The sequence below is a fragment of the Sceloporus occidentalis genome, unplaced genomic scaffold (genome assembly GCF_023333645.1).
Source record: "Sceloporus occidentalis isolate IW3139 unplaced genomic scaffold, rSceOcc1.0.p SCAF_174, whole genome shotgun sequence".
Taxonomy (NCBI): domain Eukaryota; kingdom Metazoa; phylum Chordata; class Lepidosauria; order Squamata; family Phrynosomatidae; genus Sceloporus; species Sceloporus occidentalis.
The window spans coordinates 111,503-183,591 of record NW_028317154.1 but is presented as its reverse complement, the minus strand read 5'-3'; the positions used below and the strand labels follow the sequence as shown (position 1 = coordinate 183,591).

The window sequence follows — 72,089 nt, the reverse complement described above, 5'->3', positions numbered from 1 at the left end:
AGCGCTTACTAGCGATTATGTTTGAGCAATCATATAGAAGTCAGTAGCCAGGAGATCTCGATGGTGGGGAGAACAGATGGTTTCCTTTCATAATGCACGTTGTGGGCATTCGGCGGATAGATTGTATGATTCTCTGAATGGGTGAGTTTTTTGTGAGCGTTTAAAGTTAACATACAATAGTGATGTAAAACAATATACCAAAGGTTGAGAACGGAATACATATAAGGTAGGAAAGTACTTTCCTTTAGACAGATGAATGAACCTCTTCTTCACACAGTGTTTGCAGCGCAAGCATCTGAAATACATATGGGAGAGAAAAATATACAGAAAAATAGTGCAAGTCATACTTATAGAAATATAAATAACAAAAAAAAAAAAAAAACATGGACCCTTGCCTAGTGTGGGAGCAACACTTTGCTCCTAAAGTTGTCTATGCGCAGGTGAGCATAAAGAGAAGAGGAGAGAGAAGGACAAAAGGTAAAAAACTCTGATAATAATAAATAAAACAACAGTATCCGCTTACATGTATAATAAATAGCTCAGTCTCAGGAGTTCAGTACTTGTCTTTATCCAGGGTTAGTATCTGCATTCAGCATTTGTATCGGTATACAGGTGACATTTCACAGGTCCATGCATGTGTTTCGCCTCAAACCGCTTTTCCAAGGTGCTATGCAAGTCCTTTCGACCTCTATTCACTAATATACCCAATTGCTTGTCCCAGGGTCTTCCTTTTTTAAACGGAAATGTTCTTATAAAACAAAGTAAAATAAAAACCTCTTATGTAAATATTTCTAATAATATTGATTATGTGAAAGTAAAATCCTTACAGTATAAAATGTACTCCATTAGGTATATTTTATGATTAAATCTCCCACACAATCCCACACAAACACTTACACATCTATGCTCACACATATGCTTATACATACACATCCATGCTCACGGACACATACACATACACATTTATACATAGACATTCATGCTCACACACACTTACACATAAACATCCATGCTTATATATACTTATACATAGACACCCATGCCCAGATAGCCTTGTACGTAGACATTCATGCTCACATACACTTATACACATACAAATTGTTTACAAAGGTTTAAAATAGTCTGGAAATGACCCTTTCTGAACAGTTTTGACACGGCACAAGTAGACATGAACAAGTGGTCGCAGGGGTCGCTCAGACCCCTGTAGTTACGCCACTGCAGATTCACACATGTTGCATCTCTCATAAAGATTATGGTATATATCCAAAAGATCTCTTTTGGATATATACCATGTGTGCACACTTTTTTAGGAGAAGCATATGGAAACAATTTCACTTTCCTTTAAAAGTTTAGAGACACGGGGTAGTGTGCAACTGTTTGTATGAGAGATATTATTCCATTTATTTTGGGTTATAATTTCCCTGTGAAAGTTTTCAGATTACAGTTTTTTGCCAGCAGCGTCAAGGAAGCAATTTACCTTTGTGACATCATTTGTCCTAATATATCCTCAGAAAATTCTTCAAAATAGAGGAAAAGGGAAACTATTTTTATTCTCAATATCTCAATTATTCGCATACTTGAACAACTTATTTTCAAGCCATAGGGACTTTGTGCATGTCAAATTATTTTGTTTCCTGGCAACATTACTAGGGTATGGGTGAGGTCCTTCCATCTGTCCAGTGACCCCCTTTCCAGCCAATTGACATCTTTATTCAAATACCCAAGAAAAAAACCAGAACACCGTTATTTGGATAGCAATGGCCACAGCTTTATTAATACCATGTAAAGTGCAGAGTTCTTATTGGCTTTCATATTAATGAATTTACATTAGACAGCTGGGCCTTTGCAGAGTAAACAACGCCCTTTACCTCCAGACCGTGTTACTGGTGACTGGTGCATCTCCACCATTAACATTTTCACTAGAACCAACTGGGATTCCTTACAGACTCCCATGACCCATCCCTAAAACTATAACATGAAGCATCTGCCAAACTGAAAATGGTAGGCGTTGGGAAAAGTCTCATCATGATTGGGAAAGGAATAAAACCCATCTCACTGATCTTTAACCAGCCCTTCTTCTGTGTTTTAAAAAGGTTTTGTAAGTGGCACATTCTTAACCCCTTAATGACAAAGCCCGTACATGTATGGGCTCAAAATGCATTGTTTTCAATGGGTTTAGGGACCGCCCATGTATGTAGGTGTGTATCGTGCATTGTAAACCCAATACCAGTTTAACCCACCAAATAACGACACGGAGACCGAAATTGGATAAAGCAGGCCACAGCACAATTTTATTATAAAACCATAAAACACTGTGTTGGCCCAAAACACCATAACCAATAAGAATAATATACAATAACCGATAAATAATAAATACAAATATACATAACACATTACCATAACATATTCAAAACATAACCAACACAGGAACCGAATTAACCCCGTCCTTGCCGGCCTCTCACACTGCACAATCCAGACCACAGGTACTCACCTCCCCCCTCGTCCAAACAAAATTGACAGCTACCTTTCGCTGTCCCACCACCAATGCTAACCACCAGCCGTCCAACAAGCTCGGTGGGCACGTCCAATAAAACACCAGAGGTTAGGGGAGGATTGAGCCTTCCATTACACCAGCATCCAAACTCCATCACTTACCAAAACCAGACCGGCAAGGACACACAAACCGCCAGCTGTGACAAAAGAAAGAAAGTTAGTACACAAGAAATAGGGAGGGAGGGTGGGAAGCAGGTAAGACTGTTGGCCGTGTCTGTCACCCAGAGGGCACCTTATATCACCTAGGGTCTCCCACCCCTCAATTAACATACCCCAATCAAAACACGGACATGCCCTGAGCATGCACTAACCCACACACATACATGCTCCCTGTCCATTTAGCTACGCTGATTCCCAGGGGCCTTTGTCCTTAAGGGGTTAAAATGGATGAGGTAAAAAGGAAAAAAAGAGCAAAGCATAACAAATGCTTAATCTGCTTGAAGATAAATACTTAATCTGCCTCACAAGAAATCTGACCCTGGCTGGCACACCTGGGAACTCTCTGGGTTTGACCCGGAGTCTCTGAGTGAAGTGCTGCTTCCTTGGGTCTCAGGGCTACTTTCCTCTCTCTCCAGGGAGAGGAGAAGTGGTTGGCCATGCCCACTACCCCCCCGTCCGATTCAAGGCTAGCTGGTGCTAGCCACATCTCCAAGTGGCTAGCCCTACCTCTGTTTATGACTAGCCCTTCCCATCATGCGATTAGCCCTGGCTCCACACGAAGCACATGAAGACGTATAGTCTAGCTTGGAAAGTTCTGGTTGGGATAATAGCTACTGTTTACATGTGCATGTCCCTTTTCACATAAATACCTCTTGGATTATTGTCTAACCTTCAGAAAGACATAGAATAATTTTACAAAACAAATTGTAAGCCAATAAAAGACAACTAGTGCTCATTAAGGAAAGGTTGGAGTTTTCTCTGTGTGGGCAGATAATGTCAATTACATATTACTAAGGCCTACTGGTTATTATATGTATATCCTCGGCTTGAATTTGGGTCTAGGTAATTCATTCTTCTTTGCTATATGGCTAAATTTCATGACATTGCTTTTACTCAGTGAATTGGGATTAAGTAGACATGTTGGGTTAGATGCAATAAGGGGTGATAATGTTAAAACAGCGTGATGACTGATATGCTCAATGTTACAAAGGCCAATCTATACCATATTCATGATATCAATATCTCATCCCATAATAACCCCCGATCGGCATGTATAGGGTCTTATTTTAATTAACACGCCTAGAGATTGTGGTAGAGTCTCGTTATTATTCCGTTGGGTATTTTACCTTTCTACAATGCGTAGAATTTATTTTGATGTGTCTAAAGATTTCTAGATGAAGTATTTGACGTTCTAGAGTGTACGTGTGAGAATGAATGCATTTTATACACGCTAATAATGCCCCTCTCCTTCTCGATGATGGAACCCCTCCTGTATAACACCACGTTTTACCCAGCATGGTTTGTAAAATGTGCTGATTATTCTCTGCCCCTTACTGTTTAATGTCGTTTAGCAAACCATTCCATTCCTCCGCTCGTTAGCATTCGATTACCTGTGTATGCATACATAATTGGCTCATTTGTACTTCAGATTGCTTGTTTGCATATGCTAATAGGAGGCTTGAATCACGCTTGGAGTTATGAAGGAGAATGTTGGAGCTATGGCGATATGGCCAGTGATGTATTTACCTTTGGGGCCACCCTAGGCCCGACTTAGGGCAGTGCCCCGAGCCTTCACCCCCTGCGGTCACCAATGGCGTCTATGGAGGATGTGCTGAACTTGCACAGGTTCCATAGCATACATTTACCGGTTGGGGAGAGCTCCCTTGTAACCGGTCCATTAAGGGTCTAGTCGGCCTTGACCAGGATGCCTCACTATAGATGGCTGTGCAGGTGTTAGGCTAGGTTTCCACTTGGGTTTTTGTCCTGCGTTTTTTTTCTTGATGAAAAACGCCAAGAAAACTGCCACTGCATTTTTCTGCGTTTTGGCGTTTTTGTCTGGAGTTTTTTCTGGCGTTTTAGCCTTTCTGTGGAAATTGCTTTTTTTGACCTTAGGCAGTTTTTCCAGCCTTTACAAGTTAGAAGTTTCACCCAGCTAAAAGGGATTCGGATAAATGGCAAGTATCTGCCCCCTGATGTCATTTCCTTGGTAGAGTTCTACTTAAATGCCCCGGCGGACCCTTTTGTCTCTTTTCTGTGGTTTGTAAGGCATGCTTTATTCCGAATGTCTGCTCCTCTAGGAAGATTGGCCCCAAATGATGGTGCAAATTGTTTGCTGTTGCTTTTGGCACGCAGGATCCAGTTGATGTGTCGCGTATGTTTGTTTGTAATGGCATGTTTGTTCCAAATGGTGTAAAATTCAATATGAACTTTGTTTTGTGTGAAACTGTTTGTTTCCAGCCTATTTCTCGTAGGACACACAGATACTGGGTCCATCCTCTGCATTGTAACTGTGGAAAAAACGCCATAAAAAACGCCAAGGCAATAAACCCACATGGCTTTTTCATGGCGTTTTTTCTCTCCCATAGACTTCTATTGGAGAAAAACGCCAAGATTTCCTTGCAAAAAACGCCAGAGTGTCAACATGCTGCGATTTTGAAAAACTGCCACAGAGCCCAAAAAAGCAGAAAAACGCCAAAGAGGACTGAAAAAACGCCAAACAAAAAAATGCCAAGTGGATATGGCATTCTGCGATTTCCTATTGAAGAACAGCTAACATCTGGCTGCTGCGTTTTTTCACAAAAAAAACGCCAGGTGGCGCTATTGGCGTTTTTATGGGCGTTTTTAGCTAAAAAAAACCAAGTGGAAACCTAGCCTTATAGAATCACGCAATGTCTAAAAGTGGAGGTCTTCTATTTCTCCCTCATAGAATAATGAATACATTGTTGTAGGGGAAGTGGGTAGGACGTAGGGCGCGCTGCAACAACGTTGCCATAACCAGGCGTTTTCCCCTTGGTGACCCTGAGAAGTAAGAGTTTCCAGGTATGGGGATGATGGAGGCTCTGGACCTTATTTCTTTATGCACGTTAAGGGAAATGGAGGACAGAATTGTCACCTTGCATCCTGAATCTGTGAGTCGCTTGCTTTTTTTTAGCTCGGCTCTTGTGCAGTTGAGTTTAGGGAATTGTGTGTGATTTTTTTTTTTTTTTATATTGTTATTTATTTATTTATTTTTTGTGTGGGACTTGCGTCCGACTTGTGCTAGTTTGCTGTAAACCAAACTACACGCAACCTCCATTTAGTGAATAGATCCCTGTGCACATTTTGCTTCTAAAATGCCAGTTAAGCCATGATCCTTTATTGTGGCAATTTCTTCTAACAACCATTCTGCACAAAACGTAAATATTGTTCATGGTCATTGTCATCTGTTTACCAAATCCGGAATCATTCCCTCTCTGGACGAGTTGAATTCTGCAAACATCAAAGTCATATGTTGACATAAATAATGTATAAAAAATAAAACCTCATAAAAAGTCAATGTATAATACTAAGGAGTGTTTTCATAACCTCATAAAAATGAAAACCAAAGAGAATCCATGTTGAGTCTAAACACAATATGTTCTGTGATGCAACAAATCAAACCTCATTTCAAACTATATCAAACCTGTATAATACATATAATTATGATTTTTATGTATATAGCCATTGTGTCTTTCATGGCATTTGATGTACAAACTCTTTTCACTAATCCTCCGTGTTTACAACCTCAATTAACCAACATCATTCAGTGACTTAAATACCCATAAATATTGTGTAGTAGATGTGGAACAATAGCTCCCTCTGGTGTCTATTTGATGAAACTGCATTGTGAATTTTAGCATGTTACATTACATTGTGGTGCATATTAACCCTGTGCATTTGCTTAAATCTGAGATTAATAAACAAACTTGTTAGGACCAAAATACGTAAATATAAAAACATAACATAGGATCTTTATGTCCGATGGATCATATATGAACATAAGATCATCTTCATTATGTTTTAAATAATATATATATATATAATAAATTGTTTTCTTGTATAGGAGAGAATTTGTTGGATGCGCCACCGTCAGATTAAGAGCCCATGTCTGGTAGTGAGCGGATCCGCACCTATTTAAAGGTTTTTTTAGTTTTGTTTTGTTTGTTGTTGACACTCTGTGGAAATGTTTTGTCTGGCGCTGTCATTGTGAAGGAAGATAGACAAAAAAAAGGAGAAGGATAAGACATGTCACAGAGATTGATGAAAGAAGCATGATCGGATTAGAGACCTCTGGAGTGGGTAGGAATATTGTTAAAATCAATCATATATTAAACTCTGTTTTATGGGTGTACACGTTGCAATCGTGGATCTGGTTCCAGTGTCAGCGTGCGTTGTCATGTTATAGCCGGGATCAGACTGTGTCACCCTGATCTGTTCTGTTATGAGGCAGTAGAGAACAGATTAACCCAGTCCATGCTGTTATATCACCTCTGGGATCAGATTATAGTGTCAGCCTGCCCCGTTCTGTTATAACGCAGTTGAGATTAAAGTGTTAACCTGATCTAACCGTATCTCCAGAAGGATATAGAAATTACAGGATAAAATTTACCAGGAAAGGTTAAAGTACCCTAACATAAATAGCCTGAATAAAAAGAGATGACAGACGGGGGATATGATAGAAACATTTGAATCAATGTTAAAAAAACAAATACTACCGCAACAAGAGGATATAGTCTGAAAATAGAGGGGCAAAGGTTTAAAAGTAACACCAGGAAACATTACTCTACTGAAAGGGTAGTGGATGCATGGAATAGCCTTCCAGCAGAAGTAGTAGAGATTAATATAGTGAAGGCATTTCAGCAAGCATGGGATAGGCATACAGCTAAGATTAGGCCAGGGACTAAGGAAAGTATTCGGAGGTTGGGCAGACTAGATGGGGCGAATGGCTCTTCTCTGCCATTACTTTTCTACATTTCTATTTTATCGCCAATAGGATCTGATTATTGTGTCAACCTTCTATGTTATGTTGTAGTTCTGCAGGGATCAGATTAGAGTGTCGATCTGCCATGTTATCTGCCATATCAGACCAATAGAGTCGCTTTTACGGACCTTTAAAATCCTGGCACCAAAGTCGGTGCTGAGGTTTTTTGCCGTGTTAACCCCTTATTAACACCTGCAAAAAAAAAAAACGGCAAAAAAATGAAGAAGAAAAAAAAAAGCCAACACGAAGAACCTACACGAATATTCGCCAGAAAAGAACACAGGAACGGGCGAATATTTATGAAATTCGAAGGTTTTTTTTACACGAATACTTGGCTGGCACCCAAGTCTTGTTATTAGTAAAATGGGATAAGATAAGACTAGTCAGTTCAGAAAATCCCGGCCCTTCAGTTATAGCGCCACTAGGATCTGATGAAACCATCATCCTGCTCTGTTCTAACGCTCTTTGAAACAGATGACAAGGTCAGACTTCTTCATTCTGTGGTAGCGCGACTGAGATCAGATTACAGCTTCAGTCAGCTGAGATCGATACTATTATAACACTGCCGGAGATCCATTGTCATTTTTATTACATTCGATTCAAATGTGTTGGAAGCCTGCTGAGATCCTGCAACAATGTGAGGGCATCAGTCATAACCACGCAGGATATCAGACTGCATTATCTGTATTCTTGTTTTCTGATTCTGGTTCCAAAATAAAATGCCAAAAAATGGGTTTGTTGCTTTACGAAGGAAACTATGTGCTGAATGTGGGTACGTAGGATATCATTCTTTGTTTCTCTAGAGCGGTGACCTACTCTGAGCAGGAGGAAATCTCTGGCGTAAAGTGAGTTAGCATATCCTTCCTTTTAGCATTCAACAGGTCAGAGAGAAAAAAAAGATGATTATTACTTCCCTTGTGTTGTTTTTCCGAGAATCGATTCATATCCACAATTCTCGAATTCCTTCCTGAGCGCTGTTGGTCGGTTCCTGTTTTTCTGCTTTTTTTCTGTGTTTGGGGAAAGTTCCAGCCTTGGCCATTATTAATAACCCCAATGAGTTAGCATCTTCTCCTTGTCTGTTACATGGAATTAAAAGTCCGGGCATCAGAAACGGCCATTTTACGAATGTTTCACAGTTGCTTTCTACAATTCTAGAATTTGTTATTCACACTAGAGACAATCAGGAAGGGATTCTTTACAGTGAGGGCAATAAAGGTACGGAATTCACTGCCAAGGGAGGTGGTGTTATCAAATATATATGCCTTCAAAAGGGGTCTGGATATGTTTTTAGAAAGGCATGACATACAGGGATATAAATAGAATAACATTAATATTTTAGAGCTTCTTGATCCAAGGAGAAATCCGATTGCCTCTTGGGGTCAAAGAGGATTTGTTTCCCCTGATGGCAGAATCCAAAGTAGCTTAATTAAGGGTTTTTGCCTTCTTTTGGATCAAGAATAGGAAGGTTAGGTAGAAGGGTTGAACTTGATGGACTTAGGTCTTTTTTCAACCTTATTTACTATGTAACTATGTAACTGCACCATCTGGCTTGGGATTGAAAAGCCCCAGCAAGATACACCCCCAGAAAATCATACGTAAGGGCTAACTGAATGTCCAAGCACAACCAAGTGTCCATGACCATGGAAGCAGAGATGCTGCTTCCTTCCTTGGGTGCTAAACACATGTGCATAGACACAGTGGTGGATTTTGGCTTGGCTTTTACCCAGGGCAGCGCCCCCAGCTGGCCCCATCAAACACCAGCAGAATAAAGAAACTTTCCCAGAGACCAAGGAAAGCCGGGCGTCACCAGGAGACTCCGGGTCAAACCCAGAGAGTTCCTAGGTATGCCAATCACTAGAGCTGTTACTGAATGGCCCCCGTTGTGTTTGAGACGTTTAGAATTAAAGCCTGGACTTAAATCACATTTTGATCAACTCTGCTTGACTGTTGTGAGCTTAATGCCGATTAATTGTTTATTATTTCATGAATCTTAGTCTTTCATGTGTCTCGGAAGGAAGGTTGAATTTATTCTTGGGGACGGTGTAATTGCTGGTCTATTTTCAGCTGCACATCCTTTTGATACATTTTTAGCCTCTGTCTGATAACGTTCCCCAGCTCAGTTTCTCAGCATTGTAATTATTGTGTATGCCGAACAACCTTGAGTCTGGTGTAATTATTTTCGGGAACTTTTGGGATTAGAGTCTTGTGTTTCTGTTCATTCTTTTTCATGCTCATGCATTTATGAGTGAATATTGCATCCTATCGAACTAAAACAATGATCGCACTGCCATAGGAACATCTTAAGCATGGGGTGATCACTGGAAACTGGGTTCATTATTGCTCCAAATTCATACATATAAAATATAACGAAAAATAAAACAATTGTAATAAATAATATAAACTATTCAGACTTTTTATAGGGAAAGAATAGTCCCCAAAATGCATTTGCATTTGGCATAAAAAAATACATTAAATTGCATGCAAGTTGGTGTTTACATATTGACATTAGAAAATAAGATCTATCTCATTTAGTGAAACCAGGAAACATACTTAAAATGCTTTCTGCGCATGTCCTGTAGTAGCAGCAGCCAATCGCATGCATGCTTGCTTCTTCCATTGAATTTAATTGGACCACGTTTTTCTTTATTTACAACTGGACAGCAACCTTCATTAAAAAAGCCCAAGACAGATAATCTTGTATAAAATTACACACATGGTTTAAAAAAATAACCCCCCCCCCTGATAAGAGCATCATGGAACATCTTCTTGTCTGGCTCCCTTCTTAACAGCAACATAAAAATGTCCAGACAAAAAAATGACTATAATATCGACACATGTTGAGAACTACTGGTACAGAAGGAGAAGAGGACCCTGCCCTTGGGACCATCCAATCTAATGGGAGGTTGAGGGTAAATTAGAAGAAAGAAGGTGCTGGGGAGAGGATGACTTGATTGTCGTGAGAGTGGTGTTGGGAAGTCAGTTTTATGAAGATGTTGAAGGTGGAGATAATGGATTAATTACTTCCCTCCTTGGCCTCCAGTAGATTGGATCCAAAAGAGGGACTCTTGGGAGGTAAGTATACACAATTCTGTGTACTTACCTCCCACTTAAAATGCTGAACCCGTTTGTTGGGAAATCCATTGGAATCCTATTTAGTAGACCAACGTGGAGATCTGTATAATGGGGATAAAAGACTGTATACCGTGGAAATGGATGTGGACTTTGACTGCTGATCTCACCAGGTTCTCAGAAGGTCTTCATCCAATGACTGACGTAGATTGGAGCCACAAAATAATGCGTTTCTCATGCAAATGTTGCTAGAAACATAAGACATTAAACCAAGGCAAATCATGATTACAAAGAAAAATAGGGTTTTTCTGCCAACATTCTACTCGTTCCCAGGTTGTTTCCCGACACAAATGTGTAATTCAGCGCTTGAATTAGGTGTTTCTACCAAGCTCATCACTGCTGTTTTGAGAATTTGCATTAATAAGATAGTGTAAGATTTTTTTTTATTACCTCCCATACAAGTCGTATCTTAGAAACAGAACGTTACCTGCATGGGCAAAAATACTGAGATTTCAGATTACTCTGGAGAAAGAACCGTTACTGGATCTCCTTTTCTAGAGGTTAAGGCAAGATGAAGCTGTTTTAGATGCAAGGAGTAGAGGATGGAGCAAAACAGAAGATAACTTTCTGGCAAGACATTTTAGTAACAAGATTAAAGAGAAAAAAGTTTGGGCTTGAGGTGACATTGAAAAGGAGACAGAGAACTCTTACAAAGCTGAACACGAACTAAGGGACAATAGGCACATATTGGAAAATCAATTTGGTAACAGAGTAATAGACCAGGTGTGGAGACGCATTAACGTGGAGTATCAGTTGAGCCGGAACCAGAATAGGTTAGTGGTTTGGAAGGAAATAGAAAGACATATGTGGTCACAAAAAACTAGATATAGCTTGTATTGAAATCGCCCCTAAATTGTCCAGTGAAACTTACGTCGAGCATTTTCATCGTAATTGTAATAGAAGTCTTACGTTTTCTAGCAATTTGAGCTATATAAAAACATAGAAAAATAATTTGATTGCAGATAAGTACCATTGAGACCTTTTAGTCCATATGCCCTGTTTAGCTATATTGTTTTAGGGTTCCTTTTGCACATTTAATAGGTGTAAGTACTATAAAATGGCATTTTTATTCTTTTGGTCTCTCATCTGTATTTGGTAAAAAAAACCCTCTAGGAATCCCAGAAATTAATTTCTGTGAATACATTCTGTTTGTCATTCATTAGTCATGGGAAAGTAATTATTCATTAGTTTTAATGACCCATTATTTCTAATTACCAAATTTCAGATTGCCTACAAAAAATCTTCTTTGTTCAGACAAAAGTGCAGATATGCAGAGTTACCACTAGATGGCAGCAGACCCTCACACACAGTCAGCTCTCTGTGGTTGCCTGTCTAGGTCTTCTAGTTGCTCAGCCATAAAGTTTTTAGGTGTCATCTACAAAGGTAGACCTTCCAAGTGTCCCTCTTTTGGGAAATCCCTTTTTCATATTACAACACATGGATTTCCATCATGGATTTAGGTTTTATTATTAGGCTTTAATTTGATAGTTTAACACAGAATACTTAAATATGTAATATGTTTTAAATTGGAAACAATTACCGTATTAAAATAAGGATTCCTGATGACGAATATATAGAATATTACTTAATTCATTTTAATTTAAAATGACGCCACCCAACCACTTAGCACTATGTTTGTTCAGGGAAATGAACCAAGAGATATTCTATATTTTGTTTGAACAGTTAAAAATTACACAAAATGTGTTGGTTTTTTTACAAGTTGAATTAACTTGAAGTATTTTCTGTTACATCCCAGTGTTACGTACTATATATCAATAGAGGCAAAATAAAATGGTTGTGATAACCTGTGGGGTAATCTGGCCTAGGCCGACTAAACCTAGGGCAGCAGGTCAGGTGAGGTGGCAGCCCATCTGCAGCATCATAGCCATTCAATTGCACAATCAGGCTCCCTGTAGAGTCACCGATCTCCCCAACCAGACCATTAACGCTATGGATTTATGGACTCATCAAAGTCCTCCATAGCTTCCTTCCTCTCATGTCGTCCTTAAAAAAAAGTGGAGTGCTGGGATATTCTGACACCCAGCAGTGATAATGGCGGCATGGCGGAGGCAGTTGATGGCTCTTCCTTGAGTTCGACTGATGGATTAGAATCCCCTCACTTTCCATACCCCAACCGCCGAGCGATGTGCATTGAAGGAGATGTGTTTTGTCCAACGTATCTCCTGGGCTGCTTCAAGCTAGAGTTCCAGGAGGTTTAATGAGAACTCCCATGCTCATGCGCAAAAAGCTCTCCCATTGATTTCAGTGCCTCAAGCAGCTGGAACTGGCTTGAAATGCAGACACCAGGGGGGGTATTTCACCGGAGCTCTCGGGCTGCAACATCTTCACCGTGTAAGGTTTTATTATGTTTATTATATTTTTTACAGGTAAAGAATGCCTACAATGCATTTTAATATGAATTCTTCGTTGGTAGAGCTATATGAGGCATCAGACTGCCCCTTTTTAGTCATAAAAAAAGGGCGAAAATAAATAAAACGGGGATATTATACGTGATTTAATTACCACCTAGGAAATTTTCAATTGCCCTGCGGCAAGTGTCCAATAATAGACAAAAGATGGGTGCCACAGCTGGTAACTCTTCCACATCTCCTGACAGCTGCTCTGGGTAATTTAATATTTCTTTATTAAAACTGGCTTTTTTTTATAGTTGTGTTTGCGGATCATATTGATAAATAGAAAAAAAAAATGGGAGAAATGGGATGTAAGAGACGGGGAGAGCAGAAAGGGAGAACATAAGGGACAGACAGAAATAAGCAGATATATTACATTAACAGGTGGATAATAAAAATTGAAAGTCAGGACCAAACTCATACATATTTCATAAGGCTCTATCTCGTTTTCTCTCCCTCTCTGTATATTTATGGCTATTGCCCCTTTTAACCGAGTTTTGTCTAAAGGCTGTCCTGTACAGCGGGCAATTACTCTCAAGGGATCCGTGTATAAAGTGGATATAGAGGCAAAAGGTGATAATTTGTATATATATGTATATATAAATGGACAGACAGACAATGGATAGAAAGGTTGACATACATCAATAGGTAGATAAATGGAAATCGGATGGACGGGTAGATGGATAAATAGATAGACAGACAATGAATGGATAGAATGAAATAGATATAGATAGATAAACAGTGGATGAATGGATTTATATAGATGGATGGATAGATAGATAGATAGATGGATGGATGGATAGATAGATAGATAGATAGATAGATAGATAGATAGATAGATAGATAGATAGATAGATATCCACATAGCCCTGTCTGGCTGGCTGAGCCCACACAGTCGTGTGGCTTCTCAGGCAGGATGGATGGATGCGGGGAGGGGGAGAGGAAGGCACAGAAAGGGAGGGGATGAATCGCTCTTCCTTCTGCTCTCATCCTCCTTTCACTCTGTGCCCAGGTCTGACACAGGCAGGAGCTGCAGTGCAGCCGTGCTCGCCCCCTCCAGGGCATCCTCCGTGCCTGCCTGAGCTTGGCACACACACACGCGCAGGCAGGGAGACCGGGGACAGGACAGTGGCTGGCGATGAAGATGCCAACCCTATGAGCATGGTGGCCCCGGTGGCACAATGACGGTCCCCTTACTGAAAATCGGGGCCGTGCTCAGCACTATGGCAATGGTCACCAACTGGATGTCCCAGACATTGCCATCACTTGTGGGTCTCAATGGCACCAGAGGTGGTACCTCCGAGAAAATTGTGAGTTAACACCGGCAGCTTTCATTTGGGTTTTAAAACTGCTATTTCAAAGTTGGAAAAACCTGTTCCATGTACTATACAGGATCAGGAGACTCTCCCACATGAGACACCTGTTACTGTCATACATGGGGGATTTTTTTACATATATATATATATATATATATATATATATATATATATTATATATATATATTATATATATATATATATATACATACGTATAGATTGTGCTCATAGATATATCTGTTTGTGATTGTGTGGTTGTGCGTTCATGTAATAAATATATTTGTTGTTTACCTTTATTACATTTTTGTATAAGCTTCTCAGTTTTAGTAAGTGGAAATGTTTTCATTGTCCTAAATTTTTTCCTATGTTTGTACAATTATAGGAAGATGTAAACATTATTCAATACTATGTATATATATATATGTATATATGTGAGTGTGTATAATTAGTAATTTAATTGTGGTAGGCATGTTATAGGATATGTATTGCATTGTAAATTACAGCTTTCTTTTCTTTTATGGCGGTGTTCATTTTATACATTAATACATATATAAATACAGTATATATATATATACCTGGGAACTCTCAGGGTTTGCTCCTGAGTCTCGGGGTTTTTGCCCCAGTCTCGGGGTCTCCGAGTCTAGATCTGACTCCTTCCAATTCTCCCCTGCTCTGATCATATCCCAGTTGGTGCTTTTGCTACCAGTATGTTATGGTTGATATCCCTGCTTGAATGCAGGTGACTGAATTAAGCGTATCTTTAAATAACGACAAGTCAAGGTTTCCATTTGGCGAGTCATTTGCCGCTCGTTTAAATATTAACCAGAGCGAGCGCTCTACACGTGTATAATAAGGATAACGCGTAGTCCGTATGGGGTTGATGTGGAAGCCCCGCTCCTTTCGGCTCGTTTACTGCGTATAACTCAGGGGATCTCGGGACCTTTCTAAGGATGAACGCGAAGCTCAGTAACATTATTATTGTGAGTTATGAGGATTACTGATGGATAATGTTTGGGAGCCATGACATTTACAGCACACGTCTGTATAGTAGATTACATTCAATTCTTTAATCTCCGCACCTCGTTTCTCTATATTAAACTGAGCCAAACGGTCTACTCGTCTTTTTGCCGTGCTCGTAATAAACAGGTAAAGCTCTGAGAATTGACAGCTCTATTTAACTACCTGTGCCCTACGTTATATTGAAGCGTAAGCTCTGCAGGTTAGGTTCTCTTTCGTCAGCACCAGCGAACCTCTGAATTGTATTCATAATACCCCAATGCATGGTAACTTGCTCATTGAAAAATTCAGATTACCGTTAACGCTAAAAAGCGTTAACCCTTTCTAATATCACAAAAAGGATTCTCTCTTCCAAATGACTCCTCTTCTCCTTGTATTCTAGCGACGTCTGTCCTTAGGATAGAGTTTTAACTCTTGGGTACAAGGATGGTCCTTTCTTCTCATTCCCCTCCCGTCCTTATGATACACACCTGGCCGGTTTCTATATAGCAGTTTACCCTTCATAAGACAGACCTTTGCCGACAGCCCCCCAGTGTCTCTGAAGTGCATCCAAGTCCAGACATGGAACCTTTACAGCCCAGACAGTGTTTTTCAGCGACTGTCTCTGCTAGCACTGAGATTTCTCATTCCCGTGATTATAAACACTGGAATATAGGATTATCCTTTTCCTTCTGCTTCTCCAGCCACGGTTGTGTTAGATTGTAAGCTCTGCAGGGTAGACACCCCTTCCCTGTACAGTTCCCATTCATCCTGTTTTTTATCTGTGTAAAGCCTACCTTAATATAATTATAGTTATATTTAATGTTATATAAAGTATCTCACAGCTCTCTGACAACACCTTCCTGAGAGCCCATGTTCTGCAAATGACTCTCACACTCCTATCACACCTTGTGTGTTGCCCTCCCGTTTTTCACACTCAGTTATATTCCGTCCTATTTAACTCACAGCCCTTTATTTCTCTTCTATCTCATTGACGTCATTATACCCCCTCCCATCTCACTCACCTCCTCTTATATACTCCATATTTCTCTCATATTCTCTTATATTCCATCTCTTAATATCATTGCCCATTTTTAGACCTCTTCTAGATATTTTAGGCATTCTATATTGTCTCACTTACTTCCCACTTTTTTTGTTCTGTCCCCCACGTCGGATACATCACAGCGGTGGGATTTTCACGAGGGCTGCACCAGGGACCACAAACAATAATTCTTGTTGCTTCTCAACACAGCATCGCTGACACTTGTCTGTACACCTCCACGATTCACGCATGCGCACCACTTATAACATGATGTTCCGCAGTAGCCAAATGCTGCCATTTTGGGACAGGATGGTGGGCCAGTAGTATTCACATGCAACAGTTACCAGTTCCTTCACTTTAATCCAGCATAGACTGCTGAAGGTGACACTTAGAACGCACACCGGCAAAGACTGCTGAGGGTGACACTTAGAACACCCACCGGCATAGACTGCTGAGGGTGACACTTAGAACACCCACCGGCATAGACTGCTGAGGGTGACACTTAGAACACCCACCGGCATAGACTGCTGAGGGTGACACTTAGAACACCCACCGGCATAGACTGCTGAGGATGACACTTAGAACGCTCACTGGCAAAGACTGTTGAGGGTAACACATAGAACACTCACCGGCATAGACTGCTGAGGGTGACTGCTGAGGATGACACTTAGAACACTCACCGGCATAGACTGCTGAGGGTGACACTTAGAACACCCACCGGCATAGACTGCTGAGGGTGACCATTAGAACACTCACCGGCATAGACTGCTGAGGGTGACCATTAGAACACCCACCGGCATAGACTGCTAAGGGTGGCACTTAGAACCCCCACCGGCATAGACTGCTGAGGGTGACACTTAGAACACTCACCAGCATAGACTGCTGAGGGTGACACTTAAAACGCTCTCCACATGGGGGGGAAGAGGCTGCATGAAGGTGTCAGTGAAGGAAAGTGGCTATAGTTTGAATGTCAATTATAGCTTTCCCTCACCCTCTCGTATCCCCTGGTATGCGTTTGATGTTGCAATCTCTGACCTTATCAATCGCTCCATAGCTTTAAGTCTTGGTTAACTTTGTCCGTGGCGCCTAGCAGGGGCCCGAAGCACTGTGGGGAAGCCTAGCAGTCACTAGCATCTATCTGAGCGAGAACTAAGCCAGCTCTATAAATAACCTTGGCTGCCATACCTGTCTCCACACTTACCCCGATCTGTGGGAGGGCGTCTCCTCTCATTAACCTTTTCATGGCCACCATTGCCTTCCGTATCGACTTGACAAGGATATCGTGACCACGTTAACCGAATGGACGAGCTTAACGTTAAACAACAAAAAAACCCACCAAAACACTTGCTTATTCGCTTACAATTCAGATGCCGAAGTTGTTCAACCATAAACACTCCAAGACAATAAGTGTATGGTGTGCTGTTGCCTGCCAATCAGCGAGATGAAAGTGAAGCGAAAGATAAGCGAAAGAGACCTGGATTAGATAATGTGCAGTAGGAAGACGACAGCATCAAACTATAATTTTAAACCATTTTGGCTGACAATTTCTACGATAATCATATCTCACCTTGCGATGGAAAATAAAAACTGGACTAAAATCATTTAGATTTTGCTGTCCTGGAGAATCATTTTTTTGTGACTTCCAATTTAAGGGGCTATATAGCTATCCGGCAAATAAGGACTGTGTGAACATCTTATCACCATATCAAATGGTTCAACAGTCAACATTTGATTCGCTGCGAAAATTGGACACTATAGGACTACTACAGGTTAAAGCAGCAATAGTAGCAGAGCCCTGGGCAAGACTCCCCTGGTGTATCACCCCAGCCAAGATGTACCTGCTGCTGCAATCGATTGACATTTATAGCTGGTGGTCCAATGTGATGGACATAAAGGTCACTGCAGCCACCAGCATAGACATCTCCATTTACAATTATTCCTTGGACCTCTCTGGGTTTGACCCAGAGTCTCTGGAGGAAGCCCTGCTTCCCTAGGTCTGCAGGTCAGTTTTCTTCTGTCTCCAGACTCTGGAGCAGCATTTAACCATGTCTACTCCCGATTCACACCTACTAATGGCTATCTGGGGCTAACCCTGCCCTTTTACATGACTAGTTCACCCCTACAAGTGATGTAGAGCTCCAGGTAGGCTATCTTAGGAGGTTTCCAGATATGCTAGAAATTCACCATGTTCTGTGCTACCTGATGATGGGCTCAGGGTATGCTGATGCTCTGACCACCAAGGAGTGCTCTTGGAGAGCCCATCCATGGCTTTCATGGTGGCCCAAGGAACAGCTGCAATAGACCCCTAAGGTAATGTGGATCCAGAGCAGCTGCTCCTTTTCCCATCATCAACAGGATAATGCTATCACCATCTCAAAAATACAGTAATAACAACACAGTACATTAAACTGCGCACCTATGACCAGCAGGTTAAATCATAAGTAGAATGATCAGTACTGGTTGATAATCGATTTAGCTTATTGACATTCCAATAAATAATACTAGAGTTAAAAGGCCTTGTAGCGAGGCAAATGGTGGGATAGAGACCCTCAAAAAACTGTTGATTCATTTGACGTTAATATCATCGAAGTGGTGGTATGGGACATTTTGTTTTCATCCCATTTCATTAATCCCTCTGTAACTGATTGTAAAGCACTGTGATTTTCAGTATTTTAGTAGCCAGAAACAGAAATCCATATATAATGGCAGAAAAAGTTAGGAGCCAGTTCTATAAATCTTGGACCCGTGGTTCGTAAGGGGGAAGCAAGGTCTAAATCAAGAAACAGTGCCTGGACGATACCTATTTCTGGGCACTATTATTATTATTTAATATTTAGTATTTTAACCTTTTTTTAATTTAGCCTGTAGCTTCATCCATTGTGTCAAAAATCAAAACTCTTCTGTTTTTTTTACATCAGCAAGTAGGCGATCAAGTGGTCTTTAAGACTCTTGACTTCTTGGATCAAGTACTAGAAGGATTGAGACATTATTGAGCCACTAATCACCCAGAAGTGAATAAGTATCTGCATGTTGATCTGTAACTAGGAACTTGTGTTTGAAGAACCTCAACAATAGGATGTTCCTTCTTAACGATCAATTGCAGGAAGAAAAACATCAAGCTTTTGGAAAGTGAGATCTAATAACCCCTTATCAGGCGCAGGCAAGGTAATTATTACTGGTCCGGTGTTTGTGTGAACCATTGTGACCTCAGTGTCATGATGTTAGCTTGACCATAGGCCCATTTTACTCAGAGGTGTAGAAACATAACCTACATGGTAGGTGTCTACAGGGGCAGTAGACATTGATCACTCTTCCATGTACTATTTGTTTTCGACAGGAACATGGAAAGAGAAGCAGGATGTTGGTCAATAGTGACCCGCAATCTACTGTGGTTTGGTACAGTTTAACAATATTGATTAAACAAGACGTCTTTCAAATATTTAATTACCAGCACCCTAATAGAATGCACGGCATAGAACAATTGTAAGAAGCATATACTGTATTTATTGTATATGAATATGTTTTCTATGATTGCGATTAAGGATGCTCTTTAACAGAGGCAGTTACATGTATCCAATATCAGTCCATATGAAAACCTGTCCATATGTCACCTGTATTCAAGCAGGGATTTCACCTTTGATATTCCAGTTAGAACAGCATGGGTTACATACCATTAAATCGGAAAAAGTTAGCTATAAAAGAGCAGAATTGTTCATTCTTACCCTCCCCTATTGTACAATCTGATAATAAAATGTAATTTTAAAAAAAACGCTTTATTCCGTGTGACCCTAAGAATATGCCTATTCAATGGGAGCACATTTCTCCTACAAATTGGCTGCTTCAAGCTCCAGAGCTGCAGCTTCTCCCAAAGGTACTTTACATATTCACAATGAGGTTTCACCCTTCATCCATTCCCATGTGGGAGCTAAGAAATGGCAGAACTAGGCCAGAATCGGGTTAGCTATATGGAATAAAAGTAAATCATCCTCACGCACTACATAAAAAAATCACTAATTGCTTCATATACTGAGGATTTTTTTTATTCCTTTCCAGTGTCTTCCACTATAGTGGTTTAGAATGAATGACAAAAAGCCGACCTTTCTTTATGACATACTATTGCATTGTTCGTTTACCGGAATGGCAGCATCTCCCTCTCTTTCAGATGCTATCACTTTTAATTAATTCAGAGAAAACATAATTCCATTAAGTGTGCTGCGTCTCTCCAATATTCTTCTGTTGGACGTTATTTAATGTGAGTCTAATCAAAGATTATCCACGTGTCTGGGGTCAGAATAAATATATCCATCGCTTGTTTGAGTTATTATTTTTTTTGTTATATTGATATTGTTGGGCATCTGCAACCTTGTGCAGTTTGCATTGTACTCTGAGGAGCTGGTCATTGCTCAAAGGAGATGTAAACATAAGGAGCGCATAGCCCCCAGCATTTCAAGTGTCCAGTTCGGGACACCTATGTTGGGGGGAGGGGGTGGCAAGAGGTAGGTGGGGCAGACCGAGAGCCTTACCTGAGTAGCCACCTGGCGACAATACCATTGTGAGGATGCCAAGTTGGAGCTCCGTTGGAGGTCTGTGCTCCAACAGCAAAGACCTCCATAGAATTATTTTCATCTCCCTGGTCAGGTCATGGGAGTCCAACCAGTCCATGCTCCCCACTGTCCGTAAAGGTGGGAGAGTGGGCCAACAGGGGAGGGTGACTGTGCCCAAAAATTGAATTTTAATTAGCTTTAAGAACCAACTTTGGCATCAGATTCAAATGACTTAGCGTATAGTAATGTATGGTGATGTCTCACAAGGGCCAGGAGAAAACGGACTTAAATTCAGTTCCACTGTTTTCTTCTGCTACTACAAAGTTTAAATTGCTCTTTTGTTGTGACTCAGTAAACATATTTAAAGGTGCAGAAAAAATACAGTTAACAGGCAGCAAGCAAACACAATTTATTTTCTATATTGATTTTCAGAATTCCTCTGGAGAACCTTTAGCTTGTTTCTTTGATTGTTACTTTGAAAATGTCCTTCAAAATTAGATAACGCACCTATACAACATAAAAACAAAAGTTTGCATCAGATGTCCATTGCAGTTGATTAAAACCATTATTTTAAACATGTTACCGAATATGATGCCATGATTGGTCTCAAATTCCGTAGAACCTACGTTATGAATCATATGGAGAGATCATGTGGTTCAAACCTTCATGTGATAGAGATCACTATAACATATGTATTTATCTCGATTTGTTCTCTATGGAGACCCCTGTTTTCTCAAATGATACCTTATAACATTTTGAATGGCTACAAAGGGCCAGTGTTATTTTAGGGGATTTTGTTGAATTTAGATAGGGCTGGGGCTTTACCAGACACTGTAAACATGATATACATACCCACCAAACATTCTCAGAATAACATAAGGAGAGGAAAGAGCGATTTGGGCTCCGAAGAAGGTCCCATCCCTCCTCAACAGGGACACTTAGGAAGTATGTTGTCGATACAGAGCAAGGTTTCTCTTTTTTGGTCCAAATGTACTGTATCATCAAACTTTTCTGGTTTTCGGCTTCTCACAGATATGAGTAGCACAGTTTCTTACATATTTGGTGTCTCCCCAGATGAGCACATGTGGATCAGAGTTTTCTTTCAGTCTCCCTTACTAAAGTTACCTGGTGCTCACTTGGGGAAACACTGAACGCCTACACCATTCAGGGTACTCTAGAACAAGTGGTTGTTTTCTAAAACATGTGTTCTATAAGAATCCAATTACGTCCATTACATTCCTTTATACTTTAATTTACTGGGCTCAATGTATCCCTTGGAAAATGGCCTAAATCAAAGAACATCTGTTCTCCTTTTCATATGAAGGAAAAAGTAAAGGTATGTAGAGTAAACTTAATGAAAGCAGGTAAATAAATGGAGTCAGCGATAGGAGAGATATCTGAAGCTACAGGAGAGAAACTTGTTAAGAAATGCTTGAGATGTTGGACAGTCAGCTGTAAGAAGAAGAAAAGGCAAAACGACAGCATAACGATGAGATGCCTGTTCCTGCCACTATCACCCACATGTAGAACAATGGAACAAGTCCTGATCTGCCAGCGGCAGGCTCCCAGCAGCTGTCTGACTTCACATCCTATTAGACTCAAACTCCCAGTGTATTCCACCCCTCTGCTCTTCTTCTTCGGTAAAGTGTCAAAGAAGAAGCAGCAAGTCAGAGGGATGGGACTCTACTTGGAAAGTGGGGCATTTCTTCTAAACACTTAGGATATACAGGGATGGTCATGTGAAGTAGTCGGAAAAAATCTAGGAAGAGATTATAGGGAAGAATATTTTTCAGACCACATATGAAGAGGTGGTGCTAATTAATCTTCAGAAATAGATTAGGGTCCCTGTTGATCTACAAGCAGGTTGCATGGAGAGGATGGATAACATAATTACTTCTGGCAGCATATTGTATGGTCCAGTGGGGCAGCAGACAGTCTGTAGCAAAGCAAGGGCTAGATTGAACCCCCCCCAGTGGACCCCTGCTCAATGGACCAGTTACAAGGACGATCTCAGATCTTCCCAACCTTTCCCGTATAGATGACGGGATAGAGAGAATGCTGGGATATGACATCATATACATCATATATAGGTCATCATTAGCAAGGATTGAGGCTACAGAGGGGTTGATGCCCTTGGTCAGGCTTATGGGAGTGCCAAGGGTGAATAAGTCTCTCTGTACTGTCAGCCTTAGTTAGTTTATGATTAAATATACCATATTACTTGCAATACAAGTGAACCCTATAGAGGCTGTGTGGAGCAATAGGAGGTATTATATGGAGGAGCTATATGGAATAATAGGGGTAGTTATAGCAAGGGGTTATATGGAGTTACACGGGTTAAGAGAGGTTGTGTATGGATCTATAGGAAGAATTCTAGATTGGGGCCATATTTAGTAATAGAGTGTATTTTTGTAGGTCTTATATTTAGCAGTACAAGGATATCCGGAAGAGTTATATATTTAGAAATAATTATCGGATCCATGTTATATAGCGCTTGCAGACTAATGGGACGTGTATAAAAGCAGTGCTTTAGAAGCAGGACATGATATAGGGCTGGTATATGAAACAAGTCCTCCTACTCTTGGTAATAACTGCTGAGCGCTGCCATGATGGATGAGTTGCCGGGTGAGGAGGAGAGATGCTGTGAAGCACCCATTGCGATTCCAAACTCGCTATCTCATTAGAAGTTAAATCTTCCTTGGGCTGTAGCGCTGAATTCATCAGCTGTTCTCATTAGGAGTGAAACATTTATCATTGGGAGGGAGAGCAGCAGACAGATAACTATGTGTGTGTCACGATGATAGATAGCTGTGTGTGTGTTACACTGAGAGAGGAGTAGACAGATAGTTGTGTGTACATGGTACAGTGATAAATAGCCATGCACGTTAGACATTTGAGAACAGATCGCTATATGTGCCATGGAGAGGCATAACCGTGTGTGTGTCAGATAGCTGTGACTGTCATGGAGCCAACTGTATTTGTGTCATAGAGACAGATAACTGTACTTGTTACATCGAGAATAACAGATTGGCGTGTGTGTCATGCCGACTACTATGTGTGTCGGGGAGATGAATACTTGTGTGGCCCATGTAGACAGATAGCTGTGCGCGTCACGGAGACAGATAGCTGTGCGCGTCACGGAGACAGATAGCTGTGCGCGTCACGGAGACAGATAACTGCACGATGGAGACAGCAGAGCTGAATTAATTGACTTAATGTTCTCTGTGTATGTTTGTGTCTTATGGTTGTGTAGAGATGTTTGTAATCGAGCAAACTGCTGCATTGTGTGTCAGGTTGTTAAGGATGGCCAAGTTCCATGAACTGTGATAGAGAGCTGTATATAATGTAAAGAGGCAGATATAATGGCAGATGGCTACATCACCTCGTACTCACCCAGTCTACCAGTCCAGCAGCATGCAGCCACTGGCTGGATATGTCCGGCTACGTAAGAAGAAAAAAGTACTATCGGCAGTCCTTTCCTGGCTATGTATGATGTAAAGACGGAGATATAGTGCCCGTTAGCTGTATATAACATAAAGAAGGAGTTATAATAATACGCCGCGCTTTGTGTCAGTGATAGTGGTGTACAACAAAAGGAGGGTAAAGTGCCAGATAGCTGTGTATGATATAACGCGGAGGAGCAGTGATAGTGTTGTAGGACAGGGGCGCCCCGAGGATTTGCAGGACCTGGACAAGAATAATTTGCAGGGGACCTAATATGGGACAAGAGGTTTCCACCCTCTCTCTCATCCCTGTGGTCCCCGCAGGTTTGGGAAAAGTGGAGTGCCGGGAAATGACATCTGACGTCAGACCTGGACTATGAGCGAGATAGATAGAGAGAGTTGTAAGCAGTACCAAGGCAGGGCCCGGAGCTCTACATTTTCCTTAAGCGGGCTTCTTTTTCTGTGGTATCAGCGGGTTTGACGGCTGGGTGGTTTATGATTTTGGTTTGGGATTTGTTTTTTAATGAAATACTACTTGTTTGTCTCTGTGCCGTCGCTTTGTTACATTCTCCACTTCCCCCTACCTGAGTATGTATTTGGTTTATGATATAATGAGCGAGGTGTAGTGCGCGATAGTTGTGTATTATATGATGATAGCTGTGTATGAGCGAGAGGCTCTAGTAATAGATATATCCTGAAGCAGCGTGATCTGCTATTGTTTAATAAACTGTGTCAAGATGAGTGTTTCTTTCAAGTCATGCAGAAACCTGTGATTTTTTTTAAAGTATATGTTGGCCCAGTTACACCTACCTTACCGCCTCCTCCATTTTCCTGCTTTCATCTCATTTTCCAGGGTTTCACTGATTTTATCAGTCTCTGGCTCTCACTATTCTGTATTTCTCGGTTCCCTTCTCTTTGGAGTCTATGACCTGGGCTCTTAGAACAGAGTCATATCCCTGGCACTATGTACAGAAAACACTTGCTGTACATTTCATCACCAAGGTCCATACCTGTGTCACGAACCGAGGACACAGGTTGATAAGGAGCCCAGGTGCAGGGGATACGAGGGGCTCTGTCTGTACCCCACGATGATTTATGGTCTGGGGTTGTTACAGACAGGCGCAGGAATAAACCACAGACAACAGATCTGGATCAAGAGTTGTATTGAATGAGGTGGTACAACAATATATATATAAAGAGTCACGCGACTTGGCAGGAAGCCCACTTGCGGGGCACACGGCAGATAAGCCCACTTGCGGGGCACACGGCAGATAAGCCCACTTGCGGGGCACACGGCAGATAAGCCCACTTGCGGGGCACACGGCAGGTTGCCCACTTGCAGGGCACACGGCAGGTTGCCCACTTGCAGGGCACACGGCAGGTTGCCCACTTGCAGGGCACACGGCAGGTTGCCCACTTGCAGGGCACTCAACCAGGGTTGTCCGCTAGTGGGCAGTCATCCTGGGAGTCGCGATGCAGGGCACTCCTATTGGGAGTCCACTTAGTGGGGCGCTGGCCGCAACTCAGGAACACGGCAGGTACTGGAACAAGGCAGGTACTGGAACAAGGCAGGTACAGGAGCAAATCAGGAACCAAACAGGTAGTCCTCCAACTTCAATGTCAAGGCCCAGACTGCAGGGCTGGGCAGGTTTATCAAGGCTGACTTGATCAGGTAAGCCACTGCAGCTGGACCTGATAATCAGTCTGAGATGTCCTGATTGGCTAGGGCGGCCACTAGTGGCAGGAAACGTGAAATGAAAATGGAAAGTTTGAACAAGTCCAGCTAGCGCATGGTGAAACGTGACATACCCCCACTGCAAGGAGCAGCCTCCGGATGCTTGCGGACCTGTGGTCTCTTTGTGTCTGGGTCTTCGTGTTCACCACCGATTCCCGTGCTGCAGGTATCCCCGCGAACTCCTTGTGTTGGCCTTGACATTCTGTCACGAACCGAGGACACAGGTTGATAAGGAGCCCAGGTGCAGGGGATACGAGGGGCTCTGTCTGTACCCCACGATGATTTATGGTCTGGGGTTGTTACAGACAGGCGCAGGAATAAACCACAGACAACAGATCTGGATCAAGAGTTGTATTGAATGAGGTGGTACAACAATATATATATAAAGAGTCACGCGACTTGGCAGGAAGCCCACTTGCGGGGCACACGGCAGATAAGCCCACTTGCGGGGCACACGACAGATAAGTCCTCTTACGGGGCACACGGCAGATAAGCCCACTTGCGGGGCACACGGCAGATAAGCCCACTTGCGGGGCACACGGCAGATAAGCCCACTTGCGGGGCACACGGCAGATAAGCCCACTTGCGGGGCACACGGCAGATAAGCCCACTTGCGGGGCACATGACTTGAAGCCCTCTTCCGGGGCACACGGCAGGTTGCCCACTTGCAGGGCACTCAACCAGGGTCGTCCGCTAGTGGGCAGTCATCCTGGGAGTCGCGATGCAGGGCACTCCTCTTGGGAGTCCACTTAGTGGGGCGCAGGCCACAACTCAGGAACACGGCAGGTAATGGAACAAGGCAGGTACTGGAACAAGGCACATGGCAGATAAGCCCACTTGCGGGGCACACGGCTTGTAGCCCTCTTCCAGGGCACTCGGCAGGTTGCCCACTTGCAGGGCACACGGCAGGTTGCCCACTTGCAGGGCACTCAACCAGGGTAGTCCGCTAGTGGGCAGTCATCCTGGGAGTCGCGATGCAGGGCACTCCTATTGGGAGTCCACTTAGTGGGGCGCTGGCCGCAACTCAGGAACACGGCAGGTTCTGGAACACGGCAGGTTCTGGAACACGGCAGGTTCTGGAACACGGCAGGTTCTGGAACACGGCAGGTTCTGGAACACGGCAGGTTCTGGAACACGGCAGGTTCTGGAACACGGCAGGTACTGGAACACGGCAGGTACTGGAACAAGGCAGGTACTGGAACAAGGCAGGTACTGGAACAAGGCAGGTACTGGAACAAGGCAGGTACTGGAACAAGGCAGGAACCAAACAGGTAGTCCTCCAACTTCAATGTCAAGGCCCAGACTGCAGGGCTGGGCAGGTTTATCAAGGCTGACTTGATCAGGTAAGCCACTGCAGCTGGACCTGATAATCAGTCTGAGATGTCCTGATTGGCTAGGGCGGCCACTAGTGGCAGGAAACGTGAAATGAAAATGGAAAGTTTGAACAAGTCCAGCTAGCGCATGGTGAAACGTGACAACCTGCTAAGTGTTTTAAGACAGACAATCCATCTTTGAGACAAAATTGTAACCAAGGGCTGGCACTCCTTCAAAGAAGAAAGAAACAGGTGATATCATTAAAACTTGAGGTTTGCTCATTTATTCGTGCGTAGTCCTGTAGTAACAAATTATTTATCAAACACAAAATAATAAACATACCAGCCAAGAGAACCCGTCAATATCACAGCGAGAAAAGCCTGCTTAAGGTTTGTCTTTTTTTTGAAGGAGTACCAGCGCTTGGTTCCAATTTTGTTTCATTGTTGGAGTGGGGTGCTCCACATTTTATGCTTGAGCCACCTGGGAATGATTATATCACATGATTCTAGAAGTTACAGTCGTTATGCTTAGGGCCCCATGGCTAGTTCTAATGATAAGATAATCACTCATAGCTACCCAGCAGTCATCTGGAGCTAGACTTGGTAGACTATGACTGGCGCGTCAAGGGGGACACGTGTTAGCTGCAGCTTTGGGTTTGGTGAGCAGAGCTGAAGTTTTGCCCTCACACAGTTTAGTGGTGCTATGGCTGGTTTGATTACTGTCTTTGGAGTCAAATATAAGGAATGTTCCACTGTTGAGTTGTATCAACAAAATGAGCCCCATTGAAACCAACTGTGACTTATATGCATGCATGCATGGCCTTACTGTAAAGAGAAGGATCCATTAAGTAGATGCTACTGAGAGAACTGTATCGCTTGTTAGTCTTGAGCCTTTTATCCAAATAACATTATTTAAAATACCGTATTTGCTCGATTATAAGATGACCCTGATTATAAGACGACCCCCCAAAATCAAAATATTAATTTAGGAAAAAAAACAAAAAGCCTGAATATAAGACGACCCTATATGAAAAAAGTTTTACTAGTAAATATTAATTCATGTAAACTATTTTTTCATATTTAATAAAAGCTATTGAGAAAAAAATATATTTTTTAATTTCCTTTTATTTGCCAATCTGCCCCCCCCAGTTATGCACATCTGCCCCCAGGCTTGCCACTTTGCCCCCAGAAATGCCTTATACCCCCCTATTTGCCACTCTGCCCCATGATGTGCCTTTTAACCCTCTATATGCCACTCTGCCTCCAGAAATGTCGTATACCCTCCTATATGCCACTCTGCCCCATGATGTGCCTTTTAACCCTCTATATGCCACTCTGCCTCCAGAAATGTCGTATACCCTCCTATATGCCACTGTGCCCCATGATATGCCTTTTAACCCCCTATATGCCCCTCTGCCCCATGATATGCCTTATACCCCTATATGCCACTCTGGCATATAGGGGGTTAAAAGGCATATCATGGGGCTGAGTGGCATATAGGGGGTTAAAATGCATTTCTGGAGATATATATATATATATATATATAAAACTGCTTACAGCAATCACACTCCTATCAAGCCAAGGCAGCCAGTACATGCTGGAACCTGGGGATGATAGTAGTGTGATTACAGCCTCCCTATGCCATGCTACCATCCCCACCCCCCTTACACATCCATGCTACCACACACACACTCATTCATAAACATTTAAATACTCATTCATTCCATTAATCACACATACCTGCTCAAAAACCCTCCCCCACCCCCTTACCTGAACTGCAGATCTCTCACTCTCAGACTTCTGCAGGGGCCCGGCTGTGCGAGCTTTGCTAGCTTCCTGTTCTCCTGCTGCTAGTAGCAGAGACGCTGCTCGGGACCAATGCCCGGTAAGCAGCCTGGCCCCAGCAGACATTTTTTTGAGGTCTGATTAGAAGACAACCTCGATTATAAGACGAGGGGTATTTTTCAGAGCATTTGCTCTGGAAAAAACCTCGTCTTATAATCGAGCAAATACGGTACAAGGAAATATGTTGAAGGGATGCTTGAGAAAATTAGAAACACAGAAATAGTTCGGTTGGGTATGGCCAGACCTCACTGTGTACCGTTCTGAAGACCCCATCTCCAGAAGAATAATAAGATTCTAGAGATTTTAAAGAAGGGCTGCTAAAATGATAAATGGTTTGCAGGATAAAAAGGATCAGGAAAGACTAAGGGATCTCAATATGTAAAGCTTGGAGGGAAAGAAGAGAGTGGAGATATGAAAGAAAGATTTAAATACTTAAAGGGATTTAACAAAGTACAGGAGGGGAGTTTATTTCAAAGAAGGAGAAATGTTAGAACGAGAGGTCATGATCTAAAACTAGAGTGTCAGAGGTTTAGTAATGTAAAGGAGGTTTTCCTTTACGGACAGGGTGTATAGGTTGTATGCGTTGGAGAAGCATATATCCTGAATATAAAATGAGTACTCATTGTGGGCAGACTAGACGGGCCAAAAGGTTCTTATCCGCCATCATATTCTGTGTTTCTAAACTACAAAACCATTGTTCTATTGTTCTACTGAGATAACCATCTCCATTTCTGACTATATATATATATTGACATGTGTACAATCTGACAGCTTAGTTTTGTAAGAAAAACATGGAAACTGAAGACCTCAATGAACTCTCCCGTATTGAATGCATTTCTCACATCTTCCCTTCTTATTCTGCCATACTGTGCTGATATCTTGCGTCAGTCTCACTGTCTGTCTCCCCCCGTGGTCCTTCTCTTCCTGTCTCCATGGTTACACTCTCACACTCTGTGGAGACGCTCTCTCAAATGCTGTTAAAGGTCAGCGAGTAGAGTAGACGTGGGGGGAACCCCCAGGGGAGACAGGTGTGTGAGAGAGAGAGAGCAGGAGGAGAGGCAGTGAATAGGAGAGGTGAGGAGAGACGGGGCATTGACGGATGGACAGATAAATGCAAAAAAGGTATAAGAGAGATTAAGCAACACAGATACGACCAACAGGATGCAGAAGACAAAGCATTCTACAAAAAAAGCAAGACTGCTATAAATAGAGATAATGAAAGAAAAACTTGGTTTTATTAAAAAAAGCTAGGATTTAGACAAGCTGAAGAGCAAAAAGCCCCCGTGCATCCACAGAGAATGAGGGACACACTAAAGATATTATGGAGAGCATGGAAGGGCTGACGACATTCAGCCTGGTTGGGGGCTAGTCAAGCCAAGTGACATGTCCAAATATCAAGTCACCAGAATGAGGAATCTGCACACACACCAAAGGAGCTCAGGTGCTTAACTGTGCCAGGAAGGGCCAGCTCCCCAGTAGATCAAAATAAATAAAAGGCTCCAGGCACTCCAGGGTTCCAGCTCAGGCAGATTTATTAAAGGAAGACAGAAACAACGTTTCGACCTCACAATGAGGTCTTTATCAAGTTAACCACACAATCAAAAGTAAGAGTTTAAATTGCACATATCAATATATGGCTAGCCAATCAAAAGACCAATCCAATCTAGCACCATATGTAGCATAATTGATGATTATGCATTAACAATAGTAAATATTCAAAAGTATACATCCTATAATAAACTTGCAGATGTTAAACGAGACCAGCAACAAATATAAAGAAATATATTAAGATACATATGCATTAAATGACCAAAGGGAATATATTAATAAAATACCCATAGAGTATGTGCAAACAGTGTATGTAATAGGCACTTAGAGATTTAACCAGTGCAGTTCCATATAAAAACAATCAGTGTTAATACTCCAAAAAAGAGTGTGAATTAAGTCAAACCAAACAACCAAATCGGCAAAAACAAATATGCTGATTAAAATGAGATAATTTGTCAGCACTAAAACGTGGTGACGTTCTGCGCATGCGCAAGTATATTCCGTGCATGCGCAAGAACATTATCTCTGATAAAGTAGTGCGAGTGTAATCAAAAGGTGCATTAGCATTAGCATTAGCAAGTGCATATATTATCAGATCACCATCCTTTATCTTAAAAACCAGAAAATTGTAAAAAGACAATATCTTTTGTGAGTGAATAAATAGTTATTGTCCAAATAATGTCCAAATATCAAAACGCAAAAACTAGATCTGGCAGACAACACTGCAAAAGTTCGACACAAAGGATCCAGTTATCATGTAAATGCTGTCTGACTACCCCTGCTGGTTCAATGTGGAACTGCATGTAAAAAAAGCTTTAGGTGGTAATAAATACATATTTTAAAATTAAGCAAAGAAGGAAGATTAATGAGGCCACTTCTGACTAGGAATCTGGGAAACACTTTAAACCTGTAGAGAAAGATAGGTGGATAGGTGACACGAACCTACACGCTCATGCTAACACACAATCCCTCTAACACACATGGAAACACCTAAACAGTTGCACATACACACTCATGCCAATACATAGACACACATACAAGATCATGCTAATACTTACACTCATGCTAACACACAAACACTCATGCTAACACACACACGCTCACTCTTACATATATTCACACATAAATACTCACTTATGCACTCCCTCTCTATCTCCCGTTCACTATTTCACTCTCTTACAGATCCCCTCACTCCATTAACCCCTCACTCTCTTACCTAAGCCTTCTTACCAGTGGCTTGCACAAACACGCCCGACTTTACAACGGGGTAATATAACATCACATTACGTGACCCCTGCCATGTTCCCACTTGCGAGAGTGAAGAATTTTTTGAAGAATATTGGACCAGCACGAGTGATATTTTCTCCCTGTCCCTCGGGCCAGCCCGCCCCTGTAGATGATATATATATATATATGACTATAGACAGATGGATAGATAGATAGAGTTCCACAGATCTATAGAGCAGGTTACATAGAGCAATACCTGGAGTTTGCTATTTGCTTTATACCTTTGCAGTGATTTTGTGCAGTCGGTTACAACTCTTCCTTATTACATTTGTAGGATCGATGATTTAAAACCTTTCAAGTAACCTATAAAAATTGTACTTTCCCAGAGTTGGCTGAAGCCGTAATTCTTGTTAACTTCGGATTTTACTGGGCTCCCTCTTGTTTTCCAATCCTGTTAATGGAAGAGGGAATATTGCAAACTCAGCTCTCCACATGGCGAGCGGATTGGGGCTGTTTGAAAAATGGATCGCTCAGATTCCTACAGCCGGCTGCTGGCGCATCCGAAAAAAAACAGGAGTAAATCACAATTAGCTTTTGGGTGAACCTTACGAACAGAAGCAAATAAGGATTAAAGCCGAGTATATTTTGTTCTTTGCGCCGGTAGAGGAAATTGAACGTTACCGGTCAATGGGATTTTAAGAACAGATATTTATCTACGACCCTCACGGTTCCTTTACAGAGAGCGTGGTGGATAAATGGAGCAGCCTCTCATTAGAAGTGGTAGATGCTAATACAGTGAGGGAATTAACACATGCATGATACAGGCATATTGATATTCTGAATATAAGATAAGACCAAGGACTGATTAAGGTTTGAGTCTTTAAGGAAAAGACTAGATGGGCTGAACGGATCTTATCTGCCACCAAATTACATGTTTCTGTATGTTTTAGGTTGGTTGTTGAAGTACGTAACCGCCTGGCTTCTCCTCCTGTTAGGGTGGCTTCGCTTTTCTTCTTCTCCCAAGTGCTGCTACCAGATATAACATCCAATATTCTGTCTTCAGCTGCCCTTTGCCATGACATTGTGCGGATTTATACTACAAACATTATTGATAATACTCTTGGACCATGCCTGTATATGAATGAACACTCAGCGTGCCTGTATGTAGACAAGGGTGGAATGTGCTGCAAAGGCTGGCTGAATGTAATGGGAGTTGCAGCCAGCATTAACAGGAGTGTCTGTTATCTATTTGTGAAAATCAGCTCACATTCTTGATGTCTCCGTTCCTCCGATTCCTTCAGCCCTTCCAGATTTTCCATTTCCAATAGCATCAATAAAGCCAGACTCGGAGGGAACCCTTTGATTAAGTTAGAAAGTCAATAAATGTCCGGGGCTCAGGTCTATATAGACCGAGTTTTTTATTATTTTGTTTGTCTGGAGGAAATGCTCGTACGGCGGAACGGGATTGTTTATCGGAAGCATAATACTTTCCCACCCTGTTCAATTTTCCAATATGTGCTTTTCAAAAGCAATGTGTTCTGTGTAGGATTTAAAAGCATACATTAATTTCTATAAGCAGCTCTGTATGTCTTCCGTGCGTGTGCAGAGCAGCTTAAAGGATTAGCCGAGCATAGGATCAACACGGAAAATGGATTAATAACTTTGATTCAATGGCGTCTGGAATTGCTGCTCAAATTCTGAACAATGGACGAAGATCTGAAGGTACTTGAGCACAAGTCAGAGCGGCGCGGTCACAACGCTGTCCTGGTATTGCTGGAAAAAGCCAAGAATGGAGCCACTTCCAAAATCGGCCCCATAATTCTATGATGCCTGGTTGTTGCTGCAATTAAAACTCTACAGAACCAAAGATAAAGTTCACTTACAGGTCTTCTTATCCATACATGAAGTTGAGTGAGCTGTTGACATGTGTGCACACTTTAGATCATACGGAGATTGACCAATGGACTTGACATTTTTTAGACATCAGAGAAAGTTTTGAGATTCTAACCGATGTTGTAGCAGACCTAAAATATATAGAATCATTCTCTATTTTGATCCATACCTATGCATGCAACACTTATTTTACTTTCACACTGACCGAATATACATGTGCTGTTTACCGTGGACATCAAAAAGTGTCTCCATGATCTAATATTCGATCTAACCACACCATAATCAAACCAGGATTGGGGATATTGGAATGTAACACTTAAAGGGTCCTAGCGAAAGCGAAGTGTAACGATTCTAAGAGTTAGTCTTGCTACGAGGAGGAGAGACTTCATGTCATTTATATGGCCTCTTCCACAGCGTCTTAATAATAATAATGGTTATTAAGAGATTAAAAAAAGATTGAACGCAGCTGGACTGATGAAACTGTTAACTGCATCTTAATTAAATGTATCAAGAGAATGTAATTAAGTATATGTTATTTCTCTACTGAGACATGATTTTGGGGGGAAGCTTTGAGCTAACCAGCCTACATCTCGGTGGTTAAGACCCCAGAGTACGGTCAAGGATTTATATGTTCATCAAAGTCAATTTCTGAGAATGTGTGGTCTGTTCTGTCCTCTATACATTGGTATTTTTGAGGAAAGAGGAGATGTGAATTTAAACATACAAGGGATTGGCATATAGCTCCTGGATCTAAGATGAGGCCAAAAAAGAAAATTTGACAGACTAGACCGGCCGAATGGTTTTTATCTGCCCCCCAATTTTGATAGCATGTTTCAGCTAAAATTCAAGAACTATGTGTAATTATTATTACTATTGCAATTACTTTATACGCACGTGTTATGTAAATATAAGAAATATTCATGATGTTATGACATCATAGGCAAACAGAGACACCTAAATGGAAATAAAGAGACTGGCAGCTTCATCATACTACTTGACTTCTTGACACTGTTTCAGCCTCATAAAGTTTTCTTGTTGCTATCAAACGTATTATATTGTAGTGTGCTGTTCCACAAAATGTTAACCAAGCTCTCTAGCTTTATTATCTCTGTCATACTTTTCTTTGCTTTGAAGCTTTTATAATATAAAACAACACTTTTCGTCGGAAGAAGAGACTCTGAGGTCCCAAAATCTTATGTGACTACATTTTCTTTTTAATGTTGGCCCAAGGCATCACCTTCAACCAAAGACTCCATTCTCCCTTTTCTTTTTTCAGTTTCTATGGTAACAGCCCATCAATGCCTACTTTAGTGTCATATGACAGTTAACCATTTCCTAGAAAATTACAAAATTATTTAGGGAACGTTTCAACATTTAGTAGTACTGGGAATGCTTTCAAATTGAATTTACTTTATAAAGTGTAATTAGAAATGTACCTTATATTTCAATTATATTTTTACTGCCCAAATCGGGTACATAGAAAAAAACATTATTTTTTCTCTAATTGTTTTTGCCTTTTTAACTTTACAGACACTTTTCCCCAGCCCTGAAGATGGGTGGCAAATCTACACCTCGGCACAAGCCCCAGACGGCAAATGTATCTGCACAGTGGTGGCTCCGGCTCAGACCTCCTGTTCCAGGGACCCTCGGAGTCGACAGCTAAGGCAGCTGATGGAAAAGGTAAAAATAGAAATGGTCCATTTTAATATGAGGTGGCCTGATTTGTTGTGGCTTCATGATTGGGCCATTAAAATGTCTGACTGGGTTCAAACTTATTTTTTTTCAGTCCTACTCCCAATTACCAAGCCTTTTTCAGCACTCCTGTTAGTGTGAAAAACCTGAACAGAAAAGTACATTAAGGGTCCTTTTTTGGGGGATCGATTGTATCCTACAAAGAAGAGGCCACCTTTAAGGCTGGAGGAAAATTGATTCAAAGTTTTCACAATCTTCCATTAAGTACAGCAAGGTACAACTCCATTAAGGCAATGGCCTAATGGGGGACCAAATGGCAAATCAGCCTAGTATCCAATTATAGGGGTTACTCAGTAGTCTCATCAAATACTGACAATATCTTCAGTAGGATCATATGCCACACTATCAATGTATGCACAAGCATAGAGGGGTACCTTTGATATGGTGGGTGTCAGTGATATGTATTATGTAGTAGCTCAAGTTGCCATAGCTCTTCAGGGCATTGCTTCGGTCTTACAGGGAGCATACAGCCACATAATTACTATATGCGGCTCTGTATAAAATGTAGTTGTTTTACCTCAATAGTGCTGAAATTAACGTACCTGACAACAGTGCCACATTTGTCAGGACAGTCCTAGCAACTGAGTTTATAGCACGGCTGTTGACTTTCCCTGAAAGTGTTCTGCTTATTGGGATGGCAATCGCAATGGGTGGTGGAGTTCTGTTGATGGACCTGCATGTGGTATAAAGGGCCATCCAGGTAATGTGGGCAGAGGGTGCTGTGACGCCACAGGGCCATCCACATGTGGTGGGCAGAGTTTTGTATTATATCAGTGTGAAATTTTAATGCATGCTTACCAAACTTCACAATTTGAAGGTACTAGACTTCATGACCTCCACAGGTTTCTATAAGCAATAGAATAACCACGAAACGTGTATTCCTTTTTTAAGAAAGAAATGTAAATTCGGAAATAATGTAATCAGCATCGTTTTATAATTTAAATTCCAATGGAGTCAAAACGTTGAGGTTATTAAATTAGAAGACTGTCTGCAGGAACGAATTAAGGAGACTCAGAGAATAATACAACATCTTTTTTTATTTTTCTGGCATGGCACCTATCAGTCTGGCTCCAAACATTCTCTTATTAAATTCAATTGAAGGTACTTTTCAGTAGACACTACTGAAGGAAACCCTGCAACAGGACAAAGCTTTTTTGGAGAGGAGAGGACCAGGAAATCAACAGCAGATGGTCATAGTAATAATGGAACTCTACATAATGCTGAAGACCTTAAAATTTTGGTCTATTAAGTCAAAATGATTTGAGTTAATAGACCTTTGTTTCATGGATTAAAGCTGGGAGTGCTACTGGAATTCTATTGCACTGACCTGTAAGATGCTTATTAGTCTATTAACAAAGGACTGTGTTGTGTTGATCTGAGAGTGGACTTACTAGACTGAGTGTAATTAACCTATGTATTAATTATTATGTTACATTCTATTTAAAGAGCATCAGCAATCTTTTAGGAGGTTGAAGGGGCACTAAAGTGATCCGAAAGTTGACTTGAGTCAGCTGTTCTCAAAGTTGGAAAAATCACATTGATTCTATCAGGAGGAGAACTCCATTAAACTCAAAAGGACCGCCTAACCCGGCAACCGACTCCACTGCTGGAGTAATTAATCATATTATCAGACTTGGGAATCAACTCAAACTCTTTTGGTCGAGTTGACTGTTAATGAACCTCTGCCTCATGCTCACTTAGTCTTTTTTCCAGACACAATCAAATTATTTTATTTTTTGGTAAAAAAAAGAGGCCTTAATGAAAGCTCATTCTACTTCTAGTTTCTAACTGCCTGTATAATGAATTCCAATATGGCAGCAACCAGCAGCTGCTAAGTTTCATCAAACTGCGTTTGAATTGAATTTCCCATTTAATAAAGATTAAGCTTGGCTGACTGTGCTGGTTCCTGTAATAAGGATGAACCTTAATGCACTCAGCTAACTGGTTGTCGACGCCAGCTCCCCAGACATATATTTTTGGAGGCCTTTCCATGTTGATCCACACTTTCCAAATAGTTGTTCTCTTTGGCCGGCTCAAAGCTCTATGTGAGCCTATATTCTAAATGGCACATCTAAGTTGGGCCTCTTAATGGATTTTCAGGCCTCTAAGTGGATGAATGCTTTGCAATCCTTTCTGAATTTACAGTTTTTTTCCCTATATCACCGGTATTTTATTTTGTCAACTCTGCCTTTTTTTAATCCCATTCCCCCATTTGAGTATCGGGACGTTCATTACATTGATGATGGCACTTGGAACAGGAAAGGGGAAGCCTGCCAGACCCATAATGGTCCGTCACACATTCTTCGTACGCTCCCAATGGATTTAGCATTCAGAACATCATCCTAATCACTTCTGAATGCATATACCCCGTCCTGAAATATTTTGTGGTCAGGTCACACTACTTGGTATTGCGCCAGACTAATTCTAGCCTTTATTTCTAAGCTACAATGACAAGGCATTGATAGGTTTAAATAGTTTATTGCCAACGCAGTGTTTAAAAAAGTTTTAAAGATTCTCAAATTTAACAGCTGAAAATTAAAAAAAAAAAAACACAAAAAAAATATGTGACTTGATTGATCATAAGAGAAAAACTACATGTAACAGGCCTGGACTGGCAATCTGGCAGACTGGACATTTGCCCAGTGGCCATTGGCACCAGTCACTTGCCTTTATTACGGCATGTTCGGCTGCTGGGCTTAAAATACCAGATCCCATTGTATTCCCCAGTCTGGCCCTGACCTATATTAATTTTTTTTTGTTTTTTATTGACACTTGGATCCCATTGTACAGCGCTACGGAATTTGATGGCGCTATATAAAACAATAAATAATAATACTATGTGTTGAATTCAGATAGATGGATTTTTCTCATAATTATAGTAATTGTTTTTTTTTTTAACATATAAACCAAAGCAACAATGGTTTTCAGACACTTTTATGTGACCTGTCATCAAAAACAAATTTAATAAAAAATGTAATACAACTTTGAAAATGGAATTTATGTTAAATTTTAAAAGTTTATGATTTTTCCCCCAAATATTATCGTTCAACCTATCCTGTTATGGAGTTCCTCATAATGATATGCCAATGCGTATGTGTGTTGGGTCACACGGTGCATGGCCTAAATTAAAATGTGGTTATATGTACATAAGGATATAGAGATATTCAGCGTAATTATATGATGCGGTATGTTTGGTACAGCAGGATGGAAATGTTTTCAGACAGTTATAATTGCCAGGTTGACATCTGTAATTCTGCTAATTAAGCCCTGCAAACAGATTTATTTAATGTGGGCTTAATGAACTCCCACCAGACATATCCCATGAAAATATAATGCAGGAGAACGGCACGGTTTGTTCCTTCGTTAAGCCGAGTGCTGGAAGCCGTTTACAGCCTCTTCAAAACAACGGTGTGGATGCATATGAATGATGGTATCCACATTTAACCCCTTAATGACAATGGGCGGTCCCTAAACCCATTGAAAAACAATGCATTTTGAGCCCGTACATGTACGGGCTTTGTCATTAAGGGGTTAAATTCTGGTCTCAAAAGCTGCAATATAAATAGATTTCTGAAAGAGGTGAGAAATAATGGCATTTTCCTGAAATTTGCACTATATTGATATTTTAATATATTTATTTGTATTATATATATATATTTATATATATATATATATTAAGCTCCTTGTGGCTGTTTTCATAAGGTCAGAAAATGGGATTTGTTAGATTCACATTCTGAAACTGAAAGGGTTTTAATAATAAGAGATGTATTAATCAATGAAACGTGTTAATCATAGTCCTTTGTTGTATCCAAGACAGTCAGGTCTCTTCATTAATGCTCGTCAACGGAGATCTCAACAGCTCTTAATGAACCAAAATCAAAACCCATCATCTGTTGATCTAGGTTTTGGGTCCGTAATTTTGCGCGTCCCATCAACTTGCAATTAACAGCGGCTGAGTTAACAGTCAAGATGGTAGTTGAGGGAATCAATCTGTCTAATTTAAAGATAGTATGGCACCAAAGCATGGAGCGTGAGGGGACGTGGAGTTGATTGCACCATTGACATTGAGGGAAACTCATGAGGGAACGTACGCATTGGAGGGGGGGGGGATGAGGAGTTTGGTTGTGGAGAGATTGAGTTTTAGGAATCGTGCAGACATCTAGTTAGAGACAGAGGCAAAGCAGTTACACGATCTAAGAGACAGGGAGAGAGATCAGGAGAGGATAGGTAGATCTGGGTGTCATCAGCATTCAGGTGGTATTAAAAGCCAAAGGATGAGATTAGTTTGCCAAGTGAGGCAAAGAAAGAACATAAGGGGTTCTAGAACTGAGCCTTGGGTTACCCCAACAGTTACTGGAGAGGGAGATGCTGAAGGTGCGACCAGAAGGTAGGATGTGGACCAGGAGAGAGCAGTGTCACAGAGACCAAGGTTGTGTGATATATGATACACATGTAATCGGGAGATCCTGGCTGTCACCTGACGTTTATACATGCAATATTTATATGGACGGGAGCAATTACACACTCGGTTATTTTGAATAAGCAATAACAACGCAACATTTTTCATTCCACTTCTATTCAAGGCTCTCAGGCAACACAAGGGAGCAATGTGAAGAAAATACAGTATGTAGGGATAAAAGCTGTCTCTCTCCATCACTTATGGGAATCTAAAAGGAATATAAAAGCGTGTGTCCTTGTTCTTTCAGAGTTATGGATGTTGATATTCAGAGAGACGTATACTGCAATGTGTATCATTAGCACTCAAGATGGTAAAAGTGTATTTCATACCTTAAAATGTGTCGGGTAGGAGTATTTCTGTTAAATCAAAGCAGAAAGCTGACAATATTTACAAGTGTTGTGTATAAATGACAAGAATGTGAAGAATTCAAGCAGTAGTCTGAGACTATTGAAAGCGGAGGTAATGAATCTAATCATGGACATAAGATAACCTTACAGCCAATATGTCTCTGGCCAACCCTGGCCACAATGTTAAAATATCTGGCAAAAATGGTCTAAGAATGGCTATAATAGGTACACTTGGGAGGTCTGTTTCCACCACGGGCAGACATCTGTTTTTAGGGTTTTGTCCGTCGTAACAAAGATAGATTTGGAGTAGAGAAGGCATTGTGTAAACCTAGAGTTTGATGTCAGATAAAAACCATTTGGCCGGTCTAGTCTGCCCATTTTTCCTGATGTAAAGACTCAAACCATAATCAGTCCATAGTTTTGTCTTAGATACTGGAGCCACATGCCTGTCCCATCCATGTTTAAATCCTCTCGCTGTATTAGCCTCTACCTCCCTCTCTGTAAGCATGGCCACCTTCCATAAGGATGGGACATTGAGTAGATACCCAACCATAAATGAGGATCAAAAGCTGCCCCGGACGCTTGGATTATCTATAGATTTGATGGTTTTGGAAACATGATGCACAGTTGTTTTATGGACTAAAACAGTGATTCTCCATTTATTTTTCTGATAGACAGATATGAGAAACAGAATTACAGTAACTCCATGCAGAGCAGGTTCTTCCATAAAGTACAAATGTCTCTGTTTGACAGAGATGGGTTTGTGCAGAGTCAATATATATATTTTTTATTACATCGCCAGTGCATAATAAAATGCCGTGGACCTTTCTTCATAACTCGATGTATTCTGATCTATGACTACTTTATGATAATTTAAGCTTTGCCTACATTGAAAAAGTATAACAGTAAAAAAAAAAGAACATTATTCATTCAGAAAATAGAAAAGACAAAGGAAAATGGAATTAACAATTGTATTGCAACAAACAGAAATATAAAAAGCAATACAGTTTCTTTGGGGAAAAAAGGACAGAATATGTTATAAAAAGGTCAGAGGACCATCATGACGCATTTGGAATGTCATAAAAATATTCTTAAATGAACGTAGTCTGTGGTCTACCATTGAGAACGCTTTTTCTCATTATAACCTAGTTATTATTTGTCACAGGTCCAGAATATTTCCCAATCCATGGAGGTCCTGGATTTACGGACGTTTAGAGATCTGCAGTATGTACGGAACACAGAGTCCTTAATGAAAGTTCTCGACACTAAACTGAGAGCCACCGACAGCCAGAGAAGTATTAACGCTAAAAGCTTTCAGGTAAATAGTGTTTTCCTTCCCAAAAGAGTATTGCACATTTGTTAGCAAACTGACACTGCTCCGTGCATTTGGAGGAACACCTGGCTTTGTAGTTTGCATCGGTGTCAATGGTAGTTAACAGAATTTAAAAGATCATATACGTTGTAAAGAAATATAATGAAGATGTGTTTCATGGAATATTTGCCTTGCCCTCCTAGTAGGGTTCTTTTATTTAATACCCAATAATTAAAGGGACACTCCAGCCATCATATGCATTTTAATGCATTTGATAGCTGAATATTCCCTTTGTTTTCTCCACCTCGCAAATGCATGAGCGATTGTGCAAAATGCCCCTTCTACACGTTTGTAAGCGTGATCCCAGTACCTGCTAGCAGGCAGGATCCACAAAGACATGTCACCTCAACAATGCTGATGGTGAGTAAAGGCGACATTGATGTAGACACTCCACAACCATCAGCTTTACACTATTTTCTAAGATAAAAGGTACTAGATTAGCCAGTTTTGGGTCACCACTTAGCTTGGCAAAGGGTCAGGGTTCTCGATTGCTGGAGTTTCCGAGAATGATGCCCTTTAAAGTCCTTCAACGGAATCCCTTACAAGACTGTCCCTAAAAGAAATGGATGGTCAACCTGGCATCGACCTTCTGAAAATCAGCTCCGCATTTTTGTTTATTTCCTTTTTCGGTCTCTGAGCAGGGTTCTTTTTTATTTTTGAAAAACAGATCTGCAGAACTTTGCACTGTCCTCGCAGTGTCCCTACGCCCACTCAGCTGAGATACTTAATCAATTTTCAGGATTATTAAATTTGTGCAGCTCCAGCAAGACTGTATCTGGCTCCATTTCATGATTTAGAGTAAGGAAGCAGCTGGCGGCTCAGGATCTGGAATGCTTAATGTGCAGCAGGGAGCCTACAAAGAAAGGATACAAATAGGACATATTAACTTGTGCATTTAAGTGGATGTATTTATAAATTCGCTGTATATTTACTGCATGGTCATTTACATGGATAGCCTCGAGATGCAGGCAATCTGCCTGCCTGGGTGCAAGTAAAAACATAGAGAGGGTTAAGCGAACATTCCAGCTGCTTACAAACCTCATCATGCTAAGTCAGTTATGGCGCACTTGAGTTGGCTAAGCATGTTGGAATTTGTTCACCGCAAGTGAAATACATTCTTGTTCTACTTAATGCACGAGAACGTTGGTTAGTTGAACCTTTTAAAATATTCAGGAGTGGAGCTAACCCCCTCGTTTAATTAGACTGGCGCCTTAGCCATTGGGTTCACGGAGTAACCAAGCTGTGTGAACCCTGGGTTGCTGATGTCAGCAGAAAGCCATTGGGTAAGCGCTATTTCTCATTGACAAACTGCTCAGAATCCACTAAAAGATTAGAGAAGTGAACAGTTTCTTTGAACATTAAAATGCTAATAAAATGTGTGCCTCTGGAACTGTCTAATGCTTTAAATATTCTCTTGCTTGTAAAAATTATTGTGAAGAACGCTTTGCGCACATAAACTTTTGGGATACGTACACCCCAGATTTAGTTTCATGGTAAATACATACTGTTCATTTTTACTTTACTTATAGGAACTGGAAAATGAGATGTTTGTTAGTTCCCCCTCCCCCTGGCTCCCTGTACTGAAAACAGGAAGCATACTTAAGTATGCTTCCTTCACACCTGCTGGATCTCTGGAATCATCGGGAGTAGCAGCAGACAGTCATATGGCATTTTAGCCAATCAGGAATTATTAGAATAATCGATCTTCTGCAAAATGTAGCAATCAAAGTTCCAAAATATTTACATACTTTATATATCTGAACCAAGTGGGACATTTCATGTAAGGGTTTAGCTTCTCTGTACTCACATCTGTCCATGGTGCTAATTGGAACATTAGAAGCTGAAATCATACAAACAAATTTATTCTCCAAAAAGTGACTTTATAGGTGAGTTTGCAAGAAAGTTGCCATTTCATGATGATGTGACTATACGGGTCCAACCAAACCTTTATTGCAGGAGAAGCTCATTTGTGTCGTCTAATGCATAATGAAGCCAAACTGCAAGCTCCTTAGTGTATAAAACCCTGCTAATCCTCTGAACTGTGAACTCATTTCCAATTAGCAACTTCACTATGCGTTATGAAGGCAGACGTTCTCTAGTAAGTAGGGCTGAGATGGCCCTCCATGGTGGACAATTAATTAAGTCATGTGAGATTCCAAAAAAAATCCCCTCCTTTAAATTTTTAAGATTAAAATAGTTCCAGACTGTTAAAGAGAAAGAATCACCGCTAAATTACTTTCCCAGCAAAATACAAAAATTATAAAAAATAGATGGAACTGTCAGAAGATAGGCAACATTTGCACCAAAAGACATAGCAAAAAGACTTAGTTATATATTAAGTAATATATAATATAATACCTAATGGGTAACTATAGTATATGTTTTTTCAATAAGTATAAATAGAATATTTATTTAAAAGTAGATTATTATTCTACTTATTTGAAACTGTTACTATGAGGTCTTCCTCTTAGAATTCACCATCTTAACTTCTTAGCGTTATGGCGCTCCATGCGTTCGCTGTCTGATCTTCTTCAGCTCAGAGTATCGGCGTAGACAGGGGTCCTACTGATTGCTGTCAATCTCCTGCTCTCTCAGGGTGATCCAAAAAAATTGGAAGTCTCCTCTTAAAAAAGCCTAAAAAGGAAAAAATATCTGTTATGTTAACGGTAAAAGCATCTGGACCGCACCAGCAAATTTACCGTCGGTTATATTTTCGTTCAGTACCATTCAAGGATTTGTTCTCGTACCTTGGGATATCGAACAGACGGAGGTGATTCTAGGTCTATTTGAAATGCGGTGCTCTTATTCTCAGGGCTCCTGTTGCTTATTGATTTTGGCATCGGTTTAATTGTTTTTCTTATTTCCGTCTTCCTGTTAAAAAAAAGTTACTTTTCCTGAGATTGCGAAGGATGCGACTGTAGGGGGAAGATCCGATCACAATGTGCTGTTGGGTAATTGTATAGAATATGACTCTAATTACCCTCAGCGGGTTAAGGGAGGATTAACACCAATGTATATGAACAAAACCCTGCACTGCTAAATTAAGATTGCCGTGGGCTGAAGTGTTTACTATAGAAAAAAAATTCCCTAACCTCTAATGAAATGTACGCAATTGTGAGATCTCTTTGGATAGCGTCATGCATTTTGAGCCTGTACATGTACGGGCTTTGTCATTAAGGGGTTAATTCTGATTATCTTCAGCCACCTCTCACTGGATCTGCCCGGCTCGCCGAACTCTCCCCAGGTCCATCAAAAACTTCTCTTGTTTATTCTCTTCACAAACCGTACAAACTCTGCCTTCCCATATCCTGCCTAAAACTGAATATCTCATCCCCAAAAGTTCATCAGATTGTCCAGTGTTAGGCACCAGGTCACCGGCACACCAATGTCTACAAGAGTGGTGATAAAACCAACCCAATATCTGATATCAGACTTGGTCTTAGGGCTGCTTATCTACTGTATTTAATGTCATTTTTGATTAGAATTAACGGTAAAGTCATCACAAAACCCTAATTTTAAGGAAACCACAATTCCAATAATAATTTTCTCGTTCTTCAATTTTCTTTTCAGTAAGACATGCTATGAAAAAGCTTGTCTCCTTTTGTTTTTTCCTGATTCTTATACCCTGAACCTCATATATATAGGCTTTCATGCTGTTGAAGGTATACACAGTGTTGTTTTATTTATTTTAGTCATTTTTATATTTAAAAAAAGATGGGTGCCACAGGGACAGCCAGGGAAACTCAACTAGACACTTAAAGGAGTAACTTGGGGAACACCTCAATTTGTCAGGCAAGCTTGAGAACCTCAAGTTTTCACTTAAGTTACCAAAAGCTTCAGATCATCAGATAATAACAGTATACAGCTTTTTTTATGTTTTATGTTTTTCTACTTCTATAATATACAGGTCACGTCTTCCGTCTAAAGTAAAATAACAGCCCATGTTTTTAGAATACTTGATGCCTGTGGACAGGCAAATTGATTGGCCGATCAATTATTTTGATTGGCACACAAGTGTCAGGGCTTACCAGGTGAAATCCATTAAGTAGGGTTTTAAATTTGAATCTTTTTCACCCATCTATTTTAAAAGTGGTGTGGAAGCGTCAGAAAGACCTAGAAAAATAAATAAAATAGTGTAAAATTATGCAGCTCCATTTAACCCCTTTGTGTTTACCAAGGACAGAGCGATAATGTCAGATCTTCTAACGGCAAGATCCACCACAGTAGAACCAGAACTCCACGCAGAAGGTCCACGCATTGATTTCTTCTAGCGTCGGATAGGTTTCTATGTAACTGTGGATGATGTCGCAGTCTGCAATCCCAAACAGACATACATAATTACAGCACCTTAAAAGGGTTATATTTGTACCATAATTGCAGAATTCATAATTGCAGAATTTATGAGGACACCGGATGGGGCGGATATTATCAAAACGGTATATTTTTGCAGATGGCAAAACTGATAAATTTAGGATTTTTTTAATAGTCCTTTTATTGGTGGGCCGGTTGAGAAAAAAAAAAAAACAAGGGAGAAGCTGATCTGGAACCGTGGAAGGATGCCTTCTGGAGAAAATGTCACACTTACTGTAGATACTTGCTTACCTCTGACTAAGTCGACAAGATACATAGATGAGGTTGGATCATCATCTGAGCAAAAGCCAGAACCCACAATGGTCTTCCCAGGGCTAGTTCTTGCCTATATCAAGTATAATCAGGCATTTTGGCCAATGATGCCAACCCTATACCTTGTGTCCCTGTCTAGAGGCCCCAAGATGGCTACTCAATGTACATGTTCTATCAAAAGTGCTTCTAACGCTGGCAATGCCTTACATACACTTTTGATGGAGAAAAATAAAAGCCAAAACTGCATGCATGCTGCTCCGTTTTGTAATTATCTTAATGATTAATTATTAGTAACCATATTCCGTATTGGAGTACGCATGGAAAATGAATGTCATGGGTTGCATTAAGATCATTGCTGCCTGCTTAATGCATTTTAATGCGTCCTATTTAATAGGGCCTTTTGGCTTCTCAGTTGAACATGCAGACTGGTGTATGTTGTTAAACCTATTTAAGACAAGTACTTTTTTAACGCTGCAAATCCCGTTACAAGCCTGGGGTCTCATTAATGTGCTATTATGAGCTGACGATGGAACGCATAGACCAAATTTTTCCAATGGTGGATTTTGTAGTTAATAGGCGGACATGGACGTTAAAATAACACTTTGACACTGTTCTATATAAAAGTAGCAATTGTATTATAATTAATATGCCATACCACTCAAAGGTCCCTTTCCACAAGGGCCAGAAAGTGTGCTGGGTATGGGTCACCTTGTTCTAGATCCCTAAAACCTCACATTATTTTTTTATGTAAAAAGGAGCAAGTGAAACTGGATAAATGGAACATATTTTCTTCTAAGTGCCCTACTTAGCTGCATAAATAACTATCAATATGTTGCAAAGTCACATAAAACCTAAATAAATCCTTGCAATAGCCGCACCACTTACAATCAACAATGGTCTTCCTTTGAGATTTTGGCCATGACCGCTTCTTGCCACACCAAATACTTACCAATAATGCTGGAAAATATTACGAGACCAATGGTCCTACGCAACAAATACATGTAGAAAAAGAAAAATATTACGTTATTAAAATATTTTTAGGAAACTACCATTTTCAGTGCATCATTTAGAACGCGCTCATGCTTTTGAAGGTAATGAATTGTTTTCATAGTTAGTAAACCCATTTCAGACTATGAACGTCACTGCACTTACATTAAGTTGACGTTGGTTTCTGGGAACCTTTTTAAGTTAAATCCATAAAAAAATTGGTTTATTACATAAAAAATAAACAGAATAATAACGATTTTATTATATTTATTGAAACATTAAAAAAGTAAAGGCTACACATGTAGTAACATTTTAGCAACGCGAGTGCTGCCTGATGTTCTCCAGCTCGCCGTCGGAGACAATCTCTCAGGGTGATAAAAAAGCTTTTTTAGGGAAGCCTCGTAACTGTAGCCCAAAAAGCATCTGTTCTGTATGAGACTCACTATTTTACCCAGTTGAAGGGAATCTTGTATAGGAACAAGCACGTGTTTGGAATACCTACGTTAGGTGATAAGGGTATCCTGAGAAAAGGCAGATCCACAATAATTATTTGAGATATTCATTAAATATATAATTTCTATATAAATGTCAAGCTTACATTCTAGGTCCATCAAGGCTCAAAGACCACAATGACTCTTAACCCTCTGAAAAAAAACCCTTTGTATTTCGTGGTGCCCCTGAAACATATCTCTCCTTTACCCAGTGAGGAGTATGGATAATCTGGCCCCTTACATTACACGGGCAGAGTAGATGAGCTGAATTGTTCTTATCTGACCTCAAATTATATTATTCTAGGTTTACTTGAAAGTCTAATGTGAAATTACATGGGAGGTGTAGTTAAAGGTACTGGTAGGGGACAGGGCTTTACGGGGACTTTATACGGCCTACATAAGTTGATTATTGTAATTGTGCAAGACGTTTAGAAGTAGAATAATGTATTCTAAATAATTAAAAATAAAGTATATAGAATACATTATATATATATATATATATATAGTATATAATGTATATATAATGTGTTCTATATACTTTATTTTAAATTTAATCTTTACTTGGTTCTCGCGTATACGGGGGTCACAGGGTGACATACGGCAAATGCTGAGCAGACATCTTAATGTATACAGTAAATGTAGCAATCTATTCCATGGCATCCTCATTTGATAAACCCAAACCAGCAATTTATATAATGGAGGAAAAGAAAGACAGAAAGAAGAAAGAGAGGATAGTAGTAAGTGGAGGGGCCCCTGGGGCCAGGTCGTTAGGAGTTCCTTCTTTTCTCTGGTCTGTAAATTATTTGTCCCGTTCATGTCAAGGGGGTCCTGTGGAGGTCAGATCTTAGATGGCCTGCCCAGGACATCCAACGTAACTCATGCTGATGGATGATATATACACAATATAAGTTCTAAACACATTTTATGCTCTTTATATACGTCATATATCTTTTTCAAGATGTAGAACAGCGTGATGCACTTATACGTAGCAAACATTCTTCAAAACGGGGATTTGGATGGACTGTCTCTCCTAAAGAGGGACACTGGGGAGGTACTCTTCATGGCTTTGGATCAAGTAGTATCAGCGGTTTGAAGCTGAAAATCATTACTTACTTTAGCGCTGTGAACGCAGTTGGCTTTTTGGGATATATTTATACCCTAGGTGCAACCTGACTACAAAATGTAGAAAATTCTTAAAAAAAGCAAAAGGTTGTATCCGGAATATAAGATGCAGTCAAATATTTTTTCCTCCTCAAAACGTCTTATACTACCGTACATTGAATGTTACCCAGACTATGGATTTCACGGAAGATGGTTAAAAACATGTATGGGGGGGGGATATGACATTTTCACATACAGAGTTCATATTGAATACACTGATAGAGTGGAAGCAATGGATCTGGTTTGTGGGGCTAAAGGTTTAACCCTTTAGGGCAGTAAGAGCAAGTAGCCAAGCGTGGGTCTAACAACCCCCTGGCAACCTGAAATGCATGAAGGTTGACGCATCGAACGGGGCTCCATTATGGATTTATACGATAAATCAAGCTTCACACCCGGGAGATCATTGTCATCAGCCGGACTCTTTTGGCATAATCTGCATTGATAACATTAGAGTCACAAGCCGTTGGTTTTGTAATACAGGGAAATGTGGATTTTCCTTTTATTACCCAGAACACTGCACATTACCAGCAGTTAGGCTAATAGTGTCATATACAATCCCTTTATTAGCTTGTCTCTTTAGGTTGTGCCTTTAGTGCCACCAAGCCGTGTAAATTTGTAGCTGGAACGAGCAGAATAGATTTCACTCTTTGCAGAATCTACTCGTTCTTACGTGGACTATTTGGGTATTTAAAGCGCGTGAATGCATTGGTGCGTGATGGCATTAGACTTAGAAACATGAACAGCACGTGAAAACCGTGAAAACACAAGAAACTAGTGAAAAAATCATATGAAGGAAAAATTATTCTCCAAAATAACATAATAAATTGCAAGCTTTCAAGACTATCTTGTTCTCTTCTTCAGAAGAAACCTAGATGGTCTTGAAAGCTTGTAATTAAGTTAGACAAAAAAGGTATCATTTTTACCAACAGTCATCTTTTTTTTTCAGTTAACCGGTAGAACTTTATAACCTTTATGAGATAGAGAAGGACGCTGGATCACTGTCTCATTGAGCTTGCAATCTGTGAATGGTTTGGCCCAAATATAATGCTGATCCATAATCGATGAATCATTAAAACACCATAGGGCAATATTTCTTGAGCTGTTGCGCATGTACCCATTCTGGTACTTGTGATCACACCGAGGGAACGTCAGTCAGTTTAATGTTATCGGGTAGAATACATTGTATCATATAGTCTATTGGCTTAGGAAACCATGGTTACTAAAGGCACTAGGTTCAAATATGTTCAGATGAGATGGACCATTATATATATTATTATATATATATATTATTATATATATAATTTTCATGCTGGCATCAAGCTAAGGTACAAGAGTTATTTTTATAATATGCAGGATATGTTTATTCACACCGTTATCTGTTATCTACCACCAAGCAGTGGCGGACCTCAGATACATAATGGCCACAGTTAATGTTTGTCCAGTCAAGCAAATCTTAAAAGATTCTGCCGCTGAAGTTTTCAGTCTAACAAATTAAAATGTCAGCAACTGACAATATAAGAAACAGACAAAGGGGACAAGTTGTCTTCCTAGGGGTATTTTTCATTACTTTGATGATAGATAATAAAACCCTTGTGCCGAGTCTTGCGTGATATACCCGTGTCTTTATTCTCATTATCTGCTCGCCTCTTCCAGTATACTCATGAGCCAACCTTGTCTTCTCCTTAGGAGTTAAAGGATAAAATGAAGCAGCTCATGCCTCTCATACCCGTTCTTGACCAATACAAATCAGACACCAAGATGATTGTCCAGCTGAAAGAGGAGGTGAGAAACCTCTCCAATGTCCTCCAACTGATTCAAGAGGAAATGGGAGCGTATGACTACGAGGAGCTTCAACAGCGTGTGATGATCCTGGAGGCCAGGTTACATGCATGTATGCAGAAATTAGGTATGTCTGTTATCCACGCCATTAACAAAGTATAATGTATTGACTGCTCTCCAGATCATTTACTGTCTGTCTCCCAACAATGGATGCGACAATCTATCTCCAAGGGTCTCTTTTTCTTTGACGCGTTCAGGGTAGAGTCACTTAGTCTTTAAGGCAAACACAATGGCCAATATCCTTCACCATTTGCTCCTTCATGAGCCCAATCAACGCTAGACAATGTTTTTATAGCTGAAAGTCATGGACATTATAGCCCAATAGTAGCACATTGCTGGGCTACGTCAATACTTTGTAGCCACCAAATGTGGTTGAAATATTATGTTTTGGTTAATATGACAAAGTAAAATATGTGTGGTTTAAAGTTATTACATTATAGTTATATTTCATTTTTCCGCGTCCTTACCAGGATCACCCATTTGACATTCGGATTTCATTATAAGAGTATACTAGAAGATCCTTCCCTTTAAAAAAGGTGGAAAAATAACCTTCAAATGATCCAGTATATACTGTGATTAATGTTAAACTTTATAGTAACTGCTAGCAAAGCTACAATTATTTAATTTATAAATAATTACTTTTATTAAATGTTATTTTTATTTTTTCAACACACTATGTCCACCAATAACACATTTGTTGCAACATTTAATATTATAATGGTTCCAGGGCGGAAGCCGTCAGCATTCAGCATTGGGTAGGGGAGACCAGCCATGTGGCCCAGTAATATAGCAGTCTAAAATACATTTGGAAGGACATGCTTATTATGCACCAGGGTGTCCTCTCCAAATCACATTTACGGAAAGGGGGTGCTTAGGAAAAAGGATCACAGAAAGGATCTAGTCATCGTATAAACGTTGTCTGTTATACTAGACACCCTGGTGGCTGTCCTGTGTTATTGCAAGGAAAACAACAAAGTCTTTAACCAGTCAGGGCACCCCAGAGGGACAGCTCCCCCTCTCCTCTTACAAGCTCTCCATTCCGTAGTATTTTATTATAATAAAAATGGAGTGGCTCAGATTTTTTTTTGATGATCAGAGATTATCTTGATTTTATTATAAATTAAGATCAATATATATATATATATATATATATATATATATATATACTTCCACGCTCACAGCTAAAATTCAAACAAAAAAACTTAATTTATGCTTCTTCAAGCCTTTTCTGCAGGCAATTTAAACTTGGAGAATCATCAAATATTAATATGTTAAAAGTAGATTATATTTGTATAGTCTACATAGCTGGAAATGCAGCAGCTACGACGAACCCCCAGCGAAATAGGAGGCAGAAAATCAAAGAATAGGATTCCGGGAATGATAACTTCTTTACTGTATTTCTGTTTTTTTTAATTCAGGAGACTTTTACTCCCAGCATCCGCCTTCAGCATTTCAATAGCAACGAGTGCAGGGTTTTTGTAAATTTGTTCTCCAGCATATCCTTGTACTATTTAATAGGAAAAACCAGCATAGCAAATGCATTTTTCATGCTCTCTCCCATCTAGTGGTTTAAACAGCAGGGATCTGACTAACTATGGCCATTAAGCTTCGGTTTGAAGAGAAATGTGTCAGAATGCGCTGAAAGACTAAGGAACGAAATACTGAAAACGTTTTCTTTTGTGTAAAAACATAGGCTTCTTCTTACATCGTACAATGCGTTAAGAAACAGTTATGAGCTGTATGAGTGCAATATGCATAGCTTAGAGGAAAGAGGAGAGAGGGGAGTCTTGGTCGAAATATTTAAATGTTTAAAGGGATTTGGCAGCGCACAGGAGGGAAGTTTATTTCAAAGGAGGAGAAAGAACAAGAGGCCAGAATCTAAAACTAGAGGGTCAGAGGTGAAGATGTAACCAAGACATTGCACTGCCTCGGTCCCCACAACCATGCCTGCATCCATTATGCTATATCATGATTAATAACTTAAATCTCTTGCTTTTTCACACTCTCATTCACGCTCTCATTCATGCTCTGTCGCACACTCCCTCACTTTCTCATTCACCCTCTCATTCATGCTCTCTCACACTCTCTCAGTGATGTTGTCCTACATTCTCTACACCGACTCTTGTGTCTCCTTTCCCGCAGATCTGCTTCTTCTCTTACCTGTTCTTGTGTCTTCTTTTTTGTGTTTTTTTTTCTTTGTTCGCTTCTTTGTGAACCTGGCCTTCCAGATCCTATATTTGGCACCCCCCTCATCTCCACCGGTAACTCACATACACACTGGCACATATTTTTATTCACACTTACACACTCAGGCCAACACACATACTCCCTCTCATACATACTTATACATACACATTAATACTTACACATATACTTTCATGCTCACGCACACACATACACATCTATGCTCAGACATAGGCATCTGCTCTCGCACACAAATCACGATATGAGTTAATGTTTATGTAAGTATGAGGTATACATATTAATGCATATTTATACAATAACGAGTAATTCACATATCTCTTGGATCTCTTGCATTCTAGGTTGTGGAAAACTCACAGGCGTCAGTAACCCAATCACAATACGTGCCTCGGGGTCCAGGTTTGGATCATGGATGACTGATACCATGGCCCCAAGTGCCGATAACAGGGTGAGTAACTAATGGGTGGTTTATTGATTTAGCTTTGTTCTTCTAATCATCGAGCTGTCAAAGCCAGCTGATGTTAAGGAAGTTAACCTGAAATTGCTGTTAAAAAGATAAAAGGAATATTGCGGCACATGAGAAGCTAAGGATAAGAAAAAAAGAACTCTGCAGATCAAATGGAAACTTTTATATTATATTTGGAGGCAAAATAATATTTTAGGGGGTTGCTTATTTAATTTTTAGTGTCACAGTTATACATAGCAATCTGCTATTGCCCATACTATAGGACATGAATCCACTAACTTCTAGGAGCAATACAAAGGTAAATATGGAGATTGATATGAGATCGACTCCTTCAGCTGGAAAACTCTTATAAATTGGCTTCAAACTAAAGAACGATCTTTCAGAGTAAAGCTAAGGCTTTGCAGCCAGCCTAACAATTGGGACTGGAGACCACCATAGAATGTAACAATATATACCAAATCAGAGTGACCGTGCCGCTACTCCAAACTGCTAAGTATGACGTAAAATCACCCCTGTCGATGCATTCAGTGTATTAACTAAAAACCAGCGCGGGTCACAGAGTGTTCAGTAACTGGAGCAGAATAACATCTTAATTGAAGGACGAAATTCATTAGCCCGTGTGCTACAAGCAAGTCTACGCGGCAAATGGCAATGCTCGGTGCCATTCGTTTACATAGACCCTCATTCATAAAAGTTAGAAAGAATAGTACTATATACTGTGTGTATATATGTATATATATATATATATATATAATTATAATTAAATGAAAATATATAAATATTGTTTTATCTAATCATTAAATATTATTATTGAATAATATTATGAAATCATTATTTAGAATAACTGAATATGTTTTCCTATAAGTTCTATAAAGTCACAATATGGGGACATACTATTGGCGCATTCTGGGATTTAATGGTAAAGTAAATAACAAATAAACACTTTGTTCAAATAGTCAATTTCATTTTGTGACTTGGACCATTAAATAAGATGGATGTGAGAAGTGTAGGCAATGAAGTTTGCTGTCGTGCTAGGAACTTAATATGATAAATGAAAAAAACTGCTGTACTTTTTTTTTGTAAATGGTTGTATTCGCATATTATCCCATTCCGTGTGTTATTATTTTTCTCTGCCTTACTCTGTTGAATGTCGTTTTATGTCTTGCAAGGTGTCATAAATGTCCAAACACTGATGTTTAGAAAGACATTTTTAATAAAACAAAAAATATCTGTGAATAATTGGTTTGAGTACAGACGGAAAAAAAAAAAAAAAACATTTAATGAAACTGTAGAATTTAATTCTACATAAATCGGATTTGTTTATCTTAGAAACTAAGTACTTCTGATAAAGCCATGTAAATGAGGACAGGATGCAGAGATTTCCGTCCTCGGAATCAGGCTACTGCTTGAGCTAACACTGTTCTCGTACAACTTAAAAAACATAAAACGCATACAGCTTTATGGGATGTTTACTAAAACATGTGATGAGTGATGTTCAGATTAGAAGAAGAAAAAAAATAATAGTTCCACAAAGAAGCATTTGTTGGTAATTGGCTCACATAAAATACTACCAACCAGTTTTATGTCTTTTGATCTTATTCCATCAATCATTAAATTGCCATGTACCCAGGATTGTGTATCGAACCCAAGGGAGCGCTGGCTAGGGGAGCAATTGCTCCAATTTGAACATCCTGGGCCACTACCTCCATGTTTGGTTTTAGTTCTGGAGTAAGGTTTTATACAGTGTTTATACCATGCCTGGAACCTTTCTATGCTTCTATTAATGTACCCCTATTCTGCGCCGGCCCCCCCTCCATTTGTGTGTATTCATGTTGGACGGCACTGAACACCGTCAGTTGTGTCTTAAATATATTCTGATCCGCCATGTTGATGGACCACATGGCTTGGTCTTCTCCCAGGCCAAGTTGTGCCAGCCATCCTGAAGCAGACCCGGACTGGGACAAAAAATAGGCCCGGGCATTTAAGTCCGAGCAGCCCATTTTTATTTATTTATTGTTAAAGCCCACCCTTCATGTACCATCTTTGCATTTACTCATTCACACAAATCATTAACACATTCATTAATGCAGTCTCACAACAAATCATTCAAGCAATTCATCCACACATGAATTCATTAATTGTCATACGCATTCACACAATTCATCCACACATTTATTCATTCATTCATTCTCATACGCATTCACACTACCCCCTCTCCCCATCTTATCTGCCCCTTCTCACTATGTACCCCCTCTCGCTATCTATCCCCTCTCCCCATTTCTCACTATCTAACCCCCCTCTGCCCCTTCTCACTGCACCCCCCTCCCTCACCCTACTTACCTTGTTGCTGGAGCAAGCGGCAACTGCAGCCGGGCCCGCGGCAGGACCGGACTGACTGGGCCTATGCGGCCTCTACGGCCGCATTAACGCAGGGCATAAGGGGCACCTGCCTCTTAAGCCCACCGCAACTGCGACCGGGTCTGCCACTCTAAGGGGCCGGGAAGCCCCTCTTAGGGGTCTGCGGCCGCACAGGACTTACATTAAAACATCGGTGGGTTTTTTTTTTAACTTTATTTAACATCCTCCATGTTAAATAAAGTTAACAAAAACTTTATTTAACATGGAGGATATTAAATAAAGTAAAAAAAAACCCTGATGTTTTAATTTAAACCCTGTGGGGGCTTCCCGGTCCCTTAGAGTGGCGGACCCGGTCGCAGTTGCAGCGGGCTTAAGGGGCAGGTGCCCCTTATGCCCTGCGTTAATGCGGCCGTAGAGGCCACATAGGCCCAGTCAGTTCGGTCCTGACTGGGCCTATTTTAAGGTAGGGGCCTGGAGCTGCAGCTCCATCAGCCCCTAAGTCAGTCCGGGCCTGGACTGAAGCATTTTGGGGCAATCATCGCCACCTCCACCAAATACTAGGTTGAGTACCACTCATCATCAGTGTAATGGATATACAGTAATATATTTTCTACCGGATGAGACCCGGCACAGGTTTTATCTCACAAAAGCACAACCTTTATAGAGAGCAAGATGGAAAAGTTGAGTGGGCACCGAATGATTTAACCAATAAGAAACAGGAAAGAGATTTAAAGTGGCCAATCGGGGACCAGGGGGTTGTTTAAGAGTGTTTAGCTGGGTGCTGTGAACCGGTAAAACTCCATTAAAATACAATGCCTGATGGCAAAAGTATAACCGCCGCTCATCACACAAGTGTTTTCCGGCACAATCATATTTTAAACTCTGCTTCATTTAGATGTGAAAATGCAGCACACTCAGAACTTTCTGGCTGCTTTTACTTAATCTGTTTTTATCCCCCGTGGAACAAGTCGGGCAGAGCTAATGAAATTAAAGGATTTAGATCAAGTCAAAACAGCATGACAGATGAAATATCTCCGAGAATATATTAGTTTTACTACAGCAGTGCGCATGACAAAGAGACCTGAGAGGCCTGGGAAAGCTCTCTGTATATTGAAGAGGAGGTGTAAGGCTTAAAAAAAGGCTTCATTCGTGATTATGGGATTTGGTAAAGCCATGTGCATGAAAGGAAAGGTTGGGAAAGTCATCACCGAGGTTTACCAGCCATGAGATAAAAAATTATTAGTCACAACTGGAACAGCTACTGGTCAGGGAGATAACGTTAAACTACTGTAGTAATTGGATTGGAATAAGAAGACGTTATGGGACAGGCTCCATAAAATTTACGCTCCTTGACTATCCTAGGTATCGAATTTAAAAAAAAAAAAGCACTTTACTAACCTTTTTTATTTTCCATTTGAAAACCATAAAAATACTCTAATGTGTTCTTCAACCAGCTTATGGCTGCAAATGCATTTCCATTTTACCATCAACGCATGTAATTGATGTTATAACTTACTTACAATTTTGCCTGTAATAACTTAGGGTACAGGAATAGGGAAGCCATCGACTCACTATTAGTGGGTCTCAGGTAGATGTGATTTTTTTTTTTTTTACTTTCTGTTCTTGCCATTATTTATCTTAAAATTATCGATTTTATATTTTTTCTTATTTCTTGCATATATTGGAGACGTGGTTTTTAAAGATGAATTGGGTGGTGGGGGGGGATAAAAAACAGAGCGCTTTCAAAATTTGTAGGTAACTTAATACCCTTTGAAGAAATATTTATTATTGGGGATGTAACTTTTAAAAAAACACATATTTAATAGTATAAGTCATCACTGGTCTAATAAGATCAGCTGATGTCTGTCTATAAAGCTCTTAGGGTAGTGCAATTCTACCCTAAGCTGTGTATAAACTAGAAGGTGTATGTCAACAAGTAAAGCTCTGATGATAACTGGTAAGGATTAAAATGGTGTCTTTATTGTAAAAAATAAAGACAAGAAAACAAACCAATGCCCCTAGTTACTTACAAATAATATTGATGCAGAAATAAGTTGGAAAAAAAAAGAAAAGAAAAGAATACAACAATAATTTTTAAAGTGAACAAAAAATTGTTAAAATTGTTGGGATTATCGGAGAAAGAAGAGTCACTGGAAGGACAAATAGGGTCACAAATAGGGGACAAATAGGTAGTTTTTAACCAACTATGTAACATCCAACCAATATTAGGACATTGCTATATAACACAAGTTAATCAATACATTTATTATAGACATCAGTTTATATGATTTTGTATAAACTAACTGCACCCCTTATCGTTTGAAAGATAAATGACTGTTGTCATACTAGAGCATGAACATGATAATTAAATGTGAATGGATTCCTCAGCAGCTTAGAACTAGTGGCAACAAGGTCCTACCAAGTTCAGCTAAAGCATTACACTTTTCTAATCATTGACTCACAGATGAACCAATCCTTAATGTTTGTTTTTTATTCCACAAAGGTCTATTAGAATAGAAACTTGTCTTTCAAAACTAAAATGAATCTCTCTACACATACACTCTTGGTCAATAAACTTAAATCAATCAGCCATGATGAGAGACTATTTTCTTGTAATTCAAATACATATATCTCTTTTTATTTGGATTTTGTAACGCATGTAACACATAACAAAATGGAAACACACACGTATATTCCAATAAGGTAAAGTCTTGTGGGATCAACAATAAAATATGTTGTAACCCAAAACGGGTCGAACAGCTGTGATGAGTTACTTGGCATGTATTTTCCTTGGGTCGCTACCGCAGTTAAATAATATACCAGCTGATCAAGGTGGTCATCCTTCTGTGAGACTCATCTGAGTGCGATGGTAACCTTTGCCAACCAAGAACATAACCCCCCTCAATTGTCCCACCACCTCCTCAACCCCATCAACAGACTAGCTCTTTCATAGTCTCAATCCATTGTCATCTAGTCTACTTGAGGTCTGTCAAAGGTTTAGATGAATTTTATCAGTGATCATCCACTCAACTCTTGTGTACAGTGCCATGAAGTATATTGGAGTGTGTGTTTATCCCATGCTTTTGGGGAATTGTCTCAGGTATCAATGAATGGTTGCCATGTCGTAAAGAATTTTTAGGCATCATGTTCCTTTTCTAGTGTGGTGTCTTTCCAAACCATGCAAAACAGATGTAGTAGTTTTCTATGGAAAAGTGACATGGATGGAGGTTCTGAGTATTTCCATTGCTGTAGAATAGACTACAGTCTACTTGTTGTAAAGTTTGCTGGTTGGTTTGCTGGTTGGTGATGTTTACGATCGGTATCAGGTTTTCTAACCTATGTATTCGACCAGGTCTCATATGGTGCCCGGGCCTCCCCATGTTGGAATGTGTGGTGTGAATATTGCCATTGCCCCCCCAAACACAGCCTGACCACCATCCGTGATTTAATGATGGAGTAGAATAGCAGATTGTGTAGTTATGTCTCCGGGAGTAGGTTAGCTGATGTGTGTAGTAATGCTTGCAGGACCATCACTACGTTGCTGATCTAATGTATAGTGTATGTAGATTACCGAGTGTGATACCTAATCATAAGAGCATAACGATACAGTGCCGCCAGATTATAGTCTTTAATGTTGGGGAGATTGAGGGTAAGATTTTTCTTTTATTTTTTATTATATATGATTTTACCGAAAACCTTATCCCGCTGGCATGTGAGTATAAGCATCGAGATTGTTGCTGGTAGATAAAAGACAGTTACGTACGAAGGATAGGCACTGTGTTTGTAAAGCAGTATAGCCATGGGGACCCTGGTGGCCTAAAGAGCCGTCTAAGTATACAAAGGGCCAGCGGGTTCTTAAAAGACCCTTTTATTTAAAGGAAAGATCTGTGATGCTTTCATACCGCTCTCCCATGTGAAGGAACCACCTATAGGTTTGTGGAAGCTCTACTCATTTGGAAGTTTCTTGTGATAAAATAAAATATGAATCAGGTTTGAAATCTACTATTTTTTTTTTCTAGGATCCGACTGTTACTGCAACATAAAAAATATATATTATCTGTTTGCAAAGTCTTTTCGGTTAAAATAAGTGACACGTGGGGTTTGGAGAGCTCTATAAACCAGAAAAGACCTGTGAGGTTTCGAAATCCCTCAAACAGCTTTAAAAAGGAGAACAGTACGGTGCACGTTATTTTAGGTTCGCTTGTTCAAGCGCTCTGTGTTTCCAAGGTTGCTTGATAAATAATGTAAAAGTGTTCTATTTAACCAGATTATTGCAGTCTTCTACTTAAGATATTATAACACATACAAGAAATAATTGGGAACATTAAATTACCAACTGTCAAGATCTATGTCACACGTATTTCATGGAGAGTCGACGGCCCATCTCTCAAAACGTGTCCCTCCTTGGTTATGAGAATGAGGAGGGAATGGTTACCCAACTGTGCCCAGATAAGTCAAAAGAATTGTCACAAGGGGCCTGCACACCCAACATTGTAAGGTGAACACTTGAACATTTTATTGTCTCCTGTCTACACGTATATACACATATAGAGGAGCCATTTCCTGTGGCCAAGAAATCCATCATGAAGAAACGTCCAGAGGTGGAAACCTCAAACACGGCTGGTGGGCAGATCAATAGTTATATATCCATATAACATTTCCACCTCTATCTATCTTCAGTGGGTGCGATGTGGTCAATATTGTGTTGCGAGATACACCCTTTGGGTCCAAATGGAAAATGAAAGTAGTCATTATCTAACCATCCGCAACATATAGCTCATAAAACTAAGTATGGCCCGTCCATCAATGTCCACACATCTTCACCTTCAAGTTCTACTTATTTTCTTTGCAATATATTTCTGCATCCTGCCCCCGTGTGCATCGTATGTTTACTTATTCTTATTCTAAGGCAGTTACAGACAGACTCAGGGGATTCTCTCTCCTTCTTTCTATTTTATGCGATGTATTTGTTAATAAGGGTGTTACACGGCTGAGTGCTTCCACTTGCCTTCACCTTCCCGTACACATTTCTTCACCTTGAAATAATAATGCGCTTGCAAAAAAAAAAAGAATAATAAAAAAAAAATCCATTGGTGGACTTGGGCCAGAATGCATTTAAAATTGAGTTTGCTATAGCAAGAAAGCCATTATTTCTCACAGGAGATGGAACACTACAGACAGATCGGTAAACTATGATGGAAGACAGCTAAAATATATACAAACACGGGCCATCTTGGCCAATTATTATTATTGATTGATTTATATAGAGCCGTCGTATTTGACAATTCAGTACGTTGGACAAATGGGACAAAACAAGAAGGTAAACCATATAATACAGACACAAAAGTTTAGCAGGTCCTGCTAAACAAGCTTAACTGAAGACATATGTAGACATGTTAATATTGGGGTATATGGGATGCACAGTGTCATAGGTATACAGGCATCATGAGAAGGTATACAGACGTTACAGTAGAACAGATATGTTGGTGGCATCAGGGTCCCTGCCCCATGGATTGTACAGTTTAGACCCACTTTTTACATCAGTCACATTTCATGATAAATTGATGAAAAAGATTACTATTTATTGTTTTGTATGGCACCATCATATTCTGTACAATGGCAGTGTACAATGGGAAAACAGGACATAAAAAAGTGGGCTTTGAAAGCGGGTAGGGTCTGAGCATGAGAACTAGAAAATCACCAAAAAAAACTGACCTCATCAGCATACCTGGGAACTTTCCGGGTCAAGACCCGAATCCTCCGGGTCAGGGGAGCGGGGTCTTGATGCGCCCCGCTCCCTGCCCATTTTCCCTATAGATGGGGGTGCTTCCGGATGTCAGCGGGAACTCCCACCGATGTCAGTCCCACAAGGGAAGGCTCCGGGTTGCTGCAGTGAAGAAGTTCCCAGGTATGCTCATCAGTCCTTGTGGTTATATACACCGTTTTTCTCCAAATCTGGAATGATGGGATGGATGCACGCTATCTCCTCAATAATATGATACCAACAATAAGATCTTCTTTATTCTGACTCAATGAAAGGTGTCTCCTTCAAATAAAGACTCCATAATCTCTTTGACCAATATGGTTAATGTTCTAGTTACTCCTGTGGGAGCTCTTCAATGTAATCCACACCTCTAGAATTGGTTGCATGAGGGTTCCAGCACTCTCATTAATTTCAACGATAGCACTTGGCTGGTTCTTGCAGCCAAAACCGGTAAAAAATACGAGACAAAACATCTAGAAAGCCTATTACTGTCTTTGTTGGTAAGGCTACATGCAGCATTAGACTGTCTGTTTAATAATGGTTTCCACTGGTATTCACTGGAAAAAAGAGACCAAATCATTGAAAAGAGGACTACCGAGACCCTAAAGCCGTGTTGTTAAAATATAGCCCAAAGCTCTTGAAAAGTCACGCTTTGTGTGTTATGTCCTGACTTGCTATGTTGAGACATTTGCGTTATACTGTACATCTTAACCCAAGCCCAAAAATCAGGGGTCTAACCCCATTGACTTATTTAACCCTTTGTGCACTAACACTTTACAGCCACAGAGTTAAAGTCTCAGATGGCTTCATTGCCGACCTTGGTTTGTCATTGAGTGTAGTTTTATTTCCGTTCAGTCATTTATAACTCCTCACAGTACAAACTCCCTCCACGTCTGATCCGTATATTATTCCTACTGCCCGGTTTCACCCGCAAACACATCACTGTCAACCAACCGCTTCAACGCTTCCCGACTGTGACCTTGTATCCTATTAACCCTTCGTCTCCGCTCAGATCTTAGATAGCAATTAGCCCTTTTTAATCGGAGAGCTAATACCCTTGCTGCAAAGTACCAGTGTAATTCTATTGACTTTTACCAGTAACCCAATCCATTCTAAGTGAAGGCACTATCACTTCTCAAAGGTACCACTATTGATTGCCACTTGTAATACAATTCATTCTGGGGCATAATGTCATCAGTCCGGAGTGCAAGTGTAACAGTATTGATCCCAAACTGCTAAGTCCTACATTGTAATTGATAGCCGTATTGAATATTGGTGCAAACCCCATTAATGCTAAGTGCAATATTGTTTGGAGCATTGCTCATTCCAAGCGGCTCAGCAATAAATCCTCCATGACAAAGCAACGGCTATTAAGTGGTATTAATATTCTTGCTACACTGGGTACTTAATGTTATCCTTTTTTTCCCCATTGATCTGAAACCACAATTTCATTTTAAAGCTATTTTCACAGAAATTAGGATTGCGGAGAGGAGTGCTGTGAATAATTTGAGAAAAATTGAAAATCTCAATGAAGCTATTCTGATTGATATATGAGAATATATTTTTCCAAGTGGCAAGAGTGTGTTTAGATACATGCCTGATAACATGCGCTACCGTTCAAAGGCTTGGGGTCACTTCTCAAATCTCCTTGGTTTTTTTTTTTTGTTGCAAGAAAACCACATTTTGTCCATTAAAATAACATGAAATACAGCGCAGATGGGGTTAATGTTGGAAATGACTATTGTAGCCGGAAATAGGTATACAGAGGCCTTTAGCACTCCCATCACTCCTGTGTTCCAATGGCCCTTTATCTCTCCCATCACTTCCATCCTCACCATGTATGACGTTTCATTATGCATAAATCATATGCAGATTGCTTTTTTCTTAATTAGTCAAATTTGAGGCAGCTTCCTACAAAAAAAAAAAAAAAGGCAGAATGTCCACTTTAAGTTCTTTATTAGCCAGATTCAACCTTTTTTCTTTTTTATTTGTTTAAGGTTGTAAAAAAATATATTCTACCTTTAAAAAGAACTTTACAACCATTCCATTTAATTCTCCCTACTGCCACATTACATTATCATTACTGCTCCTGTATGACTCCGTTAACTGTAATGTTCTTCTCTGCATAATACCCCTATATATCACCAGTACAACATCATGCAATTTTAACATCTTACTTTCCTTTGCCAGGAAAACTCGAATAGATTCCTTCTTTTCATTATTATTTTCTGTAATGTTTATGTTGGTTGCACTTTTCAGTTTTTAAATACTCTGCTCCTTCGCTGTAGTATTTATTAAGGAAAAAACAAAATGAATTAGGGATCGATACAGAGCAAAGTCCTTTTTACTAACATGTCACCTATTCAATTTCAGGTTTGGTACATGGATGGCTACTACAAGGGACGCAGAGTCCTGGAATATCGAAGTCTCAATGACTTCATCAAAGGTCAAAACTTTGTCCAGCATCTTCTTCCTCACCCCTGGGCAGGTACAGGTCACGTGGTTTACAATGGGTCTCTTTACTATAACAAATACCAGAGCAACATAGTAGTGAAGTACCACTTTAGATCAAGAAGTGTCTCTGTGCAAAGGAGCCTTGGCAACGCTGGCTACAACAACACCTTCCCTTACTCCTGGGGTGGATTCTCCGACATTGACTTCATGGTCGATGAGAACGGCCTCTGGGCAGTCTACACAACCAATCAGAATGCAGGAAACATTGTCGTTAGCAAGATTGATCCCCAAACCTTGGAGATCCTCAAGACCTGGGACACAGGATACCCGAAACGTAGCGCTGGCGAGTCCTTTATGATATGTGGCACCCTCTATGTAACCAATTCCCATTTGGCAGGAGCTAAGATCTACTTTGCATACTACACAAATTCATCCACATATGAGTACACAGATATCCCATTTCATAATCAGTATTCACACATATCCATGCTGGACTACAACCCACGAGAGAGAGTCCTTTACACCTGGAATAATGGTCATCAAGTTCTCTACAATGTCACGCTGTTCCATGTGATAAAGACTTCTGGGGAATAATGCTGACTGTATGGGACAATCATCTCACCTGCTTATGTTCTTTCTGGGTTTCCTTCTTTTTACAGTATGATAATTTCTGTTATTTCTATAAAATTCACAGAACACAAAAGACTTTCACGTGGTGGAGTGAGCATGGTATCAAATATACTTTTTTTCCGGTGGCAAATAAAGACAGTATTTGACATTGACGGTTTGATCTGTATTTATTTTAAATTATTTTATTTATTTATTTTTTAATAAGTAGGTTTTTTTTTATCTTTACAGAATAAAGTTGTACCATGTATACTTCATAAATTCCCAGGTATGTTGCAACATATACAAATCACCATCAACAGAAGACCATGTACATAATAGGTCACAAACCTTTCATCTGTACAAAAAAATCTATACTTTGTTGTATAGCAAACACGGGTCTTCACTCTTTCTATGCTTCTAATCATTGACAGATATGGATACTGGTTATGATATATGCTATATCTACCTATTACTCTATAACTAGGAACCAGCAGGTTTTGACAGGCATCTTACACATTTCAGACCACTCTCAGTCTAGAGCAGACCTGGGCAAAGCACGGCCCGCGGGCCACATCCGGCCCGCTGAATAGCTCGGACCGGCCCGCAAAGAGTGTCCTGGTGACTCACCAATGAGTCCGGTGTCCCCCCCCGCCCCGGTCACTTACCTTAAACTCCTGTGTTGGAAGCGTTTGTCTCGGGTGCCGGCGCTTTACGCTGGGCGCCGGCATATGACGTCAGACGCCGGCGATCAGCAGTGAAGCGCCGGCACCCGAGACAAACGCCTCACGCTTCCAACACAGGAGTTTAAGGTAAGTGACCGGGGCGGGGGGGGGAGATCCTGAGAAGGGGGGGTTAGGGAGTTAGAGGGGAGATACTGAGAAGGGGGGGTTAGGGAGTTAGAGGGGAGATACTGAGAAGGGGGGTTAGGGAGGGAGGTCTTACTGTGTGTGTGTGTCTTACTGTGTTTGTGTGTGTGTGTATCTTACTGTGTCTGTGTGTGTCTCACTGTGTCTGTGTGTGTCTTACTGTGTCTGTGTGTGTCTCACTGTGTCTGTGTGTGTCTTACTGTGTCTGTGTGTTTCTCACTGTGTCTGTGTGTGTCTTACTGTGTCTGTGTGTGTCTCACTGTGTCTGTGTGTGTCTTACTGTGTCTGTGTGTGTCTTACTGTGTCTGTGTGTGTCTCACTGTGTCTGTGTGTGTCTTACTGTGTCTGTGTGTGTCTCACTGTGTCTGTGTGTATCTTACTGTGTCTGTGTGTGTCTCACTGTGTCTGTGTGTGTCTCACTGTGTCTGTGTGTGTCTTACTGTGTCTGTGTGTGTCTCACTGTGTCTGTGTGTGTCTCACTGTGTCTGTGTGTGTCTTACTGTGTCTGTGTGTGTCTTACTGTGTCTGTGTGTGTCTTACTGCGTGTGTCTTACTGTGTTCATAGCTTATTCAGTTATTGTAATAAATATTTTAGCCCATTTTTTAGCTCAAAATATTTTGTCCTTTTTTTTCTCCTCTAAAATCTAGGTGCGTCTTATCAGCAGGTGCGTCTTATAGAGCGAAAAATACGGTATGCACTCCGAAGCCTTGTTCATTTTGTTCACTTCTGTGCTGTGCTAATAGTTATTCAGGCCTTACTTATTCAAGCACCTCTACCAATGACGTAGGCTTGAATAACTTTATTAAACAGCACATAAGTTAACAAAATGGACAAGGCTTCGGAGTTTGTAGTTTGTAGAGGTCTGGCCCTCTAAAACCATTCCAATTTCTCATGTGGCCCCATGGGAAAATTAATTGCCCACCCCTGGTCTAGAGCGAACTCCTTCATATTCTGCTCTGCTTTAATGATATCTCAACATTTCAGCTGGTGGTTTTCTCATTGGTATTTTATAGGTAAAGTCACTGATTGAATTTTGGTAACCTAATTCAGAATATCTTTACCTCCTGACAAAATGCGTTTATCAAATCCATTTATTTGTCCCTATTAGCAGGTGACTTCAACAGAATCTTTGTGAAGGGCTATTAAAAGGTTAGCATGCGGAAGAATTTCAGAGTAAACTCGTGTAGTAAAGTCCCTGGGTCATGCAAGACCTTGGGCTTGAGTTCAGCAGAACACAAACAAAAGTGCACTATACATACACTTTATCTATAACACTTTATCTTATTTGTGGCTTCAGGCAATAGTAACACTTCTGGAGTTATAGCTCTTTATATTTTACTAATGGTGACCAACAAGAGTTGTTTGTGTAACTCCTAAATTATATAACAACCATAGGCACGGGAACAAAAAAAAAAAACAGCTAGACCTGAGGTTGACCATAGCATTATATGAATGTATCTGTGCATATGTGTGTGTTAGAGCGAATATATGTATGTGTGAGAGAGTGTGTGTGTGTTTGTATGCCTCCTTTTACTACTTGTTTTTTTTTACTGTCCCCTCCTATCTAAATCTGTTTTCCTGAGCTAGAGGGGGCTACTGATCTGAGTAGACTGCTCCCTTGTGACCTCTATGTGCCCTAACGAGGTGGAGGGTGGGGATATAATGTCATATCCTGGTCCTCTCACTCTGAAGATCCCAATGAGAGCTAGAAGTCAAGTAATGGACTGTAGGTTATCCTCTCATAGCTTCAAAGCTTTCACTGATACTGATGGTCTTTTGAAAAACATGCTAATTTATTAAAAACCTACAAAAAATAGTGGTAATCTTTTGCCAAACCTTACAGACTTCGTCACCATATAAATTACAGATCATAATCTGTACTTACCATGTGAAGAAAAAAACTAATAGATTGCAAAAGTTCTAAAAAACTATCCATTTTATATTATTCTATACTGAGCATTTTATATTATAGGTGACTCTGACCTCTGCCAGTGGACCATACCTTGACTGTTGCATTTTGCAGTATCTTTATATCAACTCAGGGTTCCTCATCAGGGTCTTGCTGCAATCAGCCACGTCAGCTATTGTTACAAATATATTTTATACATGTTCATTGTTTCAAGAATAGATAGTTACCCTTAGCCAATTATATCTAGTTACTATATGCTTGACTCCCAAATGATCCCATCTAGGAGCGTGAGGAGCCAAATCACTCTGTCATTCTGTTCTCCACAATCTCCCTCTTTCTAGGAAGTTTAGAAATTTCAATGTTCTACAGAGAACATAAAAGGTCAAAGTCACAAGAAAAGTCATGGTGTAGCCCTGTCCATAACGATGCCTACTAAAACAAAAAGCATCCCTCTTTGGTCATTTGAAACTTTGGCACGTACGTGTCTCTTACTTTCAACTCCTAAAATCTCACTCAATTGCCGATTAAAGCATTCATAGCCAAGAGTCAAACTTCAACCTGATAGCCCACCTAACTTGTAGCCCAGAATAAGTTATCATTAAGCTGACCTTATCTCCATCCAAAGTAATAGCCTTATCTCAAGAATACATTTTAAAGCAGATGTATCATTTCTGTCCTAAACAAATGGACTAAAATCTTCCACTGATATACTGTTATCATTTACTATTGAACAATGTCAACTCGTGAATCCTATGTAGGATTTCAGCATCTAGTACCTTTCTTATTAGAGGAGTGGTAATGCATTACGAGTCATGTATAATTTCCCAGGGCAGCGCTGTAGATTACAATATAATTGAGGTTGTCATTTACAGAGAGAAAGCTCCTCGTACGTGCCTAGAATCCATTTCATCCGAAAGGCTACAGGGAGGCAGCATCTGTCTGTCACACTGTGAAATAGTATTACTTTGAACATCAATAGCCTTAAATGAATTTCATTTGAAAGAAAATGTTTACAATCTTTTCACTGCTTACGCCAAAATGTGTGTATGAATGCACAGTGAATTTTTGTCAGATTTAGGAGCTATCGGTAGATCATGGTATCGGTGGAAAAATGACCATCAAAGGACTATGTACAATGCTGGCTGGTCCACTATCAGAAAGCTGTCTACCAGTCTTAATTTGAAATAAAACGAAACCCTGGCACTAATGAGTTCTCAACACGATCACCAGAAAATAAGACTGCACGCTAATAAAGATTACTTGTGTACACGCTAATACACCTTCTGTTAAGCCATTGAACTCAATCCATAATATCTCTCTGTTTCTTGCAGAAGCCAAGGCTTTTTACAGAGCAAATTCATCCAATTCCTTTTTGACAATGCCAGACAGGCTTAATGCGGCTCCAGATTCTATTATTAACAAAATTTATTCATGCGTCACCTTCTTGTTCTGTGATTCTGGCCAATAGATAGTGTGGCAATGCAACTGATCTTCAATTTCAATTAGGGTCCCATATCTGGATTATGCTCATTTTATCATAATAAGAAATAGCCGCATAATTATGTTTTTTTTTATTGTTGCTCTGTAACCTGCAGATGTAAATGAACATACACATTTGTAAAAGGTTAAGAGATAGGAACACAGGTCTCGTTAAGAGCCCCCCTGGCAATAAGATTACAGTCTAGCTTGGTTTCTGTATACAGCTCAAGACAAAATATCTACTATAATATATGGGAGAAGACAGGAACAAGGGGTACCTGTAGTGCCCATGACTAATGTTCAGGTTACATGTCCTTATTGGTTCTTATCGTCTATCATAATTTATAGGGTTATGTTTAAAAAATAATTTGATGTGAAGTTTGGAAAGTGTTCTTCACACTAGAGCAGCCAATGGAATGGTGCAATTGCAGAAGAATTTTGTTGGATGGAATTGAGATTATGGCCGCTTAACCTTGCAACAGAATAACTGCCCACCCATCCTTGATTACACTGTAAATTGTTCGAGGAAACTAACTATATTTTTAATAGAAATTTGGACTATGGAACGCTCAATGGAACGCTCAATAAAATCTCAGAACTCTCTTGTATTCTTCATGTACATATTATGGGAACTAATCACTAAACCAGGAATTTGCAGCCGAGAAGAATTGTTCATCTAAATTCATTATGCATTATGAACAACGGACACCAGTGACATTCTGCTGACCCCACATAATATAACAATAACATTTTGTGAAGGTCAATTCATGAAACTATTTAACTACTATTTTATCATTTGACAGGTCCAGTTCAGCCCTTCAGCATGTTTGTGAATATATCATTCAGTAAGAACTGGCGCTAAGAGAGTTCTCAAAATGTTAGGAACATGATGCAGACTATTATTATTATTATTTATTGTTTTATAAAGCGCCATCAAATTCCGTAGCGCTGTACAATGGGTGGACAGGACATAACAAGTAATATGTAACATAACAATTTGACTTACAGAGACAACAGGTGAGGAGGGCCCTGCTCAAACGGGCATACAGTCTAGAGGCTATAAAATTGGTGTAAAGTAAATTCTTGTTTTGATTCTGTAGGAAAGAGTTGAGGCTCTGTGACAGGGCCAGGCTAGCTGGCTCATGTGTCATATGAAGTTTAGCCGGGTCACGGAGCACTTTTGTGTCCGGTTCTGTATACTGTGACCCGGTAATATATTATATTGTGTTTATTGTGTAACCGGCCCAGAGACTGATGTGGATTCAGCCCTAGCCTTCAAAGAGACGATCCTATAATCTGGCTGGGGCTCTTAATCAGCCAGCACAGCCCTGTCTGCCCAGACGGCACCCGCACTACAGGGGGGATAACACAGGTGGGGGAACCCATTGTATTCTGTAATCCCCTCACCTGATACATCCCCTGTATAATGATGGGATTTGTGATGGGATGTGGCTGATGGGATTGGGGGTTGGGTTCGGTACACATTGCATTGAGATTGTATATAAGTTCTGTGTGTTTGTAATAAAGAGAGTTCTTCTTCTGGTTTTACTACGAATGGTGGTCTGGATGATCCGTGGATAGTTGAGTGCTATCCGTATGAGGGACTGACTGGTGATTCCTCAGCCCTCAAACAGGGGTACCCAGCCTTGGGTACGGTGACCCTGTAACATTGGTTGGCAGCGGTGGGAAGAATCCCACGACTTGGGTGAAATCCAAACCACCAACTGGGATTGCAGACGAGAGACACCGAGAGAGCTCCTGGAGGTTTGTAGCAAAGGAAAGGCTACTCTGATTGCGGACTGCAGAGAGATGGACCGGCACCAGGATGGCCCAGAGGAGAGCCTCGGACTGAGTGCTCTACAAAAGAACATTCTATGGCACCTATCCCTGTACCCAGGAGGGGCTACATCGGAGCAAGTGACGGCGGTGATTAAAATGTGTCACCAGGAACTGAGCCAGAGTGGGTCTGTATCTCCCAGACTAGGGGAACAGACCACCAAAATATCATACCAGGATATCCAACCCTTCCGAGAACCAGAGGGTGAGACAGACCGGGTTACAGCCGAGGTGTGTGAGCTGGAACACCAGCAATGGCAGTTAGAGTCTGCGCCTGCAGACTGGAGGGATGATTTCTCCCATCCCCACTTTGAAACGTACTGGGCACAGTACTGGACAATGTGGGATCTACGAGTTCCACTCCTGGGGGAGAACCCGTTGCCGGAGTGGGAAGACGAATTGAGGGATCTCATATATGCAGAGCTCGACCTCCAGAGCCGCTACCAGGGATTCTCCCAGCAGTTAGCAGGTGAAGACCACAGCGACCCTCTGATGCTGTATAGCCCCGTCGACCCAGGACTGATATATGATGCCTTCCAATTTGACTCGTCCTTCGGAAGCCCCTGCCAGTACCGCAGGGATACAATCTGGGACAACCGTGCAGAAGTCCTGGTTTATGCTATTCCCCCCGAGCTGGAGGCTGTTATGGATTGCCTGGTCCAAGAGGAATGGCAGCTCGAGAGGGACTATAAAGAATTGCTGCGGAGATTGGAGCTCCAGGAGTTCCAAGGAGACTGGGAGCATGGTACTACAACTTGCGGGAGTGGGACCGAGGTCCTCTTCACCTACTCCTCGGCCCCTGCCCTGGCGAGAAGAACCGAGGTCCTCGCCAGCAAAAAGAAGCGGAGGAGGAAGCCAAAAGCTCCGACCCAAGTCCTCACCAACAACCCTGGCTGCTCTACCCCAGCAGAAGAGATGACTGTCCCCACCGCCCGAGTAAGTGGCACAATCCCCCTCACCAAACCCCTAGCTATGCCTGTAGAAGCCAGTGCCCCAGACTGTCCCCCTGATTTCCCGAGTGTCCTGGGAGAAGCCCGGGTCACTGCCCCAGAGGTTCCCACTGAAGTCCCCGGTGACCCGGTAGAGGCACCATTCCCTAACCTAGCGAGGACGCCAGAGGGGCTGCCGAGTTCCCTGGGTCCTCTCAGTAGCCTGGCGCAGGCCCTGGTTCCTATCCCTG

General features: G+C 40.6%; 1 protein-coding gene across 2 annotated transcripts; it reads left to right on the top strand.

Annotated features, from left to right (window-relative positions):
• The first annotated feature begins 14,213 nt into the window (after positions 1-14,213).
• On the top strand, positions 14,214-64,803 carry LOC149279046 (noelin-2-like). Of its 2 annotated transcripts, XM_089501413.1 has the most exons (7): positions 14,214-14,342; positions 30,291-30,296; positions 35,465-35,614; positions 41,658-41,810; positions 50,813-51,032; positions 53,509-53,615; positions 64,129-64,803. In XM_089501413.1, the coding sequence occupies exons 1-7, from the start codon at positions 14,214-14,216 to the stop codon at positions 64,801-64,803; spliced, it is 1,440 nt and encodes a 479-aa protein (XP_089357539.1). The 2 variants fall into 2 exon arrangements, with proteins under 2 accessions (XP_089357539.1, XP_089357541.1); XM_089501415.1 differs by lacking the exon at positions 30,291-30,296.
• Positions 64,804-72,089: the final 7,286 nt, after the last annotated feature.

Excerpts from the sequence above, each read along its gene's own strand:
- LOC149279046 (XM_089501413.1), top strand. The coding sequence starts at position 14,214 with ATGACGGTCCCCTTACTGAAAATCGGGGCCGTGCTCAGCACTATGGCA. Across the intron at positions 35,615-41,657 it reads TAAGGCAGCTGATGGAAAAG|GTCCAGAATATTTCCCAATC; the intron begins GTAAAAATAGAA and ends TATTTGTCACAG. Across the intron at positions 51,033-53,508 it reads TGCATGTATGCAGAAATTAG|GTTGTGGAAAACTCACAGGC; the intron begins GTATGTCTGTTA and ends CTTGCATTCTAG.